This window comes from Lytechinus variegatus, chromosome 2 (genome assembly GCF_018143015.1).
Source record: "Lytechinus variegatus isolate NC3 chromosome 2, Lvar_3.0, whole genome shotgun sequence".
NCBI classification, from domain to species: Eukaryota; Metazoa; Echinodermata; class Echinoidea; order Temnopleuroida; family Toxopneustidae; genus Lytechinus; species Lytechinus variegatus.
In genome coordinates this window covers 54,939,158-55,011,246 of record NC_054741.1, presented here as the reverse complement: position 1 = coordinate 55,011,246, position 72,089 = coordinate 54,939,158, and the positions used below count along the sequence as shown (strand labels likewise).

At 35.2% G+C, this 72,089-nt stretch overlaps 2 protein-coding genes across 2 annotated transcripts in view; both read left to right on the top strand.

The window, feature by feature from the left end:
* The window catches only part of LOC121409519 (somatostatin receptor type 4-like), a 12,493-nt gene extending 5,642 nt beyond the window's left edge, over positions 1 to 6,851 (top strand). The window contains exons 2-3 of the mRNA XM_041601439.1: positions 4,562 to 4,691; positions 6,040 to 6,851. Of these exons, the coding sequence (XP_041457373.1) occupies positions 4,562 to 4,691; positions 6,040 to 6,404 (495 nt within the window). The 3' untranslated portion in view covers positions 6,405 to 6,851. The remainder of the gene's footprint in view (positions 1 to 4,561; positions 4,692 to 6,039) is intronic.
* Positions 6,852 to 18,980: 12,129 nt separating this feature from the next.
* LOC121408396 (Fanconi anemia group J protein homolog) lies at positions 18,981 to 67,063 on the top strand. Its single transcript, XM_041599868.1, has 30 exons — positions 18,981 to 19,018; positions 20,004 to 20,180; positions 20,620 to 20,762; positions 21,607 to 21,742; positions 22,877 to 23,021; positions 23,834 to 23,923; positions 24,328 to 24,430; positions 30,606 to 30,728; positions 31,634 to 31,729; positions 32,450 to 32,585; positions 33,237 to 33,283; positions 34,446 to 34,595; positions 35,568 to 35,722; positions 36,283 to 36,328; positions 36,877 to 36,904; positions 37,974 to 38,029; positions 38,848 to 38,988; positions 39,653 to 39,721; positions 41,103 to 41,225; positions 41,828 to 41,957; positions 45,281 to 45,387; positions 46,017 to 46,180; positions 47,448 to 47,515; positions 50,258 to 50,369; positions 51,678 to 53,116; positions 53,596 to 53,684; positions 54,244 to 54,313; positions 55,584 to 55,766; positions 64,748 to 64,920; positions 65,433 to 67,063. Exons 3-30 carry the CDS (start codon positions 20,760 to 20,762, stop codon positions 65,493 to 65,495), a joined length of 4,245 nt encoding a protein of 1,414 aa, XP_041455802.1. The 5' UTR covers positions 18,981 to 19,018; positions 20,004 to 20,180; positions 20,620 to 20,759; the 3' UTR covers positions 65,496 to 67,063.
* The last annotated feature ends 5,026 nt before the right edge of the window (positions 67,064 to 72,089 follow it).

The window sequence follows — 72,089 nt, the reverse complement described above, 5'->3', positions numbered from 1 at the left end:
TTTTGCTCCTGTGTCCCGGCGTCCCGACAAACCCTTCCCGGGACGCCTATTTGTCCCGTATTTCAGAATGTTGAACAAAATGTAGTTAATACATTTACAAGTGACGAATTTTCATTAGATAACCAACAGCTGACGTAGCAGGGACAACAATTAAATCGATAACTGTAAACTTTTGCAAGTTCTGCGGTGATTTCTTGCTAACCCAATACATTGCAAACGAACTGGCCTCCTGCCTATGAGTGGCAGGCTACTATAGCTAGGCATGTATAGGATCGAAGCAAATTCTCAATGGTGAAAGCAATCTCACATGATAAACAGTTTTTCCACCAAAATAATCACAAAATCGGCGGGAAATTCTTATAATTATACCGTATTCTCAGATTAATGATCGGAGGAACAAGTTATTGACTTTTTATAGATCTAGTTGTTTCAGCTTTCGTTTTGAGTCTTGGTGTGCACGATGCCGCGATGTTTCATCTAATTTTTAAGTTTGACAATATGTTTGAAATTTTATTCATTTCAAAAACATTTTGATTTTTAAATTTCATAAATACATTTTAAAAAACACCAAATAAAATTTTGATTTTTATTAGATGATTGGATTATTTTGTTAACTTGAAATTTGAACTTTTCCATTTTCTTTCTTTTATATATACCTTATCCTTTCTGTTTTGCCCTTTTTTGTTCCATCTATCTTTATTTATATCAAATATCCTTTTTCATTTCCTTCCTTCTTTCTTTCCTTATGATTACCTTGGCTTCCTTCTTTCTTCGTCTCCTGTTTCTTTTCGTTCTTTCTCTCCCATTATTTTCGGCTGCAACTTCTCTCCTCCCTTCATTCTTGCCTTCCGCTCTTTATTCCTTTCTTTATTTTTTCCCTTCTTATTCTTTTCCCTTATTCTTTCTTTCTTTCGTTTCTTTCTTTCCTTTCTTTTCTTTGTTCTTTCTTTCTTTCTTTCAAATAATGAAGGAAACATGTTTATTTCCTTCATTATTTCTTTCCTCCTTTTTCTTACCTCCCCTTTAATTCTCTCCTTTATTTTGTCTTTCAGACATTTATTCATCTTCCCTTCCTTTCTTTTTCTTTCTTTCTTTCTTTCTTTCTATATTCATTTCAAAGAATGACGGAAACCTTTTTTTTATCTCTTTTATTATTTCTTTCATCCTTCTTTTATTCTAACTTTCTGTTATTTTTTCTGTTTTTTCCTTTATTTTCTTTCCTTCTCAATCATCTCTTTTCTTTCTCTCCTTCATTCTTTCGTTCACCTTCCCTTCGAATTCTTTATATTTGTTCACAAGTCTAACACTTTGTGTGGGCTTCTTTGTTGATCTTCGTTTGTCAATTGTCCCGTATTTCATTTTGTGAAATCTGGTCACCCTGGCCATGGGCCTTTGTTGTAGTATGTACAATTTGAATGAGGACAGATAATTTTCACAAAAGGGCATATGGCGGCCGTTTTGAATTTTGAAATATAACATTTATCACCTAAATTTTAGATGATGTGATATATTTCGTCAGTAATCATGTTTCCAGACAATATTTCACTCATACAACATCATTTAATCAAGCAAAGCCAAAATACTGTTAAAATCATTTGTCCCCATTCACATTGTACATAATACTGTTGGGGCCTGTAGCCATTCTGACTTTCAAAATACAGTATTTATCACCTACCTGGTAGAAGAACTGATATATCTTGTTACAAGTTATGCTTTCAGACAATATTTTACTCACAGATCACAATTACGTGCATTTATGGTGCTCACTCGTGTGAAAATGTATTTCCTAAGTTCGCATTGTACATAATCTATGGCGGCCATTTTGAAAGTCAAAATACAGTATTAAACACAAACTTAAAACCTGAATGACACATTTCTTTAAAAATTTTGTTTTTTCAGACAGTATCCTATTTAATCATCACAAATAAATGCATTTCAGTGCTCACTCTTGTGATTTCTTTGGTCCTCTTTCTCATTGTACATAATACTGTCAGGGCTTTTGGCAGCCATTTTGAATATAAAAATACAGCATTAATATACGTGGCATATCAATGATATATTTCGTTAGCAATCGTGTTTTTAGTCACTATTCCACTCGTTTCTCTTGATAATATACATTTTAGTGCTCACTTTTACGATTTTTGTTGGCCCCTTTAGAAAATACTATTTGGGCCAGTTGCAGCTATTTTGAATATTAATACAACAACTTTCCCATACATGACATAACAAATGATATATCATGTTAGCATTGATGATTTTCATATATTACTTCGTCCATAGATCACAATTACTTGCAGTTCAGTTATCATTTTTGTGAAAAAAAAATCATTTTCCCTATTCATATTGTACATATAGGGTATACAGAGGTCTGTGACGGCCATTTTGAATATCAAGAAATACATATTTGTCTTTTTTTTAAAGAGAGTATTTCACTTCTGCAACACAATACATACATTTTATAACCAATGAGCGGGCAATTTTATGATTTTCGTGGGTAATATGCATATTTTGGCGGCCATATTGGATTTTGCCAATTTGCGGAAAATGCTCAAGGTTACACGAGTGGCATCATTCAGATTCGTAATCAGCACCCTCGAATTGACAAGAAACCATCAAAACATATTGTATATATATGACAAAAAGCAAGGTTATGCCTCTTCTATCCTGGGCTCCGTAACACAAAGGTTTACGATGAATTGCAAATTTGGAAGAACTGCACTGATTGGTTTGGATTGGTCACTGGCCAGTATTTTAAACCTAATGCGCGTGTAACATATATATTGATTGGTCAGTTCGTTTAGCGATTGATCGCTAATCTTTGTGTTACGGAGACTCTGTGTAACGGCACCCTGATGAATCTCGGATCAAACAATGATAGAGATCGCCTCTACCGTGTGAGTCCAATAAAACACGATACCTCACAAATACCCATTTCAAGAAAAAAAAGTTTATCATGAATGTATGCACATTATTTATGACTGGAAAGAGTATCTTCTCCCAAATAATTTGATACCATGTTATTTTATGTGGTATGTGTTAACGTTTGGATGATCACAAGGCATTGTTTTGAAGTGATGTAAATTTTTGACTTGCGCCAAAGTAAGGCATGACTGCAATGAATGAATCCAGATGTAAATGATGTCATAATCCTACAAGAGTTGCGTTAAAATCCATTTCAAAACACCCGTGTGTGTATTTGAGTTTTGTCAGACGTGTATCAATCAGATATGATTATTTACGTCTGGGACCGACCTTTAACGTCACCATCCGATAGACGTGACCAGTGCTCGAACCTCGACCCTCTGCATCAATTTGTAACTTCCCCACAGCTTGAATTACAGGTGCACGCCACAACGCCATGCACCCTTTTCAGTAATTTACCTTATAATTGTTTAATAAACACTTTTTAGTATCACTTATTAAGTTGATTCCATTGAAAGGGGATTTGCAAAACGCATGTAGGATTATGACATCATTTACATCTGGATTCATTCATTGCATTCATGCCTTACTTTGGCGTGAATCAAAATTTACATCACTGCAAAGAATACCTCCTGACAGGGGCGGCGACCCTGGGGCGGGGGCACAGTGCCCCTCCCTTTTTGAAGCACTTAAAAAGTGCCCTTTTTATGCAAGAAAAAGAATACCCCCTCACGAACGTGTACTGTGTCCCTTTAACCTGAGGAGGACCCGTTTCAGGTGTTACCAAATGCCCTTTCTCAAATCCTTGCTTATTTTTACCGAAAATGCCCCCTCACGAACGTGTTCTGTGCCCCTTTCACCTGAGAAGGACCCATAGACAATATTCTCATTTTTATATGTTACTACAAAACTTGTATTAAGGATTATCCTACGTGCCTTAAGCTTCATGGGTCATGTTAGCGGGGTAGATAAGCAGAGGCGTACAGATGGGGGGGGGGGGGCTCTAGCTCCTCCCCAAATTTTTCAAGAACAAGAAAAAAAAAGAAAAGGAAAAAGAGAATGGTGAAATATGATATTATTTTCTGAATATTAGTTGTCAAAATCTATCACAAAATTGGATTTTCGTTATAAAATGAATTTTTTTTTTGGCTCGCTCGCAGCTTTTTATAAATTTACGTGGTATACGATATATCTGGCTCCCTCAAAATTTTTGGCCCCTTCACTGCAGATAAGTTATTTCTTCTTTGTATTAAGATAAATCTAGTGCCCCTTTCCAAAGAAAAGGTTCCCTTTTTTTCCTTGTGCCCTCCTCCCCACTTTCAACTTCGCTCCACCGCCCTGCCTCCTGATCATCTAAGCGTAAACACATAACCCATAAATATGGTATATTTGTGAGAAAATACTGTAATGATTATGCGTTCGTTTTTTTTCTTAAATTGGGGATGCGTGAGGTGTAAAGGTTTTCTTTATCATGTTTATTGCACTCACACGGTATATCAAAGTCACCTGTGTAAACCGTGAGAGGTTATATTGGATTATGTTTTATTTCGTTTGTGCTGCCTATCCTGAAATTTTCAGCAACTATTCTAAACAGTCATGGTTTTCGTTTTATTAGATTGTCTCTGTTTCACATTCTCAGATCTTGGGAGTGTTTATCTTCATGATTATGTATGCCCTGCCCATTATAACCAACCTTGTGCTTCAGACCCTTGCCATCATTGCACTACGGAAGCAGGCCAAATCAATGGGCAGCGGTGATGCACAAGCAGGTTAGTTTGGTAACGTCGGGCCCTATTCTGGGATCAGAAAGAAGATTTTGTTTTATTTTATCATTTTACTAAATGAATGAATGAATGAACGACTGAATGAATGAATGAATAAATAAATAAAGTATTTAATTAATAACACTTAGCTGGGTGGTTTTGCTCTGTGCTTTGCTGCTGTCATCGTCACCGGGAATTCGTAAAGTGCTGAGCCGATACCATTCAAATTTGGGTTTCAAATTTTAAATCTGGAAATTGAATTTAGATATAGCTCAATTCACAGCCGATCAAACAGTTGGCTTATTAATTGCGTTGTTGTATAGAGGGGTGGGGGCTTTGGGGCAACTGCCCCCAAAATATCCACTATCAAGGAGAATAAAGATGAAAAAAAACCGAAAACGAGTACAATGTGATACTGTTGTATTAATGTATTGCCATAATCTATTCCCAAATGAACATTTCTTATCAAGAGGGTTTTGCTCGGTACTCGCTCGCTCGCTCGTGATTTTTGTTTTAGAAATTTTGCCTCTCTATTTTATTGGCGCATATTACGCCACTGTTTTAAAGTATGAATGCGATCGCCAAAAGTGCAGTGTTGAGACTTGTGGAGATAAATGATGTCTTCTTATTTGCCAGGAGTAGGCTATGTAAATTTAACTAATAATGCAGAAACAGTTCCGGGTTACTGTCCTACCTTTGATATCGTTTCGTATGTGTTGTAGCCAATTTGTGGTTGTTGTTGTTGTTTTTTATTGTAAACCAGTCGACGTAAAAAAATATTTCAAATCCCCCGTTCGCTGTAACATATTTAGTAAGAATAAAAATGAGAGAAACGAGTGAACAAAAATGTGACAGATTTTAACATCATTCATTCTTTATAGCCTGAATATAATTTCTTTTCTTTTTCTCGGTTACGGAATTAAAAACAGTCTGTTCATATTTTTATTTTAATTTTTTTTTTATTTACTCTTTTATGATTTTTCTTAAATTTTCCACTCCTCCCCCATGACACAATACACAATTAGTGAGGACTTTTTTGTTTTGCTCGTCAAATTTTTCCTGCAACACAATGACCTGCATTTTGTAGTGGAAAACCTCCTTTTTTTGCTTTTCAAAATTTTCATCTATAAAAATGCCCCTCCCCCAGTGGCGTACCTGGGATTTTCCACAGGGGGGGGGCAAAACCGGTCAAAAAATTTGACAAGCAAAGAAAGAAAAAAAAGGCCTTCAATCAAAAAGCTCTTCAATCGTACCCGAAAAAAAATTGACAAGCAAAATTGTCAGTACTCGGTAAATTCATAAATTGTTTGATAGATTTGTATCTTTAACCCATGAAAATCTGTAATATCCATAGGTGGTGAGACCGGGATCAAGAAGGACCAATGGCAATTGAGAGCAGCAGCCGAGATGCAGAAGACACTCTTGATCGTTGTTTTGGTTTACGCATTATGCTGGGGACCCAACCATTTCCTCTTTCTTGCCTTCACATTTGGTGCACCCATCGACTTCGCATCTCAGTACTACCACTTTACGGTCATCATCGCCCTCTTCAACTCCTGTGTGAATCCCTTTATTTACGTCTTCAAGAACAAGGCGTTTCGAAGAGGGGTTCGTCAGGCTCTCCTGCCGGGAGGGACAACGGTTCATCCCATGGGGTTGGGGAGCGGAACAGGCACTGGTGGTACATCTGACAGGGGAACGGGATCGACCAATGTGTAGATTCGCGTCGCTACTTTCCTCAAAGTTCGACAGTCAAACGGTTAAAGTTCTATAAAAGAAAATAATGGTACAAGGATTTTAGTTCGGTAAAATGTTAACCTAGATTGGGGAAGTTTATCAAATAATATGAACTTGATAGACATGAGTCTAGTAGATTAAGATTTATTATCAACGTATTATATTCGTCTTAAACTGCAAAACAAAGAAATCTGTTCTTAACCTCAGCTCACTTTCAAACTACATTCACACCTGCACTGAATAGAGTGGTGAGGCACGCTAACACAACGCTATAGCATCAGATTTTTTGTCAGACGCGTTTCGGCATGGGCGGGACTCGAACCCCTCACGTTGAGATCTACGATCTTTCCGAAACATGCGCTCTAACCGACTCAGAGCTAACGCTGCCTCCCTTTTATTGGTTTCTGCAACACTTTTTCAGAAGCACATTAACAAAGAAAATACAATAATGATATACATATAAATGGCAAGCAAATGTATGTTTTTTATTTTGATTCTTGGTTGTTGTGTTTTCTGCTTTGAAATTATGTGTTTCATAAGACATAGAGAAAGAACAATTTTCCATTTAACTTTAATATTTATTCAATGATAATGATTTAACACCATTTTTTGAAAGGAGAAATAAATCTTAACTGTTTGAGTTCAGTAATTTGGCAATGTATTCCATATGTCAGGTCCATGATGTCTAAGTGATTCATGTGCTAATAGTGTTCTAGGATTGTCTAAATGAATATCCTCACAAGTCCGTGTTGGATATAAATGTAAGTTGCTATTATATGAAAAGAAATTGGTAAATACAGGAGGAAGCAGTTTGTAATGATATTTATACATAAAACTAGCTATTTGTAAAGTATTTATATCATATATCTTATACGTTTTTAAACGATAAAAAAGAGGATTAGTGTGTGAAAGATATGTCGATTTTGTGCAGATCCTGACAGCTTTTGTATTAAAAGTATATGTTCAAGGTTACTTTTACAGCTCCCCAAATAAGGTTACAATAATTAATATAATATGGTAGTACCAATGCATTGTCATTAAAAAGGGAATGCTCTGGCAAAAAATACTTTGATTTGTATAATATTTCAATTCTTTTAGCCATTGATGAGGATATATGCTTACGTGTTGGTTCCATGATAAATGTTTGTCAGTTGTAATACCAAGAAATTTCACATATTATTTTTTTATCTATGGGCTCATTGTCAATTAGAATGTCTTGGGGAAAAAATCATAATTCCTATGAGTACTTTGAAAATGAACGAAATGAGTTTTACTTATGTTTAAGGATAACTTGTTACATTTAAACCACGACGAAACATTTTTAATACCAAATTCATTCTATTAATCAATTCATCTAAATTTCTGTGAGATAACAAAATGTTGGTGTCGTCAGCATATAAAATAAACGAAAGAATTTGGGAAGAATTTACTATATCATTGATATATAAATCGAACCTTGTGTCACTCCACAATTAAAGAAAGGACAGAGGAGATTTAATATCATTAATAGAGACGAATTGATGTCGATTTGAAAGATAACGTTTAATCCATGACCAGGCAACTCCACGTATTCCGTAATTATGTAATTTATGTAATAAAATGCTATGGTCAATGGTGTCGAAGGCTTTACTTAGGTCCATAAATAAAGCGATTATATGACTTCTTTTTGAAAGAAAGTTAACAACATTATCAAGTAATTTAGTTATTACAAAAACGGTTGAGATTTTTTTTCTAAAGCCGAATTGGGCTGGAGTAAGAATTTTATGTAATGAAAAAAAAAAGAATCCGATCGGACCAATGGGACTACTGTTGCTATTTTTAATAAATTGCGACAACAGCTAGTCGAGATAGATTAAAGATTATGTTTTAATCGAAAGTCAATGCTATATACTACATGTTTTAAAAGTTGTGTGCTGATTCCGTCATATCCTGTAGATTTTTTAGATGCTAAGGCTTCAACTATCTTAAGTATTTCATGTTGATCTGTTGGAATAAAACACGTTGTATTTGAGTTGGGCTCGGAGAGATACTCAGTAAAACTCTTACCATCACTTTGTATTTTTGAGGCCAGGTCAGGACCAATGCCCGCGAAAAAAAGATTTAACGCTTGAGCAATTTCAAAAGGTTCAGTAAAGAATTTATTTTCAACTTCAAGTTTTTCAATTGTATTATGGAATTTACTTTTGTTTATTAATTTGTTTATAACATTCCAAGTTGCATTCAAATTCCCTTATGCGTTTATTTCTTTTGAATAATATACTTTTTCGAAGATCGAATTACGCCGGTGGGTGTATTTCGATACTTTTTATTGATAAAATTATGTTCAGATCTATAAGAAATGAATGATTTATAAAGTTTATTACGTTTTCTGATAGACTGTAAAATTCCTCGAGTAATCCATGCATGGATTTCTGATTTCATTTCTACGCTTCTTGCTTTGAATAAGTGGTATGTTTTTATCATAGTAATGAGTAAATTTATCAATAAACAATTTATAAGCGACATTTGCATCATTTTCTTCTAAAACGTCATTCCAATTCTCATTGGTTAAATCTTCAATCAAAGCTGAAAAAATATTTATATTTTCTGTCCTGTGTGTTTTCCTAATCTTTTCTTTATCTACATTAACTTCATATCCTGAAGAAATAAAAAAATATTGGCAAATGATCCGTAATATCATAAGTAAAAACTTCACTATTGTTATCATTTCTAAAAGAATTTATGAATATATTATCGATCAATGTTGCTGACGTGGACGTTATTTTTGTAGGTATGTTGAAGGATGAAAAGCATATGAGGAAAGTACATTGAGAAATATGTTGGCATTATATTACTGCTTTTTTATTCCTTACTTTATTAGAGTTATTATAATATAGTTTGTTATATAAAATATCTGATAGATCAATAATGAAGTCGCCCGTTATGTATATATGTTTATTTCCACGTGATATCTTCTAAAGTTCTTTATAAAAATTATTGATAAAATTGCCGATGTTGTTATTAGGCGGTCTGTATAATGTTCCTACTATTATATTTTTACCCAATGTGTTTTCTGTGTACTTCGATAAAGAGAGTTTCTATGTCATTAATGAAAATGTTTGATCTTACTTTGTATTTTAGATTTGAGTTGATATACATTGCCACACCTCCGCCTCCGCCTCTTCTTCTATCAACATGTAACATGCGATAATTAGGTAGGCTATATTGTATATGCCGGGGAATATGAACTCAGCCAAGTTTCAGAAACACCAATAACTGAAAATGAAAACGTGTTTAGGGAATTTAAAAAAAGTTTCTACAGAATCAAAATTTCTATTAATACTTCTTGAATTAAAATGAACAAGACTGAAATTATTGACGTTATCATTTGATTCAAAAGCTGATATAAATTCTTGGGAGGTATAATAACAGCAATTTCGAATATTATTCCTGTTATTTATTTGGTCTATTTCTTCTAAATTAGGGTCATTTAAAAAGGTAGGTAAGGACCAAGCGTAAGGAAAGGTGTCGGGGGTGTGGTGCAGAGAGCATACAGTCATGTTTGAACAATTCTAATATTGATGGGAAATGTTTTGTATTTTGTGTGTGGGACTTCGGGTGTCTAAATCGTATCTCCGCAAAATAAGTATCATAAATTTTATGAAAGTAGTACATCAATAATGTTCTTTTTATGCTTAAACATTTAACAAAATAAATTGAGCATGATACAAAATAATGATGGATGAATTAAATATATCAAGTATACCTAAGATTTTAAGGCTCAGAACAAATCCAGAACTGGAGGGCCGCAAACATTGGCCAACCGAACAATGGATCTGTTTCTAATCCAAAACTCATTAAGATCCAATCTTTTAATTTTTGAATTACACTTATCTGATATCATATTCAACATGTTCAAAGCCTTCATGATAGATGATCCATGTGAAAAAAGGTAAAAGGATTTTGGATTAATATTAGTCCATCTGTCAGATGCCTTAAATGATTTAAGAAAAAAAAAAGAAATATAAAAATATAAAGGAGCTTAGGAAGAACATCTGAATTACCTAACATTCTGTGGCAATTATTGAACGAAACGTCAAACTGCCAAACATAAAAAAATATATGTAATAACGAAGACACTCTAGTAAACTGTAAGTGATATACATTTAAAGGTGGTAAAGACTTTCCACTATAATAAAAATAGTGAGACTAAATGAATAGGAATTTGCTTGAGCTTGCGAACACAAGAACGTATATCGAGCCGGCGAACACAGTCAACCAATTAAAGGTCAAGTCCACCTCAGAAAAATGTTGATTTGAATCAATAAAGAAAAATCAGACAATGCTGAAAATTTCATCAATATCGGATGTAAAATAAGAAAGTTATGACATTTCAAAATTTCGCTTATTTTTAACAAAATATATAGTTATATGAACGAGCTAGTTACATCCAATGAGAAAGTCGATGATGTCGCTCACTCACTATTTCTTTTGTTTTTTATTGTTTGAATTATACAATATTTCAACTTTCACGAATTTGACGATTAGAACCTCCTTGCCTGAAGCACAAAATGTTAAAATAATGGAATTCCATGTGTTCAGGGAGGAATGAAACTTCATTTCACATGTCAATGACGAGAAAATAAAAATATTTCGTATTTCATATAATAAAATACAAAAGAAATAGTGATTGAGTGATGTCATCAATTCCTCATTAATTTTGCATACCGACCGAGATGTGCATACAACTGTCTTGTGAAATGAAGTGCCATAACTTTCTTATTTTACATCCGATTTTGTTGAAATTTTCAGTAATATGTTTGTTGAATTTTTCTCTTTTTATTCAAATCAGGTTTTTGTTGGGATGGACTTGTCCTTAAAGTTACGCAATCTTTACATGCTTAAAGTATATAATATAATAGAGCTCATCTGCAAAAGGATGTCTTATTCACTTCGGAAAACGATTTATTTAAAACAGTGTTTATCTGGTTTGATACATGCTTTTGTGGAGAATGATATTACAAGGTGCATTGTTTCACATTACCTTTGAAAATCTAGCTCTGTAGCATTTCCATAAAGAAAGAGCGACAGTTAAATATTGTTCTTATCAATGATTTAATTTTCAAGTGAATCTAACCTCTCCTGTAAAAGAGTCGTACTAATAATAGAGATATCGACTCAGTTGTACTCAGTTGTGGCATTTATCTAGATTATGTAATATTCTGTGATTTCTACCGCGACTTTCTGGAGAAAATGGTACAATCTTTTGGTACACTGTAAAAACTGCTGTGTTAAAACTGACACCAATTAGTGTTAATAGAGGACCACACCCTGAGGTGTGAAAATTACACCCTAGAGATTAAACATAACACCAAAGAGTGTAAATGTAACAACAAAAGGTGTTGTAATAACACCTAAAGGTGTAAAACTAACACCACCAATTTAACACCGGTGTAAAATAAATGGTGTGGTCCTCTTTATACACCGGTTAACACCACAGTTTTTGCTGTGTAGTTTTAGTGATTTGTTTCCTAAGTATCAGTAGATATTACATGTTATTTTCGCCGGCTTATTGTATAATATAATATTGTATTATGTTTGGGGAATGTGAACTTAGCCAAGTTTCAGAAACACCAATAATTGAAAATGAAAATGTGTTTAGGGAATTTAAAGAAGTTTCTACAGAGTCAAAATTTCAGTTAATACTTCTTGAATTAAAATGTACAAGACTGAGATTATTGACGTTATCATTGGTTCAAAGGCTGATATAAATTCTTGGGAGGTATGATAACAGCAATTTCGAAAGAAGAGGAGGAAAAAAATAAAATGAGGGGAAGACCTGGAAAATAAGAAAATTTCATAACACTATAAAAAAAATTTCGCTCCCGCTTCGCGCTCGCATTGCCTGTGATTTTCATATCTTATGGAGTTTAAATATCAAGTTTGGAAGTCAATATACAAACATATTTAACCTCGGAAATCGAACTTTCATTATTTTTGTGTGATTTACAAATTGATTTTTTTTAAGTGCTCTGTACAAATGTCAGTTTTATGGTCTGAATATTAACATTTTCCGCTCGCACTTCGCGCTCGCATCAATTGTTTAGTTAGGCCTAAGTAGCTATCCTTTTCTAGATGACAAAAAAGTGCTTAAAATTCTTAATGTAGAAATGTCAAAAATGTTCAGCTTGCGCTTCGCGCTCACATTATTTATTTATTGAAATACTTATGTAACCTCTTCATGGCTAAGTGCACACAGTCTTTAACAGGTATATTTTCGATCAGTTCAAAACGTATATAAAAAAATTCTGCTCGCGCTTTGCGCTTGCATTATTAATGTAAGGAAAATCCTAAATCACTCATCCTTTTTCATGATTTACAAAACATGAATAGTGTCTCGTTCAGTAGGTCTAAATCTCGAAATTTTTGCTCGTGCTTCGCGCTCGCATCAATTGTTTGGTTATATACCTATTATGTTAAGAATTTCCATTCTTCGGGTATAAATGTCAAAAAATTTCAGCTCGCGCTCGCATTATTTGATTTTTAACATATCTTCATGGCTAACTGCATGCAGTCTTTAACAGATATCTTTTCCAGCAGTTCATTTCTGTTTGCGCTTCGCGTTCGTAGTAATTATTTAGTTGCATACACATCTTTTTAAGGATAACAAACATTGCCCAGAATATTAACATTTTAGGAAAAAATACATAAGATTAAGAAAAAATTTAGCTCGCGCTTCGCGCTCGCATTATATAAATAAGGATTATGATATATTTATATTTATTTATAAGAACATGGACCTATAGGTCCATGATAAGAATAAAGCTAAGAAGTGACTATTAGAACTACCCCTTCAAAGAAACCAAATAATCATCTTCGAGCAGCTGATCGGCGAAAATATTGATGAAAAAATTCTGCCCCCCCCCCCCATATTGGCGAAGGCTGAATCCGCCCCTGCCTACTAGTACTGAGTGCACAGAAGACGAAAACGAAACAAAAATCCCAACACACGTGGCATTTAAAAAAGTTTAGGGCGACTTGATCGAAACATTCAAACCCTTTATAAAGGAGGAAGGTTACCTTGATAAAATCCCGAGAATAAAAATAAATGATTTGGATAAAAAAAGAGAAATAAAAAAAATATACCGGTGAAATTTCCATCAATATCAGATATAAATAATAAAGTTATGATATTTTAAAGTTTCGCTTAATTTGCACATCCTGGTCGGTATGCATATAAGGGATCCAATGACATCACCCACTCACAATTTATTTTGTATTTTTATCATATGAGATATTTTAATGTTTTCCTAATAAATATTGTCATGTAAAACAGGTCTTTAGATTACTGGCCATTGTTCTAAACATTAGTGGTTCAAAGGGGTTCAATGAAGAGGGTCATGTAAAAAGTGGATCAAAATGGAAAAATTAATCCATCAAAAACATAAGAAATAGTGAGTGACATCGTATACTGAGAAGCATTTTAAGGACGGTGTCATTAAATAGATATGTATCTCACTAATTAAATAATGCGAGCGCGAAGCGCGAGCTGAAAATTTTTGACATTCAGACCTAAAAAAGGGAGATAAGCAGTTTTTTGCAATCATGATACATACCTGTCTCACTAAACAAACAATGCGAGCGCGAAGCGCGAGTTGAAATTTTTGTATTAACCCCAAACAGGACTAGTTTTTAGGAATTAATGAAGAGCATACATATCTCACCAGTCATCTAATGCGTGCGTCAAGCGCTTGCTGATTTTGTAAGAATTACATCTAAACACATAAAGCACTGTTTGTACTCATTGTAATCATGAATATGATATGTATCTCACTAATTAAACACTGCGAGCGCAAAGCGCGAGCTGAAAATTTCAGATAGAGTATTCATACCAGTAAAGGGAAAATTTTAAGGACTATTTTCAGGAATTCACGAAGAGCAGACATATTTCACCAATTCACTAATTCGAATGTAAGCACTAACTGGGAATATTTTATATTCAGACTTCAAAATGAGGCAATCTCTTTAAAAAAAATCATGAAAGAGAAGCATGTTACTACATAAAACAATAACTCGGAGTGCGATACATAATTTAATAGAATATACACTAGTTTCTTCTTTCTCGACTACGCCTCTTTTTTCTCCCTCTTTTTCTCCTTTCCCCCCATCTTTTTTTTTGGCTAGCCGATGGAGGGGGGGGGGGCACGTGCCCCTCATGCCCCCCGTATAGTTACGCCACTGAATAGACAAAATACAAAATAAAATGAATTATTATCAAACAATAGTAAAAATGAAATTGAAGTGCGAAGCTGCAAAAAAAAAGATCAGCATTATGCTTGTTTGCTTTTCTGTCTTTACCAAATTATGATGATTCCAAATTGAATTGGAAAGACAGATAACGCTGTCAAAACTTATTTACTTGAATTTACTTGTATGTAGAGACATAAAGCTGGAAATTTGCCCCTCGTCACGTTGTTAATTAACTTGTTAATTCTCTGGGTGAAAATCACATTATGTAAAAATTCCTAATACATCATGAATAAGGTTAATAGGCCCCCTTTATGTCCTGGCTATGTATAAAGTTGCCACTACCCCTTGTGTAAATGCACAAAGTTGCAGCCGGTCATAACTCCCCCAAAATAGGCAACTATAAAATTATAAAAGATAACAAATGAGCCCCGTTGGAAGTGAGCCAATTAAGAGGATGAATTTGGAACCACTTATAGGCCATTTTTCTATAGTTCACATGTCTAGATATTTATTACAGCACAAATGAGAAAGAATTAAAAGGGTGCACGATGTATTCAACTCCAAGGTTTTGATGGATCTTCGGAAGATCAGCAATTCCCTAACCGGTTAGCGTTTTCTCGCTTTATTTCTTTTCAAATTTGTCTCATTCTTTGATTTTCGCGGCGCGCCATTTGATTTAATAATATTGAGGGTACCGTAGTAATGAGATGACTGACAAATTTCGGTAAGTAAATAAATTGATATCGACCATTCTCTTTCTATTAATGTAATGCTATGATTATATTTATAGACATCTTGAAAGTGAATAGATCTAGATGCAGTTTGACTAAGCGATAAAACAACGAGAGAGTCCGAAGGCGAAGATCTCAGTGTGGGTATCGCCGCCATCGGCATGATCGGGCGCGGGTTGACGGACGGTCAACCCTCCCAATGGAGTCCCAGCCATGCGGGGCAAGCAAGGCGGAAGCGAAGAGCTATTCAGTTTTAGAGCCAGCAGAGGTGGCGGATGGTCGAGATCCGGCGTCACGAGTCTGCGAGTTGAGTTCTAGTTCTTCAGCTGGACAAGTCATATCTTGCTTGGCTGGCATTATCATGAAATAAGTCACCCAGGCCACAGGGCCGATTCGATTGCACGAAAATTGCAAGGATCGACCGTCTTTCGTGTCGCCCATTTCTTATGTATGTCATGATGTCTAAAATAAAATATTTGTTTATAAAATGATGTGATATCATGAAATTCTATGAAATTTATTTTAAAAGCAAGCTAACGACTTATTTTTTTATCATAAATTTCAGGAACACCCCGCTTATACTTGTTATAGAGCATCATAAAAGATGAGCGACACTAAAGACGGTCCTTGGAAAGACCTAGTCTTGAGGACTCCATGATGATGTCTTATTTCTTTTAAAAAAAAATTGACATATACTTCTTCATCATGGAGTCTTGAATCCCCGCCCATATACCCTTAAGAGAACCAAATAAATACAGATGGATTCCCCTTGGAAATCCATCTTTTTTATTAAAAATCACGTAATTGGTCATGATTTTATTTAACTCTACACCTTCCTCCACCTATGCGTAGGAAGGTTTAAAAAAAAAGGGAAAAAAGTGAAAAGTAAAGGATTCTTTCAATTCATCTTTATTTCACAAGCTGATTAAAAAGGCTCTTTAAAAACAACATACATACAGTATAAACAGTTCAAAGATAAAAATGTAACAATGAAAAGTAGCTCATCGCAGGAAATATAAATGCTCCATAAGGCATTGTGGTAAAATACAATACATGTTAACTAATCATTACAGTGAAAAGGAAAAAGTGAAAGGACGAGTTCTGAAAATAAAGGCTTGCGAGGCACACCTAAAAAGGCATAGAGGCCTGCAGGCAAGGTAGCCTGTCTTACCAGACCGATGTTGCGAGACCCCTCGATCTACATGTAATACCGATGTAAACAATGGCAAATACATGTACAATGGCGTTGACCCTTGAACCGCTTATGTATTATGTACCCGGGGGGGGGGGCACTCGACCAAAAAAGTGGTGGGGGTGTGCCGCGGGCGAGACAAAAAACGGGGGCCTTGGAGCGGGCTTATTGTAAAAAGGAGGGTCCTCGGAACAGGCTTCGCCTTCGGTACGACAAATGTTTGTGAAAACGGGGGTCCTTGGAACGCATCGCCAGCGTGAGTGCGTATGCATCCCTGGCCTATGGAACGGTCATGCGTGCATGATGCAGCTAGCGCGGCCTCCGCCGGGGGAGCTCTGCGGCTGCTTTTCACCAAAATTGCAGCTCATTCAATGCGATCAGAGCGGCGTAACGAAAAATATGCGAAGCTTTGGAGCGGATTTCTCTCTTCTTTTTTCTAGATAAGAAGAAAATGCTATGCCTTGGAGCGGCTTTCTTTGTTCTTTTTCTCAACAAGGCAAAAATGCTATGCCTTAGAACGGAAATTTGAGTGTGAAAATGGGGGTCCCCTCCGCTGCACATACCCACTATGCATCATATACTGAGTGCCCCCCCCCCCCCCCCCCGGGATTACGTACTTCGTTCCGGTTGATGATGATGTTCTAAAGATTAATTTATAGATCTTATTATTTTACAAATAATTATTACGTGATTATAAATATTTAATAGTATTAAAGCAATTATATATAAATAAGTAATATATTTTATCATTTGTAAAATAATAATTTTTATCTATAAATTAATCTTCAGAATGGCATCGCTAACCGGAAGCTTGTGCCGCTCCTCAGCCACACCCTTATCCTTTCGGTCATTCCCCCATACACACAACCCCATGCTATATATGAATATTTACCTACCCACCAACGCTAATTGGGTGACCACCTTATTTGTGAAACCGCGGCATTTTAAAAATATCTCTGTTGTGTTCATTCTACTTGTGGCATCTTTGACGATACGTATGCATGTCTCACAAGGGCCATTCAGTATCGTAAACATCAGATCATCTGAGTCAGGTAAGTTTTTGAAATGTCTTAACTTTAAAGGTAATCTTGAATTTTACTTTCAGGCCCTGTAGATCCAGATTTCTTTGCCTTGGATTATCATATTGTGTATTCAAAAGTAAAGTGAGATAGGAAAAAATTGTCTGATACCAGAATCACAAATTCAACACTCCTGCTTTTGAATTGTGTAATGCAGATGATACTAGTCTACAACTGTAGACCCACATCTGCAGTTTGTGTATCACAGCTGATTCAAGGAGTCTGCATACTGGGGCTGAATGGCTCGCTACGCTTACCCTTTCAGACTGGTTTGCGACGCAAACCAGTAGCAGATCCCACCTCACGAGCCATTCAGAGTCTGCATAGAAGACTAGACGATACTGCCAGGTGCTCTCCACTTGTATATATTTTTTGATAATGGTGCTGGTTTTATGCATTTGGTTTCACACAGTATCCACTCATGTTCCAGGATGCAGTGAGATTACGGATGAGTTTACAAGATGATGGAACAAACATACACTATCCTGGGTGTGAAGCTAGCCTTCCCATGCAAGGCGTATCCTACCCAGCTTTCTATGATGTCCATGGTGAGTCGAGAACATACATATCTCTATACAGTCAAACCATATCTAGTAATCACCTCTATAGAAGGATCACCTGTTTATAAACACCACAATCTTGATTCCATGCAATTCTTTTTTTACTTTCAGCATAAATGTTATAAAATAGAGTTAAGTCCTGTTTATATGGTTATTCCAAAATCTTACAGCATTCAATAATTCTACAATTCTATCACATCACTAAAGCCCTGTGTCATAAAGATCAATGGTAAATCTACCATACTACATGTATTGTAAAGTTCTACCAGTGAATTCTACATTTTGATGAGGTATTGAGCCGTGTTTTCATAGTAGATAGTAGTTACCATAATGGCATTTACCAGAACTGTAAGTCTATATAAAACAGGCCCCAAAAGTTATCTGCATGTAAAAATAAATTCTGAAATTGTGATAGATAATATATGATTGTTGTCTTTCAGATTATCAAAGGTATTGATCGACATCAAAACTGCCTCCTTGAGAGTCCTACAGGGAGTGGAAAAAGTCTTGCGCTTCTCTGCTCATCACTCGGATGGCAGGCAGGAGAAAGAGGTAAAAAAAAAAATTATTTTGTTTTTAAAATCCCTGATGACAGTGGAGATCTCATTAAAGTCCGGATTAAGCTTTGGTGAATGGTCAATGTGAATTATATGTATTTTTTTAATTGGTGATTTGTGAGGTGTCAGTAGTAGATGATGGTAGAGTATCATGTAACATACCAATCTTACAGAAAGTTTTTTTTTTTTAATTTTTTTAGAGAAACAGAAAAAGGCAGCTGGGGAAGCGTACAACAAGGCTGACTACAGTAAGTATGATAGTATCTTGTTAAGCTAATATAAACTACATGTATTCATTGATTAGACAGTGAAGGGATATGTGATATTTCTTGTTTATGTTGCCTCAATGTACTGGCTTGTCATATTTGATTTATTATTGAAAGAAAAGCTGCCCAGGACATTGTTGGCATATTATGTTGTGTCAAAATGTCAGGGATTAAGGTTCTTTCTCATTATGAAACAAAATCAAAATATATATACAAAATCGATATGTTTGTGTGTCTTTTTTTTTTTTCTTGGCCACTATTCTATTTGTGTTTTTAATGTAGTAATCAAGGCTTTGATAGGTCAGTGGCCTTTCTAACTTCCTACATCCACTTCATTTTATTTTCATTTCTTTTATATTTCTACCATTTTTTATTGCTTATACTGTGATTTAAATTCTTTTACTCCTTTGTTGTATACTTGTACATATGTTAGTATGTTTTTAAAGGATGTCAAATAAATGAATTGAATTGAATTATTTGGTTTGTTATTTCTTTCCTCACATGTTAGTAATAATTTACAAAAGTCTGTATTAGGCAATTCTGTTAAGACTTTCCTGAAGTGATTTATTGCCTTTTTGTTCACATACAGAGAACACTATCCACACTAACTTTTTTTACTTGCCAGATACGATATTCTACTTGCCTCGGGCAAGTGCTAGTGTTGAGCAGCAGCCCTGACTTATGAATGGTTATATTTCTCCCAAATTATAATGGCCTTAGCAGTTTATGAAGAAAGAAAGAATGAAGATTGGACTTTCAAATAGATAGATTAATTATGTTATGGCATTCCCTATTAAAGATTGAATGAAAAATTATAGTTTTCTTCTTTTAAAAATGAAATGATAGTTTGAAGTTTAGAAATCCTATTTCTATGTAGACTGTCTCAATTATATCAGTGTTATCTTAATGATCTACTTCGATTATTCACAGATCAAATTTGTTCTTGTTCTTTTTTGGGCTATAATAGTACCTATCGATGATGATTACGATGACAAAAGTTTTAGGAAACCTTGTACCTGTAGTTGCAACAAGCCTTCAACATCGACTACTGACCCTGGTCCTTCAACATCCACGGCTACTTTCAGTACGATAATTCAAGATGATGAGAAGCCTTCCAAAATATCGCCTCCTTTTGAATCGAAAGGTATGTCTATTGAATTGAGGTTTGACAATGAGGAGGATATAACTCACTTTTTTACCCTTTTTGAATAAATGATGGTTCCAATTACCCCTCTTGTGACTGTATTCTTTCAGATTACCTTATAATTTTAATTTTATTTTCTGACCTGATTTCAGATCTAATTTTACAAATTAGGGTCAAGGGAAAGAAACAAACCATTGCTTTTGTGGTTAGCAAGTTCGCAATCCATCACAATTGGGTTGCGAAGGACATGAGATAGTTGAATAACACTTAAAGATTCTGGATAACTGGCCAGTGTTAACTTCCTCCAACTCCCTGTTGTTTATCGTGGAAAGAAAAAACACTTTGCACACTTATTACATACACGAGGGTTGGTTATCTTTAAATATGGCTTTAACCTCATGAGAAATTTTTGATATACTTATTTAATATCTATTTGTAGGGAAAGAAGAAGATAACGCCATTCTCATATCTGAAGATGAGGACGAAAAAAAGGATGGAGCCAACAAAAAGGAAGATGATGATGATGATGACTTTGACTTTCAACCCTCCAAGAAACGTTCACGAAAGTCTGTTGGTCCAATGGTAAGAAAGTCATAAAATGCACTGAACATTCAAGATATTTTTCAAAGTTACAATCAATTAAGCCAAACATAAATTTTGATTGAGGTGTGTTTCATGATAGATATTTTAGCAAAAAAAATAGTGGCAATTAGAAAGATAATAATTATCATTTTCCAACTATCAAGATCTCACAAGGGATGAATTGAGTACCAGTAATCGAAAGTACAAAAAAAATCCTAATGGAAGGGGTGGTATACTGTATTTCTCCTAATAGTTTGTTGTCAATAACATCTAATATGATAATTATATAATAATCTGACAACTTGTCAGACAAAAATTTTGATGAAATGCTCCCCAGGTGTCAGTAAGGCAGCTTGTGAAGATGAAGAGCAATCTCCTTATACTTATTGTGTCATCACCCAACTCTAGGGTACAGCGAAGAATACGAAGCATCAGAAGGGGGTAGTCTTTGATGATGATCTTGGAGATGTAGAGCAGTTTCCTTATCCTTATTGTATCATCAACATTTTCCCTCCACCAACTCGAGGGTACAGCGAAGAAGGCAAAGCATCTAAAGAGGGTAGTCTTTGATGATGATCTTGTAGATATTGTAGAGCAATCTCTTTATCCTTATTGTGTCATCAACATTTTCCCTCCACCAACCCAAGGGTACAGCGAAGAAGACGAAGCATCAGAAGGGGGTAGTCTTCGATGATGATCTTGTAGATGTTGTAGAGCAATCTCTTTATCCTCATTGTATCATCAATCTTTTCCCTCCACCAAATCAAAGGTACAGCAAAGAACCATGGAGATGTTGAAGAGCAATCTCCTAACCCTTATTGTGTCATTATTTTCTTCCCTCTAGGGTACTGCTAAGAAGACAAAGCGTCAGAAGGGCGTGGTCTTTGATGATGATTTTGAGGATGTTGTAGAGCAGTCTCCTAATCCTCATACCAAGGCTCACTGGGAGATGAAATTAGTCACACCTCAAGGTAGGAAAGGTTAGCTGATGAAATAATGTTTGAAATGAGTGAATAAAACATACACAGACACCATTTGAGTATTGGTAGCAGGCTTTTATGGATGAATGATCAATAGATGAATGAATAAATTGTTGAATTGATTGATGATACAATAGATGGATGAATTGATACAAGACTGACGATGGAATGAATTAACGATTAATATATCAAATTTGAGATCAAACTGATCTATTAATTCAGTAAATCAGAAATCATTGTAAATCATATGATGAAATGATACAGATTCATCTTGTACCCATGAACTGACTCTCACTGCTGCATTATGGAAATGTCTTTTTTCAATTGACACATGTAATTGCATTTTGTATTTATTTAACCAAGTAAAACATCAGTATAATTATAATAGACTAATCATTTATTCTTTCATGAACTATGAAGCTATTACAAAAATAGAAAAGGGAATTTTAAGGCTTGTTTGACTAAAAAATTAATGCAACTTGGAATCACTCATAAATTCTTAATTATGTAAAGTGTATGACACATCACCAAATTAGAATCTTCAAAAAAATGTAATCCAATGACCGGGTAATACCGTAGTATATCTGTAAAGCGCTTTGACACGTTGTTCCGATGTATTGAGCACTATATGAAAGCGGATTATGTGCTACAGCTTAATCTTTGATAGAAATTTGCCTTTAATTTATATATATATATATATATATATATATACATACAATATAATAATTACTTGGAAATATCCTACAAATGCAAGTATTAAGTGCCATAAAATGTAATTATTATGTAACTATTATTGTCAATATCATTATGTGCAGGCATCCATGTTTAATTATTTGTTTAATTTAAGCATGACTGAAACCCACTTGTCATTGTCTCTGTTATATCCTCCTGTTTTGTAACAGCCATGGCGTAATTTCCTTCGGCAAGGAATTTATCCACATTGTGCTGCACTCAACCCAGGTGAGGTGAACGGGTACCTGGTAGGATTTTTCCTTGAACGCTTTAGCGCCTATTAATATGGCGGCTCAGCTACAGCTGGGGTAATAATATGGTCCAAGTATCAAAGTGTAGTTGATTATATGCACATAGTAACTGCGCTATATAAAAATGGACATCTTATTGATATACTTGTAGCTAAGGCAGGAGCCAATGAACTATCGGGATCAAAGAATGACACGTCACCATGCTCCTGTTCCTGTCATATCTCTAAATGCCAGAAGATGATGGAGGAGGAGGAGAAAGGTATGAAGAAAGAAGGAGAAACCCCCAAACCAATAAAGTAAGTTGCAAAATAAGGTCCCTGTTTCATGAAATTTATTACTAATAAGAAATGCTGTAGTTTAGATGTCATATTTGCTGTTAGCCGATACCGTTGCAGGATTTGAGTAGCTTGTAACACTAGGGTAAATCACCATTGATAACAAGCTTATTCAAACAGGGTCCTGGACGATGGATTCTAAGGATAGTGTTTATAAATGATTGCATTGATTTATGAGTGCAAGAAATGTCACCCTGTCACTAAGCTTTGTGATATGGGCCCCATGTTAAGGTCTTTAAATAATTTCATTAAAAGTTGGTTCTTAATGATAACAGAAATTAAGATTTTGCTAAGATCTGAGAAATATTTCCTTTTATTTTTTTCCTCGCAATGGACAGAAATGAAGTGTAATTTTCATAAGTCCACTTTATTACAAAAGTAGCTTTTGTGATTTAGTTTAGCAAGTGAGATCTTATCAATAGACGAGAAGTGGGATTGCATAGGACAAGGTTTCAAAATACATACTCTCTTGAGTAGCTTTCTGAAAGTATATGTAACTATGACTGTTTTCTACGTAGGCTGATACATAGATTGTATGTGTACAGTTACTATCATTTTCATTTGTATTCAAATTATTATTTTTTATTTTACAGAAGTGTTTATGTTTTTGAAAGTGTTAAAATAAGTGAGAAGATTTTATCATTTTCTTTTAGTTCACTGCATAGGATAACAAATAACTAGATAACTGCTCAACAAAAACTTAATACTTTAAAAGGCTGAATTTTGATGTTTGAAATTATTCATTACCAATATTTCATTTTATTTTATTTCAGAGTACCTAAGATCTATTTTGGTACAAGAACTCACAAGCAGATTGCTCAGATTATACGAGAGCTTGGTCGGACTGCGTACAAGTCAGTGAGGTAAGACAGATAGTGAAGAAAGAGAGGTGAGGGAGTGGAAATGGACCTGGCATAAACAACAATGTCTACTTTTCCCCTTTTTTGTTTGTGTTCTATACTGATTAAATAAAAATAATGTAGGTAATACTCTATTCCTTAAATCATTATTCAGTTTTCCACCGTGTAAAAGAGAAAAATGCTGTTTTTTTTTTTTGTAAAACCCTTAATCCTTGCAAATTTTGTTTATTATTGTGAGTGCAAAGGATTTTTTTTTTCTTTCTGGCAACAAAATGAAAGTCACCATACATGCTATTATCTACAACATTATATTTTTAGATGCCTCTATTCCCATCTACTTTGTACACAAAAATGTTGCTTAGCTTTGTGACATGCCCCAACTTAATCAAAGTTTTGTTTGTTTGCAGAATGAGTATTTTGGGAAGCAGGGAGCATACATGTGTCCATCCTGAAGTCTCTAAGAGTAAGAACAAGAATGAAGGATGCAAGGAACTTCTTGATAACAAAACAGTGAGTAATAGGGCACCTTTAGTTTACAAAATATACCTTTTGAGATGTTCATTTGATTTTGATTGGTGCGTTGCCTAACCGGACAATATGTTTGGATGAAAATTCTCTGTGAAACAATTCACCAGCCCTTGCTGCAAGCCCTTAGGATAACAAGGGTTTTTTTGCCTTAAAACCATTATCTGTATTAGGGGAATTTCAAGGGCAGCAAGGCACTTCAGGTGAGCATGTCAGTCGCTTTGCAATCACCTTGCATTGCCTTGGGTTGATGCAAGACAGGAATTTTGCTTTGAACATTGGGTGAATTCAAGTTCAGTGTTGACCTCTAGGTGTTGGTGTTAGGTCAATTCTTACAGGAGTATAAAACCAAACGTGAAATGAAGATGGTCCTAAAAAGTCACTCACTAGGTGTTGAGCTGTCAATATTGTGAACTGGATCATCTGTTTAACCCAGAATAGGGTTTGGAGCTAGGAAACGCAATCCAAAGTGTGCTTCCAACACCAACACCAAACTTGAAATCTTCCATTGTGCTAGAGGCACTCACGGTGGAGATCATTCCAAAGGAAGAACTTAACAGGAAAGAACCATTATCTTGAGTTAAAAACCTATTGAATCTTAATTTTTTAAAGGAATAGATTGTTGGTTATGCTTGGAGTGCCTGAGAATGCTTCATGAACTTGTTTACCAGAAAATATTTGTAACCCTGAGAAGAGGTTAATGAAGACATCTAAGAATGAGACTAAATGAGAATGGTGTAAGTAGGTTTGAGACCAAGTTAAGTACAGACCAAACAGGAATTAGACCAGATTGATAGTAGGCCAAATTGGTGTAGCCCCTGTGGTATTAGACTATCTGAGAGGTAGGCCAAGTGATTATTAACCCCACCTTGTTTGCTCTTAGACTTTGTTTCGATTTCTCTGTCAAATTGCCTTATCATTATATCACTATGTAAATTGGCAATTATTCTACAAGCATGACAAGCAGTCTTCAGTCGTTTTTCTCATGTGATAATCAGCTGTAAAGAAGATTTTCATCACTCCTCGTCCCGGTCCTCGTCATGTCTAGGAAGTCGAAGCTACGTGATTCGGGTAGCGGCAAGTCAGCGACCGAGCCACCGCCAGCGCTGACTGAGCCGCACTCCGATGGCCTCTCGGTGCCTACCAGTGCAGATGCACGTGCAGCGGGCTCTGATTTCGAACAGTTTGTGCGTCGGGGCATAACGGACATAAAATCTAAGCTGGAGAGTTTTGAGTCTGCCCTCGAATTTCAAGCTGCCCGAACGACTGATTTAGAGCACCGTGTAGAGCCGCTTGAGCTGAAGGTCAGTACTCTAGAGAAGAAAATCGAGGATCTTCACATCCTAATGCGTAAATCCGAGGTAGCTGAAAACAAGCTAGAAAGGTTCTCTAGAAGGAATAACATACGTATTGGCCTTAAAGAGGAAAGTGATGAAAACCCTGTTGGAAAGGTATCAACCATGTTGTCGCAGCACTTCGGGATGCAGAATCCACGTATTGAGCGTGCCCACCGGGATGGGAATCCTAGCAAAGGAAAACCCAGACATATGCTCGTCAAGTTCCTATCCTACCAGGACAAACGGCATATCATGTCCCTAAAGCGCCAGAAGCTGAAAGATGCCCCTTTCTATATTGTGGATGACCTTACACGGCTGGACAGAGAGGAGAAAAATAAATGGAAGAAAGAGGTCGCTGGAGCATATCTTGCTGGGACGTTTCTTCATTTCTCGGCAGGAAAGTGGCGTTTGCATGGAGGTGCCCTTGCTGATTTCTACAAAGCTGAAGTTACTGCCGGCGATGGTCAAGTACAGTCTCCTCCAACTTAAATTGTGACTCAGTTTGTCCTTGACTGTGAGCCCATTCTTCTTTCTTTTTTTCTTCTGCGAAGCTTGATGATCTTGATCATTTCCTCTTCTTAGTTTATCAAGATACTTTTTCTACTGTGATACTGCTCTTAATCAGTGACTAAAGATACTTTACATCTGTCTTATTAAGTATTGTGCCTTTACATGTATGTTGATTAGAGAAAGTCGTTATTTACTTTTGGTTGTTTCTGGGCCCCAGAAGTAACCCATGCCTGCTTTATATCATTTTTTTACGACAAATCTCTGTAAGTGAGTTTGTTTTGTTTTGTTTTTGTCTTTTTTTGTTTCTTGTTTTTTTTTTTTTTTTTTTTTTACCTGTTTAATGTTGTCTATGTAATTATGACTATGCATCACATTTTTGTATACGTATCAATGTGCTGCTTGGTCATGTGGGAAGGATGGCCTATGATATCTTGCCCCATCTGTTTTCCTTTTTCCCTTTTATGTGAGAGTGATTTGTTTTTACCCCAACGCTCCTCTGTTATATCCAGTTATTTGTTTTGTAACTGCAGATCTATGTGCTGTTTTTTTGTTGTAGATTATGGAACAGATTAATGCTGCTCAAATGAGCTACGCTCAGTCTGATGATAACACTATTGCAGACCTAAATGTGAATGCTTTACAGTTTGAATATGTCTTAAATGATGAAGATGAAACTACAGTAACTGGTTCCGAATATTATACTGAAAAACTTTTTTTGGATCTTCTGGAAAACTGTTCTGCCAATGAGACAACCTTTTTGCACTTTAATGTGCGCAGTATGAATGCAAATTTTGACAGACTTTCTTTGTTTTTGGACAATTTTCAGGACAATTTCCCTGTAATCGGAATCACTGAAACATGGTTTTCTTGTGATCCAACTGCCATATACAATCTTCCTAGTTATCAATTAGTCTTTAATAATCGACAAAGCAGAACTGGTGGTGGTGTAGCTATGTATATTCCCATGTCATTCGAGTGCCACACAAAAGCTGAATTGTGCGTCATGAATAATTCGTTAGAATCTATTTTTGTTGAGATTATTATTCCTGGAAAAAAAAATTTGCTAGTGGGAGTTGTCTATAGGCCACCTAATGGTGACGTATATGAATTTGTTGAAGAAATGTCAAAAATTCTTTCGAGTGCTTCATTTAATAGCAAAAATATTGTCATCATGGGTGATTTCAATATGAACTTATTTTGTTACGATAGTGATAACTCTGTTAGTCACTTTGTTGATACTTTAAGCACATTCTCCTTGATTCCATTGATTAACAGACCAACTAGAGTAGCAGAGAACTCGCAAACTTTAATCGACAATATTTTCACCAACTTGCACCCTATTCCCTCTGCTGGCATTATTGTAACTGATATTTCAGATCATTTCCCTATTTTTGCTAGAACATCTTTAGTATCAAGGAACTCTGGCGATGCACTCAGTAAAAAGCTAACACGCAATTTTACTCAACATAACATTTCACAATTTAAGAGAGAATTGGAAAAAGTTGAATGGAGTGAAGTTCTTAATGAAACAGATGTTGATAAGTCTTTCAATAAATTCATGGACATGTTTATGTTATGTTATGATAGATGTTTTCCTATAGTGCAGAAATGTAGACAAAGATATAATAAAATACCTCGAATGCCATGGGTTACAAAATCTTTACTTAGGTCAATAAATAAGAAAAATCGTTTGTTTTGTAGGTATAAAGCAAAGCAGACCACTGAATCTAAGTCAAAATATACCCAATACAAAAATGTACTGACCTCTGCTCTGCGCCAAGCAAAGAAAGACTACTATCATTCTCAACTGCAGTCTGCATGTAATGATGTTAAAGGAACATGGAAGGTTATTCGTAATGTTTTGAAATCTAATCCTAGACCACAAACTATTACAAAACTTGTCTGGGAAGATGATTGTATTGAAGATAAGAAACTGATGTGTGAAGCCTTTAATGATTATTTTTCTAATATTGGTACTACTCTATCTAGCACTATACCTAATATCCAAGAAACCTTTGATAATTATTTGGACAGTCCAAATGAAAAAAAACCTATTTTTTGTTCCTGTTGTCAATACTGAGGTTATAGATGTTGTAAGTGGCTTGAAAAGGAAGAAGAGCCCAGGTTTCGATGGTATAACTAATGACTTGATAAAAGATGTAATTTCATTTGTAGTTATACCTCTCACTCACATTTTTAACTTGTCTTTAGTGCATGGAAGTGTTCCTGCAAAAATGAAAATAGCTAAAGTTGTGCCTATATATAAAAAAGGAAACCCTGTAGAAATGGGTAATTATAGACCCATTTCTCTACTCTCTGTATTCTCTAAAATCTTGGAAAAACTTGTATACATTAGATTGATTAAGTTTTTGAAGTCTTGTCAAGTTTTCTCAAGTTCCCAATTTGGTTTTCGTGAGAAGCACACAACTTCTCATGCCATTCTATGCCTGTTAGATAAAATATCTTCTGCACTAGATAAACATCTTCACACGATTGGAATATACTTGGATTATTCCAAAGCTTTTGATACAGTGAACCATGATATTATGTTGCACAAACTCTCCTATTATGGGGTAAGAGGGACTGCACTGGAATGGTTTAGAAGCTATCTTAATAACAGGCAACAATTTGTGCAGCTTAATGAAACATCTTCATCTATGCGACCCGTCACATGCGGAGTACCTCAAGGCTCCCTTCTGGGTCCCTTGCTTTTTATTTTATATGTAAATGATTTTCCTAAATCTTCAGAGATATTTTCTTTTTTGTTGTTTGCAGATGACACAAGTGTTTTCTGTTCTCACAGAAACTTAGAAACTCTTTTAGGTGTTGTTAATAGAGAGCTTGGTGTGCTGACGAAATGGATTCACGCAAATAAACTGTCCCTTAATTTATTGAAAACGAAATATATGTTATTCAGTAACAGTAAAACAGTTATGCCCGCTAATGTAGTCTTTGATCAGGTAAATATTGAAAAGGTATCATCTATTAAATTTCTAGGTCTTTACATTGATGATAAGTTGTCTTGGAAGGCGCATGCATCCCATTTATGTAAAGTACTCTCCAGAAATGTTGGTGTAATTAACAAGCTGAAGTTTATATTCCCTAGGAGTGTACTTCGCACATTGTACTCTTCCTTAATTTTGCCCTACCTAAATTACGGTGTGCTTGCCTGGGGAACCACAGCCAAATCTTACTTAGAAAAAATCCTGCTTATTCAGAAGAGAGCAGTGAGAATTATCTCGGCGGCTGATATGCGCGCTCACACTGATAAGCTTTTTTACGAAAACAAAATGCTGAAGGTCCAAGATATATATCGTCTATATCTCGGATGCCTCATGTATCAGTTGGAGAAAGGTGGTGTACCCATGGATATAGCATCTATTTTTGTTAAGAATAACCAAATACACAAATACTCTACGAGGCAAGCTGCTTTATACCATGTATCATCAGTAAGAACTCAGCTCAGAATTAATTCACTTGCATATGCTGGACCAAAATATTGGAACTCTCTAGACAATTCTATCAGGCAGTGTGTCAGCTTATCTGTTTTTAAACATAAAGTAAAATTTTGTATATTGTACACCTACATTGAAACGTGACATTTCGTGCTACATATCGTACTGCATTATTGATATTATTTTCCTTTTCTTCTGTTTTTATACCCTACTACAAGTATATGGATTATTTATAGACTTTTTTTTTCTTTTCTTGGATTTATATATGTAATGTAAATAATGTATAATTTTAGACTTATATATATAACCTCTGTAGGCCTAAACTCCTCTTCAACTCTTGATTCTGAGTGTCTAACTAGAAAAATCCTCATAGCGATATTTAAGTATTAATGCTAGATCTGTTATTTATTCATTTATACTTACTACAGACAACTGGATTAGTACCCCCCCCCCCCCCGCCCCTGTTTTGTCGTGTGTACTTACCTTCCTTTACCCTAGTCTAGTTAGTTGTTTTTCTTATGTTATTACTGTATATATATGTATATATACTTTTTTTCTTACTTCTTATCTGCTGCTTTTTTTTCTCAATGCAGACGTTTAATTATATTGTATCATACATATTTTGTTGTTGTATCAAAGGTGATCTGTGCTTAACAAGCGTTGCTTCTATACAGACCACCTCTTTCCCATATTTTTAGATATCTATTTAGCTCATTGTCCATAAGCTTTTATTCCTGTTGCGTTTTTTCTTTTAACCTTATTGATATCGTACATGTATACATTGTATTTTGGTTGTGGAAAGAAATAAATGAACTTGAACTTGAACTCTGATCAATTTCAACTTATTTTTCTATGCAGGGAGGGACATGCAAGTATTTCACTAACGTCCACAAGATGAAACAGCAGTGGCAGATCCGTGACTATGGACTCACAGAGGCTTGGGATATAGAAGATTTAGTCAATCTGGGAAGACGGGTCAAGGTAAGAGCCATATCATACCATGTAAACATTTGGGCCCCTCAACACGAAGCTTTACAATTAATCATAGAATATTTTTGTCTGATAGACGTACAACCAGTTGAGAAAATGAGTTGTGTGATCCACTGGTAAGCTGTGTGGTATGGTACCTGGATATTTGATTTCAATGTAGTCAATTATCGCCAGAAAACCATCGCTGATGACACGATATACCAACGAGTCTGAAAATTCAATATATATGTTAATTATAAGTTGCATTTCCATAAGAGCAGGAAAGGGGAATGAAAGCAAGACTTTCTGGTGTTCCTGCCATGGAAAAGTTGGCATTGGGTACCAACTTTCAAGATCTGAGTTGGTTTAGAGCCATACAGAGCACCATTTTTGGTCAATAGATAGTGGTGAACTTTTCATAACTGAAAATATTTGGTCATATTGTGTTCCCATGATATGTCAACATAAAGATTAAATCATTATCGAATATACAATTCAATATTTTGTTCAATATTGCTTAATTTTTATTATATCGAAATATCGCCCAGCTCTACCTGAGGCTCTGTTTCATTAAAGTTTATCATTTACTGAAAGTTACCACAGAAACTGCTAAGCCACTCAAATTCCAGAATTTCACTTAAAATGTTACTGTAACATCACTGCAAATTATGATGCTGATGATTCTACATTTGCCATGAGGAATCAAACTAGGTTTTACTCTAGTAGAAAGGAAATTCAAATATTTCATACTTTAATCAAAGTTTTCATGTTTTTTTCAAATTTCAATGAAACAATAATTTTTGTAGGTGCTTGAACTTTCTTTCTACCTATTGAAATGAAGTTTTTGTGGTTTGGACTTTTTTTTTTACCTTTGTTATGTTTGAATGGTTGGCCATTTTGTTACTATTCTTTTCCAGGCATGTCCATACTTTTCATCCAGATCACTGAAGGATCAAGCTGAGGTTATCTTCTGTCCATACAACTACCTCATAGATCCTATGATAAGAGAATCGGTAATTCATCCCTCCATTGGCTACGTCTTCATAAGATGGTTCTATTCAAGTGTATCATTAAATGTAGATATCAGGAAAGCATTCCATCAACATTTTTGTCCAAAAGGCTCTCAGATCTGACAACTTCCTTGATTCAGATTGGCTATCAAATGTCAGATAGAATAGGAACTCGATGGAATAATTTATTCACTGAGTGATAAAGACAAAGAATAAGATATTCAATTTGTCTCCAACGATACCAGAAGGTTAACACACGCAACTGCTGTGTGAAATAGGACTTGTTGTATAAAACATTTGACAAGTCCATTCATGAGACTCTCATTATCCACAAAAAAAAAGATGAGAGACTGTCAAAAGATTGTGGAAAGACTAAAAAAGACCTTGCAAGTTCATTGAAAGACTATTTTAAACTATGGAATAGAAAAGTTTTGAAGCCCATGGATACCACAAAGACCATTGTAAGATAAGTTCGGAATCGTGTAAGACCCCAGAGATCATTGAAAGTTCATTGAAGTGCCACTGAAAGATCAAGCATGTTTAAAGGTCTTACAGGTTCTAACAACGGTCTTGCTGTAAATGGATTGGGGTTTAATCATTTACATTGGACCGTATTTCTAAAGTGTCCTCCTCGTCGAAAACAATTGAAAACTCACAATGTATTTTTCTCCTCCCTCCCAAGAACAGGAATATTACTTTCAATGTTCATGTCCACCATTGTAGATGGAGATTGACCTGAAGGGACAGGTGGTCATCTTGGATGAAGCGCATAACATTGAAGATTCTGCTCGGGAAGCTGCCAGTCTCACTGTCACAACAGAACAACTTCAAGATGCCATCGATGAGCTTGACAAGCTATGTAGGTCCTTGCATTGTATTTATACAAATTCTTTGAAAATAAAATGACATAAGGTTACTGATCCTAGATATTTTTTTTTAATATGAGCTATTGGCTAATTTGATTGGATGGCTCAGATATTGGACGAGTTAGAATAAGAAAATTCAGCATTTAATGGAACTATGATTTTTAATATTTTTTAATCTGAAAATTTTAAGTCATCATTACTGAATGTATGTCGTTTTAGATAATTTGATACCTTTTTATGTTGTAATACTAATTTGATGGTATACACATTACATGCATGTCTTAGAATATTCTTATCCATGGTGGTCAAAAGAGAAGTTGTGAACTTTCTCAATAGTTTTTTTCGTAGTGTCATGAGATCTTTCTTTTTTCTTGTACAAACTTACATTACTTAAGTTTAAGTGAGAATGAGAGGGAGGGGTGTCAGGGAAGGTTATGGAAAGACCAGGGCAAATTGCACACTGAAAAGTAAACTTCATTTTCTGGACTGTGAAGTTCCAAATAGTAAATGATATGCAACAATTGCAAGATGTGTCAGTCAAGGTGCCAATCATGAGTAATTTTTAATAACAAATCATTTACTGTGAAAGAAGGGAATAAAAGTATTGATCTTCATGACTGCATTCTTATCATTTTCACTTTTAGTATCTTTCAAGTTTCGTGAAGAACACACCAGAGTTATTCATAGCGTGGTAAGAATACACCCATTTTTACAACAAAATTCACTGATCCTGCTATGCAATATGTCAGGTTAACTATCATGCTATTGACATGCTGTTGACATCTACATGTATGTAAATGTTCAGACTGATTTTGCTCTTATACAGCTAATAACACTTTTGTTCCTTGATATCCTTTCCTCTAATTTATTTATTTATTCATTGCAACCATGACAGTTGGATTATTGACAATTCAAAGAAGTACAATTAAATTCACAATTACATATCAAATAAATATTTAAAAACCAGTGAGAAATTTGTAACAATTGATTATATCAAGCTAGTATGCCTCTGTGATTGAATCTTAATTGTACAATTTCAGACATTTCTTTCAATTTTCCCCTTTGATGGGTCTTAAAGACTCCATATATGATTTCCTTATCCTATTCAATAGTTGGGTCAGGTCTCTTAGTCCCTCAATATATTTATTTCCTATTATAGAGGATTCAATTCTATAACATATACAATAGCTTTCAAGTCTATAAGTTCCTTGCTTTCCTTTCCTCTAATTGATTATGTCAAGCAGGTATGCCTCTGTGATTGAATCTTGATTGTAAAATTGTATAGGGTATTTATGTCCTATTATATGTGGTTTAAACCTCTATATTTGATATTGATATCATATTTAGAAGGGTTCAAAACTCCACACATGCATGATATAAATTGCCATTCAATAGGGTACATGTGTCTATATATCTATAGCCTATTTAATAGGGTACGAGTCTCAAATATATGATATCCGTTTCCTTTTCAATGGAGTTTGAGTCTCCAGTTGATGTTGGCCAAACTCTCCTTCCCATGTTCTGAAGTCAGGTTTAACTTAAACTCAGGTTTAAAGTTGTGGTTTAAGTATAGATAGCCAATTGTTACATAAATCACTCACAGTAAAGATATCATACTTCAGCTCATTTGGCTCTCAATCATTCATAATTGTCTAGGAAGTATAAATAGATGATTGTCTTCACCATTGATGAATCAGGAAAGAGCACAGTAAACATACGAAACATGTAACTTAATACAAATTTTGACACATTTGGCTTCCCATAATTTTAGCACAGAGTTAGACCATGGTCTAAATTACACCTGACTTCAGAATACGGGCCTCCATGTGTTATATATTTATCCTACTCAATAGGGTTCAAGTATCCTGAGATGGATCAACGACTTCTCCACCACCCTACGACAGAATGACTTTGATAGAGCCTCAAGGATGTGGACTGGCCAGGAGATGGTAGCTGCGCTGGCTAACATGGGAATCTCACCCGGAACACTGGGTACTCTGGAGGTACATATTGTCAAATCATGAAAATTTGCCTTGTTCATTGTATTGTTCATAGTGGAGCGTTGTGGCCCAGTGAATAAGTCTTCTGACTTTGAAACAGAGGGTCGTTGGTTCGAATCCCAGCCATGGCGTAATTTCCTTCAGCAAGAAATTTATCCACATTGTGCTGCACTCGACCCATGTGAGGTGAGTGGGTACCCGGCAGGATTAATTCCTTGAATGCATGAGCGCTGAAAGGCAGCTTGAGCTAAAGCCGGATAATAATAATAGAATATTTCTTGATAGCACTATATAAATGCCTATTATTATTATCACTATTCAATAGTCTCATAGATGAGAATGAGGGTGAGGTCAATGAGATGGGTCCAATCTTGGGAGCTATTGAAATATATCTCGTTGGAACTCTTCACCATCTCCAACCACCTTTTATTCCTTATTTCCTATATGTTTTTCCATACAAACTTCCACGTTAAGGTCTTATGTAGCTTCCCTCTCCCTCTGTTAGGTGTTACCAACATGACCCCCCAGAAGTGGGAATGCTCGAAATGAGGTCATTATGCTAAAATGTAGAAATTTGACAAATATCATGTTCATTATGGAGTTAAAGTAATTTTTTATTGCTAGTCAATTTTGTTTTGTTTATTTCGAATCAGCACTTCCGCTTCAAAAATGATTCCCAGGCCCCTGGCGACTAAATAGAAAAATTTAGCTACGGAAAGTAGATTTAGAATCATTTGTTCTACAAGCAGGCAGTGTATTGTATTTATTATATAATTATTGTCTACATGTAATCAAAGAAATATAAGGGTTTGACACAAAGTTATCTCTGTTCTTGCTTCACTGCTCAAGTCATGATAATTTTAGAGCATTTCAACTTTTCTTGATATGAAAAAAATGGAAAGTCCCACATAGGGGCCCAATATAGATACTTATGTGATTGCCCTAATATTGTATAATAATCTGTGCATTCCATAGCATCATCTGGCAGCCCTTATGGAAGATGAGGATGAGAGAGGGATCAAAGAGATGGGTCCGACCTTGGGCGCGGCTACTGGGTCACTCTTCAAAGCTCTTTTTGTCATCTTTAACTTCCTCTTCAAAGATGATATGAAGTTCACCAAAGATTACAAGTAAAATTTTTTTTATTTTTTTAATAATAAGATTTATTTTAATTACAAGTAAGAACTTTTTGTTGTGTTTTTTTTCTTTAAAAGTTTATCTCTTATAAGTACAGACTTACACCTTAGGGTTTTGTAGCTTCCCTCTCCATCTGTTGGTAGCTACCAAATAGAGAATTCTTGCTTAGGATAGTTGGTTTATATTTATTTACTAGGTCTACCAGCAGTTGGTTTACTTCTTAGCTCGTCCAATACCACATGAGCTGTACCCTTTTGCTCTGCCATCAATTTGGCGTAATTCCTGTTTGGTTCACACCACACTTGGTCTAATATCCAGTTTGTCTTATTCTTTCCAGTTTAATGCCCAGGTTGTTTAATTTCTAATTTGTCTGCTAATTATTTTGCATTTTTTAAAAATGAAAGTTTGATTCATGAACAGATCATCTAACCGTACCATTTAAATTAAAATGTTATACACATTTTCCTCAAAATGCAATTCTTTGTAACTTTGGGTGGTTTGTGAAAACAGTGCTTATGAATATCACGTTGTGGGGATTTGTCTACATTTTCAGGGTTGCACTGCTGAAGACCAAAGCCAAGAATCAGTTCCCAAACACAGTAAGTGCAATTTACTCTTATTTTATGTGTGTTTGTTAGGTTTACTTATATACCTTGCCAGTATGAAGGCGGCTTCATGTAAAGTGACAGCATCCACCTCTATTGCATGATTTTAATGTGAATATGAACTGTATATGCCTTTGAGTAATCAATATTACAGAATTCATATTCAGTTGCAATCAATTGCAGACACATTGTCTCAATAATCAGAAGTGATTCAAACAACTGAGTGCTTTGGAGTGCCTGTAGATGTTAGGTATTTGGATAGATAAATAGATTTTTGAAATATTTGAATCATGTATTAAGGGTTTATTTGACCTCCCATTAGTATAGCTGAAATAGATAACCATCAATTGATTCATTTTGATTTTGAAAGAGGAAATAGATTTTGACTGAAGATTTGATAAAACTGAATTTTACCTGCTACTTTGTTGACATAATGGTATTGTATTCTACCTAGAAATTGTAGAACATTCTTAAGATGTGTAATGCACAGTGAATTCTTCCTTTTACTATTTGCTTTCTTCATTTTATGTATTATTTTACAGAACAATAGATGGATCCAGAGAAGAAGAAGTAAGTATTAAAGGTCAAGTCCACCTCAGAAAAATGTTGATTTGAATCAATAGAGAAAAATCAGACAAGCACAATGCTGAAGATTTCATCAAAATCGGATGTAAAATAAGAAAGTTATGACGTTTCAAAGTTTCGCTTAGTTTTAACAAAATAGTTATATGAACGAGCCAGTTACATCCAAATGAGAGAGTTGATGATGTCACTCACTCACTATTTCTTTTGTTTTTTATTGTTTGAATTATACAATATTACAATTTTTACGAATTTGATGATTAGGACCTCCTTGCCTGAAGCACAAAATGTTAAAATAAAGGAATTCCACGTGTTCAGGGAAGAATGAAAATTCATTTCACATGACAATGACGAGAAAATCAAAATATTTCATATTTCAAACAATAAAAAACAAAAGAAATAGTGAGTGAATGACATCATCGACTCTCTCATTTGGATGTAGCTGGCTCGTTCATATAACTGTTTTTGTGAAATTAAGCGAAATTTTGAAATGTCATAACCTTCTTATTTTACATCCGATTTTGATGAAATTTTCAGTGTTATGCTTGTTGAATTTTTCTCTTTTTATTCAAATCAAGTTTTTGTTGGGGTGGACTTGTCCTTTAAAGACTGGTGAATTCATGTCGTAGTGTTCCTTGTTGGATTGGCAGAATAAATACTTGTCTATTGGATTACACCATTTGCTCAGCTAAGTAGTGAATCTCCCCTTTTCCACAAATATTGATTGTGTATAATTTACTCTCATATTTTGTCATGTTTACTAATAAATTAATACTAATTTTGTATATATTTCAATTTATAAATTGTTTGTATGATGCTATATGTCATATCATATGCTATGACATTTTGTTTCTTCTTTTTGGAGGAAATAAACACAAATATGAATTTTGAATTTGAAGAGGATATTTCATTCTTATTATAAATAATTTTACAATACTTATCACATGAGTATGCATCTGTCTACTAGTATTAATGATATGTTGATGTGAAATTGGATCGTAACCATTCATGGTTCCTATATGTTTTGATGCATCATTGCTTGTTATCTTTGTAACAGGCAACCAGGCTGTGTGGACATTGTCATTGAACTTCTGGTGCCTGAACCCAGCTGTTGTAAGTTTAGTTACACTATTGCTACTCTAAACTAAAAATTGTCAGGGGTTGAGAAAAATTCAGGCGAATTTATCTTTTGGTCCAGTTTAGTTCCACTTGGTTCTACATTTATATATGTAATGCTTGACTTAGATGAATTCTAGCATTCTTTGCTCTCTGTCTTTTTAAAGTATCATTCTGCAAAGACAAAAATGGAAATTTGAATTTTAAAGATTTGCATTATTCTGGTGAAACAGTTCTAGGCATGTCTTTATGAATATTCATTTGGTGGGCTGATGATGTCATATCCCACTTGTTCTTTTGTATTTTATTATAGAAAATAGGTTTATTCAATATTTTTCTACCAAGAACTAAAACAATTGGATTGACACCTGATTAAGTGCATTAGTTATTTATTGCCGCAACCTATTTCATCATAATGGAAACACATCATTTACACATGTATGAAAAAATTGAAACGTACGATTTCATGTAATAACATAAGAAAAAGGAAAGTGGATGTGTGACATCATCAGCCCATCTGCATATAACTGTTTTCACAAAATATTGATCAATTTTAAATTTCAATAAATTTGTTATTTGTTATCCGATTTTAATGAAATTTTCAGCATTTTGCTCTGTGAATTTTACTGTATTTATTGGGTTATAAATCTTTTCAGCCTGCGCCATCCCTTTTCTTTCTCAAAGTGATGCAACTCAACTTTTCACAGCATTGTTGAAGGCTGATTTTATTATGTGATTTTTAAGTGGACTAAGATCCCTGAGCATACTAGTATATGTCATAGAAAGAATTTTCTTTAATATCTTTTTTTTTACAGGCTTTCACAGACTTTGGGAATTCAGTTCGGACGATCATCCTGACTTCGGGAACCCTATCACCAATGAGTTCCTTTGCCTCAGAGCTTGGTGTGGCTTTTCCTATCCAGCTTGAAGCGAACCATGTCATTAAATCCTCACAGGTGATCTCTCCCTTTCCCATTTCTGAGGTGACAAAGCCACTCTTGATGAATTAGAAAAATATGTGTACCTCTTTAAATAGTGAGGAAATTATCTGTAGAAATCAACATTTTTCAATCTAATTTTCATGGAAGACAGCAATTTTGATATTTTAATTTCATATTTTCACATCCTTTTACTATTTTAAAAATTGAATGATATTTTTTTTTATTTTTGAATATTTTTTGAGCATGCAAGAATTAAAACTGATGCTCAATTTTGTGTAATGATTTTGGGCCTCTGTAGCATAAATGATTGGCCAAACAAGATATTTTACTTAGTTATTCATGTTATTGCAGCTGGATTGATTATGAAATGAATCTCCACTTGCATTTTATTCTGGTACTTATACAATTGTTGGAATAATCCTAATGTTGGTCATCTTTATATGTAAGGCAGTATGTAGCAGGCTCGGCAGATATTTGTGTGAGTAGGTGTGTCGTATGAGAATTCAATATCAAGTTCAAAGAGCTCTTATGTACAAAAATTATTTATCCAACATATTAGGCATCTGGTAATCATATGTACAGGCATTAAGTTTTCAATGAAGTAAATAAATAAACAATGCATGAAAATATTGCTTATGGCTAATTTAGATTTGATTGCTTTTTGTCTCTTCATTCGTAGGTGTGGGTAGGCTCTTTAGCCTTTGGTCCCAATGGACACTCCTTGAATGCTACCTACAAAAATGCAGAGGCAAGTATATTATTACCAACATTGGTGATGAGACTAATTAATTATATTTTGTAGACACGATGGCCCGTATTCTGAAGTCGAGTTTAACTTAAACTCGGGTTTAAAGTTGTAGTTTAAGTATGGGAAGCCATAAGTGTCAGAATTTTTATTAAGTTGTATGTTTCTTATGTTTATTGTGCTCTTTCCTGACTCATCGATGGTGAATGCAATCATCTATTTATACATCCTACACAATTATGAATGATTTGAGAGCCAAATGAGCTGAAATATGATATCTCTACTGTTAGTGATTTATGTAACAATGGCTGTCCATACTTAACCACAACTTTAAACCTGAGTTTAAGTTAAACCTGACTTCAGAATACGGGCCAATGAATTTGAGTCAAAGCTGATATTGGGTCAGGCTGGACATAACCACTTTCAGATGTTAACCTTATGATTGATAGTGCTATCAGTAACCAGTGTAGATAGATCGCCCATTGCTACGACATTTGAATAACCATGGACAATGTGCATTGTCACACATCATACATCACAATGCTAGGTTCCCAGCCCATCAGGGAAAGTCATTTTACTTTTTTTCGAGTCAGAAAATCAGGGAAAAATGCCTCATATGAGGGGAAAAACCAGGGAATTTTGATTAGCCCATAAGTCAAAAACATGGTAGTCAGTCAGCCTCTGTTATATTTTGTTGCATATCAAAACAACATCCATTGAATTACTGGTTATACATGTAGTGGTACTAATTAGATTTACATTATTGTTTTTCAGGTTCACTGCAACAACTTAGAAAACATGCAAAACTGGGATTGGGTTTAAATAGTTATCAGGGAATTTTTAACTTCATCAGGGAAAAATCAGGGAATTTTGTTTTCTTGAAGAGCTGGGAATCCAGCTTTGCTGTTGATGAGGTGTGCAAAGTTGCTATCTGTCGCATGTGTGGCAGTAACGTGTGAATGACAAGTTACTGATCTTCCCTGGTTACTGATAGTACATGAGGTGCAATAATGTATGAATGGGCCCATACTAGACTAATTCATCCATGGCTGATGTTGAAAATTTACTTTATATGTTTATTGTAAATGGATAACAAACCTTGTATCCCGATTTACTATATATATTATGATCTCCTGTTAAAACTCCAGCTTCTCTATCATTAAGAATCCTCTCCAAGACAGAAGTTACGCTTTTTAGGAGAGTACTTCTTCAAGGTTTAAGAATAAAACCATTAGTGCCACACTAAAGCAGGTTTTTCCACAATCTAAATCTAAGCAAATCAAAAAAGAGCCAACAAATGTTTGATCACAAGGAAAAATGTTGCTTAAACCTTGAATTAGCTATGCTGTATTAAATTGTATCGTATTATGTTATTGTTTTACAGACATTTGCATTCCAAGATGACCTTGGTCGTGTGGTGTTAGAGGTCTGTAAGGTGATACCGTATGGAGTTCTGTGCTTTGTGTCTTCGTACAGTATGATGAACAAAGTGATAGAAAGATGGACGGTAAGATGATATAAGCCGTGATGGTGGTGAGGGTGGTGGTGGTGATGGTGGCAGTGGTAGTGATTTTGATGATAATAATGATCATCATCATCATAATGGTGATGATAGTAATGACAGTACTGATACCACGTAGTGAGAATGATGTCAATGATGATGATGTTGATGGCAGTGACGATGATGGTGGTCATAGTTGCGGTGGTATTTATAAAGTTAATGATTGCAAAGATAACTGATGATGACAATGATAATGTTGATCATATTGCTCTTTTTGGTTTTGCGGTGCTGTTATTTATTAATTGATCATCTTGTGATACAATACACGTATCAGACTTCGAAATAGCCTGGGGCCACAGGAGGCCATTGCCTCTGGCGCCCGCCCCTGCGATATCCTCTTACCCGTTTATTAAAGTCGATGCCACTGAAGTTGCGCCCTGTCTTCATAAATGATATTTTGAATATTGAATTACATTCCCCTTTAAAAGTGGCCTCGGTGCCCTATGCTGTCTAGCCTTCTTGAAAAAGTGCCCCTCATCAATGTGATCTTGCCCCTCCAAGATCCCATGTCAAGGCATGATGTATTCTAAACCAATGTCTTTGAACAGGCAACAGGACTGTACGACCAGCTCCAGTCTTTGAAGTCAGTGATGTGTGAAGCAAGAGGAGGTGATAAATCAGTCTTTGATGAACAACTAAGAGAGTACTATGAAACCATCAAACTATGTGAAGAAGATGGTGAGAACTTCAATCCACAATCTTTATTTATCAAGAAGTCAAACATATTTTCTTACAGGAATATTAATAATGATAATAATGATAAAACACAGCATTTATTATGCGCTATCTAGTAAACTATTCTGAGGCGCAGAGGGATGGAGGGATTACAGGGAGAAAAAAAATACATTAACACCCAGTATTCAACAAAAGTAAGAAGAAAACAGAAAATGATTTTAAATACTTTTTGAATGCTTCAAGCAATTTGAGAGCGGTGTTGGCTCAGTCAGTAACGCGTCTGCCCGTCGAACCAAAGATCGTGGGTTCGAGTCCACCCCGGGCAGATGACTGAAGCCAGTGCGTTGTGTGTAAACGTCTCTCCCATGTTTCATAGATGCAGGCTATGTTACAATGGAAAACACTCCGTCCCTCGGATAGGACGTTAAATGGAGGCCCCGTGTAGAGGAGAGTCACCACCTTTGCACGTTAAGAACCTATTGCACTATTCGTATAAGAGTAGGGGGAAACCCCGGTGTAGTGGTCCACCTGCATTCCCCCCAATCAGTTATATTGGGAGGAGAGACCTGCGGGTCACAGTGATTCAGTTCGCTTTTCGCCTCCCAGGCACAGGTGACGCCAAAACAAATAATAATAATAATGATTCAATTGTTTGAATCCTCAGTGGAAGAGCATTTCAGAGAGATGAAGCTGAAGGGGCAAATGCCTTTATTAGAAAAGTCCTCATGTTTCCCTAATCTTTATGCAAGGCTCTACATTAACTTTTTTTGGTGGTGTCCCGTTCGGGCCACCAAAACCTTCAAATAATTTTTTTTGGTGGCCCATTAGTAAAGTTTGGTGGCCCGAAAAATATAAAGAAAAACATTAATTAAAAATAAATAAAACAAACTGAAATATTCTGCAGTCACTACCACGTACCACTATTCTTTGTACATCTTGTATGTAAATCGTGCTTGCTGTTATTTTACTTTGCTTATTTTGTGGTAATATATAAATTGTTCTATCATTGTGAATATGAAATGATTGAAAGAGAATAAAAGAATTGTATTGTTTCCAGGTTGTGTGGACTTTTAATCTCCGTATAGACACACACTCATAATGGTAAAGTAAATAAATAGTGCATATAGCAAACTCAGATTGATTTACAAAACAATGATTTTTCTTTTCTTCCTTTTTGATCGTAAAACCTAGATTATGCAGGCCCCAAATCCAGCTTATTTTCCAGCATATTATACATGTAGCAGGAGAAAATCACAGAAAATATGCTGCAGAATTAGAACAATGTATAAAAGGGGGAAATAAACAAAAATAATTTTTAGAATAGTATATTGAAAAAAGAAACAAAAATTGTAAAAATGAATAAGTAAAATAAGACAAATAAAAAAATGAAGTAAGAAAAAACAAAGTTAAAATTGAGAAAAAAACAAAAGAAAATGTAAGAAAAATGAATAAGACAAAATTATCAGAAAAAATGGGGAAAATTATTATTATTATTATTCAGTAGAAACATGTTCTTTAATCAGGCATATTCAATGGGAAGGGGTATAAATGGTTTAATCACTGTAAAAAAAATGACAGAAAAAAATAAGAAAACAGCAAAAGTTATCTGGAAAAAAACAGTGAGAAAATTCCTTCCCTATATTTGACAAAATGGTGGAAAAAATTCACATTTCACATCAATAAAATGTCTTCCCAAAGTATTTACTTCCTTAAGAGTGGTTTAAGAAGTCATTTATAAACAAGAAAGAAAGAAGCTGTCTATTCAAGACAGCTTCGAAAATAAACCAAATATCAACATACATACAAATGCACATGTGGGACTGTGATGTACTCACCTATGTGTTTTAATGCATTTGGAAATCGGTCTTTTTGAGTCAAAATAGAGGTCATAATTCCTCCTTTTAATGCTTGCGAATTATCAGGTTTCAGTAATATGGACTGTAGAAGGGCATTTCATTGGTGTAAAATGTGACTTTGACGTAGATTTTCAAAGTTCTGGGGAAGATTTCTGAGCAGTAACATTTCGCATCGCAGCTCCCTGAGTCTGAATAGTCTGCTAGCGCACAGCCAGCTGCAGTGGTTTCACGCATGCAAAGCTCAGCCAGACAGCCGGCACGGCCGGCAGAATAATAGTTACTGTATGCTAGCGGTAGGCCTACATACTGTCATGACTATGCAATCTTTGTGTGTGTGTATTTGTGTGTAGATTAACAAAAAAGGCGCATGACGAATTGACTTGCAATTTGAACTGTAGAAAGTTGATAAATGCATGCAAAATCGGGAGAAAAATTGCGCTACATTGAAAATTATTGGTTGCCCGATTCGGGCCACCAAAACTTAACATTTTTTCAATAATGGTTGCCCGAGATGAATTTTTGGTGGCCCCGGGCCACCGGGCCACCGCTAATGTCGAGCCTTGCTTTATGGGATGTTTATGACTTTGATTATGTCCCATGTTGTTATTTTCTGTATATGTAGCCTCTTGAGTGATTATTTATCAGAAAATGTTAAATTATTTTATATTTGATTCACATGGAAAATTACAGGCCTTTTTCGTACTTGATTATGCAAAATGATATTTTGTATGGAATCCAGTGGAAATTTACAGGCCTTTCTTAGAACTATTCATTGCTATTTTGATTAAAAAGAAGGTGTTTTGCCCTTGCCATGGAATATTTTTGTCTGTATTTGTCTATATTTGTGAACAGCCGTGGCAGTAAACCCTCGGGAGAGCAAGGTATTTAAAAAAAAAAACATGAGCCACTATCGGTAATGGGAATTTCGTGGGCCAAGGTAGTTGAGGGTTGGCAACTATGGTCATCGCCTTCATTACCTTGGGTTAAAAGCAAGCCCTGGGCCCCGTCTTACAAAGATTTATGATTGATCAAATCAGTCGTAACTCTAAGGAAGTCCATCGGTGTCATAATTTTTTTACAGGAAATTTGCAAATGTCTTTTGTAAACAAAGGAGATCACACCAAATTGTCAAGAAATCAATGAATTTATGGATATACATTCATATCTAGATTTCAAGAGAAAATGAACATGCATTTTATATGTTGACTTTGCTGGCTTTCCATAGTTGCGATTGATTGGACCAATCTCTTTGTAAGACGGGATCCTGATCCCTTATGCTACAGTCACTCATGCAAAACTACTTCCTAACTGACAGAGGTATATTTCCACTAGCATACATGTACGTTTGGTCGGTTTTAAGTTTAAGGTTTTGTTGGTGTGACTGTTGTATAAGATAACAATTGACCAAACTGATTTGATGACTGCCAAATTAGTTTGGTTGTGAATCAAATTGCCTGAATTTGTCCTCAGGTTTGGAGAACCAGCGAATCACAGGAGTGTTGATGTTTGCTGTGTGCAGGGGAAAGATCAGTGAAGGCATGGACTTTGCTGACAACAATGCCAGAGCAGTTATCACTGTGAGTATTGTATGGTATATAACATGATGACAATGTGAATGTGACAAAGAACTCCATTTTGAATCCAGAGTAAAAGGGTGCATGGGGTGGGCAGAGGTCAAAGATTTATTTGATATTTAATGTAAAGGGTGCAAAATGAGGTTAAGACAAGGACAATTGAAAACAGTGTTAATTGTAATAAAATGTGACTGTATTTGCTGTAATGGTCATTAAATTTGGGGAAAATAATATGTAACAAATAAAGAGCATGTAAAAAAAAATATTAATCCTGAATGCAATCGAGTCTCATTTAGGTGACGAGATGGCCACTTGGCCAAAGTTAGGGTCGTGATCACAATTGAAAAGTTGAGCTCTCTGCAGAAAGGATATGTGTGTCTGATAAATCATATTGACATTGATTTATTGTCATTATAATTTGTACTTAGTTCTTCATACTTTTATTCAATTTGGTTGACTCACAATACAGTGCGCCATCTATTGGTAGCAGTGGACAGGCCAATTTCTTACCTAGGAGGCAGTGCACAGTACTATGTATATGTCCTATATACATGCAGCAAATTTCTCTCCCCTCTCCATTTTCCATAGCTTATGAAACACGGCAATGAATAATCTTTTTTTCAATCCACTAGGTTGGCATTCCATACCCAAATGTTCGCGATGCACAGGTCGAGGCTAAACGCCATTACAATGACCAGTATGCTGCCTCTAGAGGGCTCCTATCCGGTGGCGAATGGTACGAGGTTCAGGCATACAGGGCTCTTAACCAAGCCTTGGGCAGGTGCATTAGACACAAGTGAGTCAATAATGGGATGAAAGGTTAAAGGGGTAGACCTACTCCAGACTGAAAATGATAAGATTAGAATTAAAAGAGAATGGAATCCTAAAACACAGTTGAATTGTATCAAACAGAAATAAATAAATAATGTTTGAGAAAATTAAATGAAAAATAGGAAAGTTCAGAGACTTTCAAATGTTGGAATCACTTATGCTGTAGAGATCCTCCAGTTGGCAATATGACCAAGATGTTGGATCTAAAAGAGTAAGAACTTCTGCATTACTCTTCAACAAATTTTAATTTTAATGTGTATTTTATCAAATGTATCATGTCCGTAGATCATGGTTTTTAATGAGAAGATATGTAAGGCAGGTTTCACAAAATATATCATGGACAAAAAGTTTGTACTTTCACAAAAGTGAGCAAAATAATGTATATTTTTTTAATTCAATAACTGTTATTTTTCCATCTGATTTTGATAAGATTAAAGATTTCCATCTCTTGATTTTGGATTATACAATTTTGTTTCTCCTAGTGCAATGTATTTATATGAACATTGGCGGCGGAAGCCAATAAATTTAGGGGGTGTCCACCTGAAATTTTGGGATGGACACATGTAAAAAATAGGACAAGCGCCCCAAAAATTTCTGAGAAGCAAAAAAAAAAAAAAAAAAAAAAAAAAGGTCATCAACCTAAATTTTAGGGGGGGACAACACACGTGTCAAGGGGGTCCACGTGAATTTAGGGGGGGACGCAGGAAAAAAAATTGACAAGCAAAAAAAAAAAAAAAAAAAAAAAAAAAAAGGTTATCGAAAAAAAATTTATGGGGGGGACCGTCCCCCCCACCTAAAATTTAGGGGGGGACACGTCCCCCCCGTCCCCCCCGCTTCCGCCGCCTATGTATATGAATATTAATTTCATTCATAGAAAGGCATGTATTTGCTTGTAATTGATTGATGCAAAAGCAGTTATCTTATTTATTATGAATTTATTGGCCCCTACATTTAAGCTGTTATATACCAAAGACTTCAATAATAAACAGGGTAAGCTTCAGTAGCAAAAACTTGTTAAGTTTTTAGGGTTTGTAAAATTATCTTTCTTCAACATGTAAATGGGTTAATTGACTTTGAGTTGTATAGTTCCAGGTGAAACTAGCGAAGGTTTTTGTAACATATTTACAACATGTGTAGCTGCAATTGTTTCTAAAAATAAATTGCAATTAAGTTTTTTGCTTGCTCTCTGCGATATATACCGAACAATGCAATTTCTATTAACTATTTTACAGGAAAGATTGGGGAGCAATCTTGTTGATTGATGAGCGTTTTAGCAGGAATCCAAAGAAATACATTTCAGGTATGTATCTTATTAAGGAGTTTTTACCCTTCTCCATTTAAAGTAATTTTGCATTTTTAAACCATATATTCCCATGACAAAGATTTAATGTGATTGATTAATTGAGGGGAGATTAAGAATACTTTGATTTATTATTTTCATTATTATAAACAAGTAAAAACACTTTTACATTAAAAATAAATGTACAAAATTTTACATGAAACATTAAGATCGTCTATGATGATATTAAACAAGTAAAAGAAAAAGAAGTACCCAAAAGCTTAAAAGGCTTGAAAAAAAAGGTTTACTATAAATCTACATTTTTAGTTTTAGATTTATAATTACTTTACAAAAGAAAGCATTCCTGAAAAAAAAAAGAATGATTGCCTTACCAGTTTCCCTATCACAAAAGTCTATTAAATAAGAAGATATCTATATCATGAATTGGTGATATGTACATTTATTCTTTAGGTAATAACATACAGTGTATTTGTTATGATTTAGATTGTGTTTAAGTCATTAAACATTATCAAAATGCTCAAACTTTAGGTGAGCACTATCAATAATTAGTTGCACTCTTAGTACAATGCATTCATGTAAAAGACTTCTGAGACAATGGTATATCCTCCACCAGAAAAGAAGTGCAAAGATATCTGCACACATGCATATTGTGATATTTACATCACGCTTTGAATTTTGGTGGTGTAAATTACAGGATGTAATGTACATTTGATTGACAGGTTGAAATGTAAATGACAAGAAATCTACAAGACATAATGTAAATTACAGGAGACTAATTGATCGTAGATTTCAAGCTTTTGTTTGCCAGGTGGATCTGTAGATTGGTAATTTACTCTAAGGAGTAAACAAGGAGGAATTTGGCAGTGGTGCTATTTTCTAGGGCAAAGGTCTTATTAGGTCATGGTTGATATGCTGTTTTATGTTTGAATCGATTTGTTCTTTGAATCAGTCTGTTTATTGGAACATAACGTTCAACAAAGCACCCTCTTGACAGAAGCAAAAATTAAAATCAGTCATTTATTACATTGATATTTCATTACAATTGATTCTTGCTTCTTTTAGATTAATTATACAATATCTACAGTGAAATGTAGATAAGAGATGTGTCAGGAAATGAAACATAATGATGGATATAAGGGATAAAGCTTAAATAATAAGTAGTTGTTATCTTGGTTTTGGCCTCATGGATAGGATGGCTGTATTTATCCTATTCTTATAGCAGTCTCCTTTAACCCGTCTGTCATTTTGATTCAGTGAAACCTTTACAATAAACCAAACTCTTCTTCTTTCCCCCTCTTTGTTCTATTTTTATGTTTTTGTGATATGAAGAAAAAAGAGGTATTAAAGGACAAGTCCACCCCCCAAAAAAAAGTTGATTTGAATAGAGAGAGAAAAATCCAGCAAGCATGACACTGAAAATTTCATCAAATTGAATATATCTTGAATCTTGAATCTTGAAATTTGGATGTAACATTAAAAAATTTATGACATTTTAAAGTTTTGCTTAATTTCACAAAACAGTTACATGCACATCTTGGTCGGTATGCAAATTAGGAGACTGATGACATCATCCACTCACTATTTCTTTTGTACTTTATTATATGAAATATGACATATTCTAATTTTATCCTCATTGTCAAGTGAAACAACATTTATTCTTCTCTGAACCTGTAGAATCAGCATTTAACCCTATCTAGGCCGGGGGGGGGCCTCGGAGGCCTCCCCCTCAACAAATCGCGCAATATTTTCGCCGCGCGAAATTTTTTGACCGCGCCACTCGCTGACTTTTTACTTTCAAGTCTTGCGCAACTTTTGAGACCAACTTTGCGTCCTCCGGGTACGTGGTTCCGAAATTACGCAACATTATGTAAGTGCATGTCAGACCGAAAATTGCTCAAAAACGTGATTTCGTGTACAAAGTCAATGCAAATTGTGTTTTCAACCAAAATTCATAAATGTATGATTATTTATTGTTTTTCTAGTCTAAAAGTATTCATTTTATGCTTTTTATGATCACAGAAGAGTCCCCAACAAATTTCATTGAAAACACAATGAAAAACAAAAGGTAAAAAAACAAAGAAATACATAAGAAATTGCAAAAAACAATAAAATACATAAGAAAATGATTTGATATCGCAATTTTTTTCATGTACACTTGCTAAGAACACCACAAAGAGTTTCTATACCAAAAATTAGTACATTTGGAGCTTTATTTAGGGAGTTAGAGGAAAAGTATGATTTTGCATACTAATTACGCATAAATTAGCATAATCACTTAATAGCGTTTCGCACAAAAAAAATTACTATACAATCTTGGAGATTATGTCCCAGGCAACCAGCATGCCAATTTTCGGCGCGATCGCGCGGTCGACGGCCGAGATCTTAGGGGGGGCCTGGGAGGCCCCCCCCGGCCATATGAACTCCCAAAATACCCCGGCCTAGATAGGGTTAATACGGTATGGTTCTGTCATATGGGCCCTTAATGTCAAATCTGTAAAAAAAAAAAGAAATATTTTATAATCCATATAATAAAAAACAAAAGAAATAGTCCATGAAGGACATCATCAGACTGTCTCATTTGCATGTCACTGAGTTTGATGAAATTTTCAGCATCATACTTGTTTGATTTTTCTCTATTTAATCAAATCAACATTTTTCTGGGGTGGACTTGACCTTTAAAGTTTAGAGATCACAATAATTCAAATGTATTCTTCCATTAAAACTCTACATTTTATCTGTCAGGTATTTCAAAGTGGGTGCGAGGCAAGGTGAATCACCATTCTCAGGCTCGAGATGCTCTCACCTCTCTTTCTGAGTTTGCCAATCTCAGGATGCAAACTTCACCTGATGCAGAGTAAGATTACTTTTTATCAAGTTCATAATGATGAAGATGATGATGGTGGTGATGATGATGATGGTGGTGATGATGATGATGATGGTGATGATGAAGATGATGATGATGATGTTGATGTTGATGATGATGATGGTGGTGATGATGATGATGATGAAGATGATGATGAAGATGATGATGCTGCTGATGATGATGATGTTGATGTTGATGATAATGATGTTGATGATAATGATGATGATGATGATGTTGATGATGATGCTGGTGATGATGGTGTTGGTGGTAGTGATGATGATGATATTGATAATGATGATGATTACGCTGGTGATGATGGTGTTGGTGATGATGGTGGTGATGGTGATGATGATGTTGATGATGATGATAATGTTGGTGATGGTGATGATGATAAAAGATGGTGGTGATGATGAAGATGATGATGATGTTTATAAGATAAGTAATCTTGCCTTCTTAACCTTAACTACATAATTTTGAAGTATTTTTGAATGATGTTGTTTGTTTACTGCTTGAAATATTTAATGAGTCTATATATTTAGCCATTTAGACTCAGGTTTAGATATACTTGAATTAATTAAGTGAATGATTGATTGATGATAAAGATTACATTGACTATTACTGTGTTTTGATCCACCAGGATACATGTATTATATACATATATTACCTACCTAGAGTTTGAATATAACATTTCATTTCCCCGACGGTTATATTTTTCCAAAAGGATTATATTTTGCCTGACTGATGGAAATATTCTCCTGAGGGAAATATATAGCTTCGGAGGAGAGTTGAAGTGTTATTTAATAGAAAGAAAGACCAGGCAATGTCTGTTATATTATATAGTCTATAGATTCGCCATCAGAGACTGCAATCATCGTCTGGCTTTATGATCAACTCGTAATGCTTACTGCAGCTCTGGTCCATCTAAATCACTATAGAAAATTTTTTGATAAACACAGCATGTGCGTTCTTCATGCTGCAATCGACACGCAAACACATAAAGTAAACTACCTGATTATGCAACTTATTAGCAGCGAGTGACGTCACCTTAGTGAATATGCTGCAGGTTACAAAACAATGCATTACATGTATATTCACCGAGGTGTCATCAATCCTTGAATATCCTTCCAGCTATGGTCACGTGTATGGTGTATTGATCTGTTACCGATTCAAATCTACATAGCTTATGTAATATATGTATCTAGACAACTCTCCCTATTTTTACTTAAGAATGTTAGCAGCCCTATTGAATGACTGCAGAGAATGTAAGAATGAATCTTTGATAATTCAATTCTATTTCAGCACATCTGTTTTTGATGGTTCCCAGCCCAATTCTCAGACCTTGAGTCCAGTCACTCCAAGTGCCTCTTCATTGAACACTAGCAATCTTTCCCACACGCCGTTCCGCTTTGGCCATCAAACCAGCATGCCTGGTACTCCAGAATGTGGTCAAACCAGCAGGATGGATAACACTAACCTTCCTAAGCAGGAGAAGGGTATGCTCTTTGGTCGGAGCAATGTCGGTCAGCTGTTCATTCCTATGTCAAAAAGTGCTCCAACACCTACTAGCAACTCTACGAATGACCCTTCACCATTGCAACACCATATAGGTCAGCAAGGATCCATGGGTTCCTCTGTAGCAAGAGGCAATGGGCAATGTCAGACCATTGCAGAGGAAGACAGGGAAGAACAGACAAAGGGGAGGAAGTCAAGAAGAGAGAGAAAACCTAGAGGGAAAAGAGCCCAAGAGAAACTTGATGCTGCCCAGAAAGTACCACCTCAGCAGACACTCCTGACATTTTCACCAGCTGTAGCATCAAATGCAAACGGTGGTGTTTCCAAACAGCAGCTAGGTATGTCCCTCATCAACAAGACAAACGGTGCACCCAATGTTGTGATCATGAACAGTGGCACTTGCCAAAATGCCCAAGCAGAATCAACAAGTTTTGTTTCTGTACACTCAGTGCAAGCTTTACCAAGCGTCCCAATCCACAGTGGTGGGGTCATTGATCTGACATCACCCGTGAAGAGTTTGTCAAATGTAGATGAAGTGCAAAGAACTCACATACCAACTCCAAAAGCAAAACTTAAGTTTGATGATGAACCACTACCAAAAGACAAGGAGGAAGCAACAAAGACATCTTTCACATCATTTAAGAATAAACTTTCCAGGTTTGCCTTTACCAAAGATGAAAATGACAATGGGTGCCAAAAGGAGGAAAGGAATGACAAGATATGTTGCAGGTTTGAAAGTTCTTGTGGAAACGTTTCTAACCAGGAAACATTAGTCAAAGGAAAAGTTGAAGAAGTACAAGATGACCATAGAGATCAAAGAACTACTTGTGTACCTACAAGTGATGAAGAGGAAGAACACTATGATGAGGACATGAGGAGAAAACAACGGGAGGAAGACAATGGTACTCCTGTCCTCTTTGATTCTGAAATGGGAGATTCTGGAAGTGATGCACTTGAGAAACCTATTCCTTTCATCCCTCAAGGCACCAAGGCAGAACCTGAAGAATCAAAGAAGTGCAGTACTGAGGACATCTCTAAACCCAATGAAATTACAAATGAGAGTAATAATCACTATGCAGCTGATAGGACTGTTAACACAAATGAAATGAAGATTGAGAGAGATTGTGATAGGTCGTCCAGGAGGTTGTCCATCAAGGGACGAAGGAATCTCAGTCGTAGAAAGGATCAGAGTGAGCAGAATGAAGCCAAGGAGGATGTAAATGGAAGTAAGTGTAATATTTTAATATGTTGCTTGATATTATGTTTTCATAAAAGTGAAACAAAATTAAATGAATAAAATGAAGAAAAAATTGGACTTCATTGAAGCTATTCGACCTGCATTCCTCAACAGTAACAATGAACAGAAGATGATTTTTTTTTTTATGTTTAAATAGAAGGTAATAGAACATTTGGATAAATTTCTGCAAAAAACTCTGAGCTCTTATTGGCTGTCAGGAATTAAATGTAAATATATGATTTGTACCAGTTCTTCAAATATTATTAACATGCACATATTTTTTCTAAAGAATAACATATAGGAACAAGATATAAAACTTTGTCTTGTCTCTCCAATGATTTACTCTTCTGAATTCTTCAATCACTAATTATCACAGTCGGGTTTTAACAGGTATGTTTGTGTGATAACTATAAATTATAACCTATCTTGTGCATTGAATGGATGCTCCCTTTCCTGTTGCTCAAACAGCTACTGTTCAAGAGACTAAACCTCACATGTTAGTGCGTCGGTCTGCCAGGACAAGGAGAACACCTAAGAAAGTTATTGATTCCGTCGAGGTTAGTTTACTTTTTGTTTCCCATATTCATATTTGCAACATGCTATGTGCCAGCGTTGCCAATATTTCATCATTAAGGCAGCTCATTTTTGGTAATTGCTTAAACTTTTTTGGAGGGGAAGTTGGATTTTTGTAAATTTTGTGAGTGGCAATTGATATATTTCTGCATTGTATCATAGGTGTTGCATTTTTGTCACAAACTTATTCATTTATCCATACGTCCAAAAAATTTGAAAAATATGATGTTTTTTTCAGGTTGTGAAGAGCAGTACTAATATTTAGTGAATTTATTGCATTACTTTCCACTTCAATCATTTTTACCCTTCTATGCCATTCAATTAAGAGCAGTCAAACAAACTTTCAAAAAAATTAAAGGTTAACATTGTTTTTCTTGGACACAACTCTGGAAACACAGTTTTCATTGAGGAGGAGTTTCTAAGCTTTACTAAACCTATATAGCAAATTTCCTGTTATATGTTTAGGCTTTGGCACCCATGGCACTGGCTCGAATCGGATTCCTTCTTGATCAGTCTTTTGCCTCCTCTTTATTTATTCCTTAGAAATCAAAGTTCTGCAAAGATGATATAGAGTGTGTCCAGTGTGGTATACCATTGATTCGCAACTTAGATGGTAAGTCAGGGTGCTACATAAGCACTTTCCCGATTGCCCGGGGCAGGTAAAAGTTAGAGTCAGGCAAGTGTTTTGAAGTAAAGACCAAAACTACTTGCTCGGATTTGGCAAGCGAAATTCTCACAGTAGAATGACCAAAATTAGGGTCAATATGATGTGATATTGACCCTAATTTTGGTCATGGCAGGCAAGATAAAATCACTTTGGAAAAAGAAATGCAACAACAAAGTAGATCAGTTCATGTCAAAAGAGAGAAAAAGGTAAATGGTTTAAATAACCACAAAACATTCCTTTGAAGAGGTAAACTTTCTTTTTCAAGGATATTTTGGGGGCAAGTGAAATAGAAATTTGGGCAAGCATATTCCAACTATTTCAAAATTTACTTGCCTGACTGGGCAAGTGCTTCTAAAAAGTTTTGTAGCACCCTGTAAGTCATGTACATCATTTAGCTCTTCAAGGGGATGATGCAAGAAACTTATTTGCCATTGATTGCTAATTTGCGATTGGACTCATTTTACCTATAGAAAATCAATTGATACTTTGTTTTCATGCGCAGACAATCAAACCAATTGTAAATTTGCCATCCTACATCATTCCCTATGGAGACATCTTAAAAGATATTTTGTATGGTGGTAAAGTGGGAGGAATAAGTGAGCATGTTTCTATTGTAAACAATATTATATTTCACATTGTATTTTCATCTTGGCTAGGTGGGGAATTAACATGTTATTTTTTTTATGAAGAAATAGTATGAAAATATAAAAAGAATTGGAAAAGAAACTGAAAAATTGATTATTGTGTGTGGACCTGTACCATGAACTACCAATGGATTTATTAGACTCTCAATAATTTGATGTACCTTTCTATGTATTTGATCAGATAAAACAAATCTTAAGCTTTCAGAGATGTTGAATTTGATGTTTTATTCTGATTTGTTTGAGTGCATATACAAACTTATAGAGTCCTTTGAGTAAGTTTGTGCCAAATAAGCCTGTACATCAAGATTTGTCACAACTATTTAATCTCTGAGATGAATTTGCTACTCTCCTCCCAGGGGTTCTAAATGGGTAGGTGTTATCAAGAAGTCCTGTTACTGCTTGAGCTTTTTATCAGGGTAGCTGTGCTAAAGACCAGATAAAAGTCCGCAATGGTTATAAACCTTGTATTGAACACTACTTAAGTGTTGCATATTAGTAGTAATATTATTATTAAATTTTGAGGGCATTTTAAATGGTAGAAAGAAAATCATATTTTTCAATTTTTTTTCAAGGTGTGGCATGTCTAATGCCTGAGGATGTCAAGAATAAGTACTTATCAGATGTCATGGCAACTAAAGATAGGGGTCAGAGGTCATCTTGTAGATGCGCAGTGAAAGGAGTGGAAGGATCTATAATAATGACTGATGCAAGCAATCTGGTGCATTGTAATTCTATCACTGCAGAGAATAAGTCAGGTGAGGGATAATGCGTTGTCTATGATTCTGGTAGAGCTGTTGAGATGTGGTTTTACATCATTTTTGAGGGATCTGTGGATGAAGATTGTTGCCTTACAAAGTATGCAATGCATTCACTTGGTTTGAAAGCAATAGCCAATCAATAAATTGCAAAATTACCACTCTACCAATCAAAGTATCCTGCCATTATGGAAGTTCAACCAAAGTTAAGAAGATTGCCAGTATTGTGTGTTGATGATCTCATCTCTAGTCACTGTATCCATGTGATATTATTTAAGTTTTATTTTCATCATTAATGATCACCCCCCTCCCCCCAGGAATTACAGGTTGCTAGTTTACTACATAGTTGTTAATTGCACTGTATACATAAGTATGAAGCTTCATTCATTGTGATAATGAGGATTACATATTGAATTATTTTGACATGAGCTGTTTGGTATGTGAAATGATGTTGTGAAAGTGTGTGGTAGGTGGAGTTGTTGTCTGGTAGATTTGTCGCTCGAATTTGTTTGCTTATTGTGGTGAACTTGTGTTACCTCTGTTGTCATACATACATGTATGAATTCTACAGGAATGTGTGGTGAGCAGCCATTAAAGCAAATTGTGTTTTCAACCCAGGCACAGATCAAGGGGAGGGAGGGGGTGATTAGCACCACCCATTCCTAAGCTCTTCTTTTTATATGCCCGTCGTAGACGTGACGTATCATGGTATCCCGCTCAGTGTCCGTCAATCCGTTAACTTTTCCTTGTAAATACGATAACTTCAGTTTGACTTAACCTAGGCTCATATAATTTAGTGTGTATGATAAAAGCATGGATCCCAGGAAGCCTATTGATTTTGAGGTCAAAAGGTCAAGGTCACAATGTGTTTTCATCTTTCCCTGCTGAAGTCCTTTTAAACGCGATAACTTTAGTTAAACTTAAACTAGGCTCGTATAATTTGGTATGTATGATACCTTCATGGATCCCAGGAAGCCTCTTGATTTTGAGGTTAAAAGGTCAAGGTCAAGTCGCCACCTTTCACTTCTTGCTTGACCAATAACTCCTTTTTCCGTGTTACAGGCAGGCGTATTATGCGCTCGCCTTAGCGACACTCCTGTTTCTATTGTCAATGTTCTTAAAGAAAATTGTGTCCAGGTATGTGAGTGGTGCTTATTGATTTTCTACTGTATGCAACACTGTACAGACTATTTTGCTTTTAAACCCCAAAAGACGCAAGGGAAGTAATGATTGATATCATTTACAATGAATAAAAAATGGTGTTTTCTGGCAATAGCATAGCTATACATTTGAGGATGAATTTGTGGTAAGGAATGGCTTTGATAAGCATCAGTGAAGTACATTGGGTTGGTGGTTAACTTTGTGGTTTTTAAAACCTGTAATACCATTTTTAGATTGCCACCCTTACATTTTATGCAACCACTATTGAACTAAGAGCGTTTGGTTCGAAAAGAGTGTGATGATTTTTATGAATGCTATTGCTACGTTGTTTCTGAATAAATGTTTATATTCATTTGGTCTACAAGCAGTTGGTGTACTTCTGAGATGGTACAACATGAGCTAATCCTATTTGATCTACTATCACTAGCGGCTCCAGGGGGGGGAAGGGGGGCATAGCCGGCCTGTGCGCCTCCTTTTGAGAGGCATTAAAATTTGTAATGAAAAATCCAAAAAATCCTGGATCCGCCCCTGTCTACTATCACTTTAGTCTAATACCCACTTAGTTTAACTGTTATTCATTCTCATGCTAAATTGGTCTAATCGCCCTCTTTTTCCTGTTAGTCTGTCGGTCTCTGTTTGTTGGTTACAACAATTTTAACTTTTATTGTTTGAAATGCTCTCATTTCTTTATTTCTCCGTCAATTGTACTAAATACACTTGGTAGAAACGATCCTTGGGTGGTACTACAAGTGTGTTGAAGATGATGGGGTCACAAGGTCAAGTTTGTGTTCAAATTGCTCTCATTTCTTTATTTCTGCATTAATTATGTTTACACTTGGTGCAAATGATTATTAGGTATTGTGTTCATACAGATGAGAAGGTCATTGAGGGGTCAAAGGATCATATTACATATTCTATTGATCGCGATATCAGGCGAGACTCATGGTTCATGAACTACCTTGTTTTATCAAATGGAAATTTGGTTCATAAACACTTCATCTACTACTGTATCAGTGGTGTTAGACAAAATGGATATAGCCTGACAGTTTATTCTACAAAAGGGTAAATGGGTTGAACGGCAATTAGACCATATGGTTAGTAGACAAACTGATTGTAGATTAACATGGATTAGACCATGAGGGATGAGAGTACGGCCCGGGGGGGGGCACTTGCATTGATGAGTGTATACCACGCGCGACCCAAAAAACACTTAAAAAGGATGTCTTTTTCAAGATAGGGCACGTTACATACGTAATATAATAAGGGTGTCAAAAAGTGATATGTTTTTAGGGTCGAATAAAAGGGTTAAGACTAACTTGTTTTATAATGGATTTACTTTTGCCCCATAGCCAACACTATGTTGCAATGAAAAAAGAAGTAGAGAAATATAATTCATCATGAATAAAATTCGATGATTTTTATTCATGTCACATATTTTATTTTATTTTTTTTTCATTTGAGAAAATTTGATCTGTTAACTGTTCACACTTTGTACTACCTAATACCTCAGTCACATTTTCTCTAGGCGAGTCGAAAACAGCCCTTTAATTCTCCTATGTGTAGCTGGTACAAAACATGTTAAATGTGACTGAGATATTGGTTTCCACATTCTCTAGTTCTGAGACCAAGAAAGTGTGCTGAAAATGAAAATGGAGTGGGACTTTTGCTGACATTTTAAACTTGCAACTTATACCGGGTCTCTTCAAAATGCCTGTCATTTCAAGTGTAATATGATACTAGTAATAAAATGATGAATTGACAGGATAGAATGAATTTATTTTGACCTTGCAAGGGGATTAACTCTCATTTAGCGATACAAACCTTTCTGTTAATAAGTCTTTTTTCATTGCGATGCTTGTAATCCGATATGGATACTTTGTGGAAATCTTTATTGCTTTTCCATTATGATTCTTGACTTGCTAAAGTTAATCCCAGACAGTCTTTGATTTAAGTCGTATTGGGTCATTTACTGCAAATTATGCCACCGTCGTTCAGAAATCGTTCTGGTTAATGACAAAGGAGTGGTGGGAAATAATACAAAGAATATTCATGCAAGGTTAGATGTTGGAAATATTACAGTGAAAAATGAATATTTGATTACCGCCAATCTTTACTTAGTGGGGAAGTTGCCAATTCGAGATTGATACACGCAATTAATTTTGGTTTGAAATGGGAGATACATGGCACCAGTGGTGATTATGAATGAATGTTACACATGTATAACAATGTATTTTTAATTGAATAAAAACTTAGTACATACCCAGAGACAAAGAAGTCATTGAATGAGAAAGATTAGGATTTTGGACAGACTGAAATATTACATGTAAATAGAGAGACAAGAAAATGGATTAGTTGTGAGAAATAATTTTGGAGATGCTATATTTTGATGAGCTTGAATTTTTTAGATGACTTTTTGGAAGAGCTATATTGGAAAATGGTCTAAATCAGTGTGTCTGTCATCATTTCCCCATTGATCATTCCCCATTCATATATTCTTTTTTTTTTTAACACTTCATGTTTCAAATTCATATCCTTGTATTTCTCTTTTTTATTTGCATAATTAAAAAAATGTAATATCTTCGGGTGTACCGTGTTTAACTCTTAACCTACCCAGGTAACAGTTTGGAGCCACATGATACTCACATACCTTGCTAGAGTTCAGTTCAGTTTGGTCAAATAACAATGGATAGAGAATATATTTTCAAATATTGAAACTTTGCCAAAGCGCATGGAGAAAGAGTGTGGTTTTTATGTTTTCAATTAAAAAAAATATGATTACTTTTCTTCAAACATTTAAAAAGTTATTGTAACAAATTTTGAAACCTGATGGCGATTGCATAGAATTGTTTGACCTTTTCTGTATGATTTTTTGGGGGGTTCTTCATGAAATTTATTGGCCAAAATTACACCCCCCCCCCTGAAAAGGATCCTTTTTCATGGATGGGTTTAATATCAATGCAATCATTATTTAAGAATCAAGTATTTTGATGTGGGCCTGGATATGACTATACATGTTTGTCGCAGTCATTCAAGCGAGGTTGACTAAAAACTGACAAATATGGTATGTCATTGGAAACAATACAGCATGGAGTAATTGTTTGTGATTATACATGTAGCTTTAATCAGTCTGTTATGAGTTTTAATATGAATCTCTGGTGAGTCCTTGACATTGAGGTTAGGACCGATCATCGATAAGCAAAAATATGCTATCCTATGAGCAGTCAAGTAAATATAGATCATCGCTGAAAGAAAAAGACAAAAGTAGAAACTAAAATGATCCTAAATCAGACCAATTGGTTTCTTCTATCAGTTAAAAAAAACAAATTCAGCAAGCATGCACATACATGTATAAAAGATGAAATGGGTATATAAACCCAGTTTTCCATGTACGTGTATGTAATTATCAGAACTCTTTTACTTTGCAAAAGCATGTTGTCTGGTTAAAGCGTAAGCGGATCAAAGCAATTTTCGTCACTTCTTTCATGGCAGAGCTTGAACCAAAGCAAGTGTGCCTAAAAGCCAACATGGCTGAATTCCGGCAAATGTTCCCAACGTGCTGTGGCCTTCCCCCGGCTCATCCCGTCCTGTCACACACAAGGCTGTTAATTGAAAGGAAATGAAGTGCATCTTGCAACACTTGCCTGGGCCGTCAACCCCAAAATTGATGCGGGGTGGAGGGGGGGGGGGGACATCCCCTTATTGTTCCCATTGTGGAGGCTCGACCGTCGTTTGTCACCGTCGGTGAGAAAAAGTGCAGAGAGGTTGCACACCTTATGATGGGTAGGACTTCAATCAGAGTCCATTCATAATGGAGGCTTTTCAGATGAAGAGGGGAAATTGAAGGGGAGGGTAGACAGAGGAGAGATGGAGAAGGAAGAGATGGAGAAGGAAGGGATGAACATGAAATGGAGATTGTAGTTGCACTCTTTTTTTCTCTCTCTTCGTAATAATGGATGTATACAGTGTGTCCCAGAAAAAGAAAAAAACCCTGAGAGTTATTGATGATGTATCATTACCTAATCACAAATGGACAGATGACCTCTGTTTGTAGAGCTTATGGGTTCCCTCTTTCATGTGGTACATGTATTGCTTCTTCATGCACACTTGAATGAGTAAAATCAATCTTTTAGAAAGATGGTACAAGAAAATCATTTGTCAAGCAGTTTATGAATTTTAAAAAGAGAAATCACAAGTCTCAAAAGTTATACATATCTGCTGTTAAATATACTACACCCCCCAAAAAAAAATGACCTAGAGAAAAATAACAAACCTCTGTCTCTTTATATACAATATTTTTAATGATTTCATAAATGACATTCTACACGCTAGCTGTCAGACTTAGTCGACACTCCATTTTAATGATGATTAACCATACATACATGTATGTAAAGCTATAAGCCATCAATGAAAACAAAGTTTATTAAATGCAAGCATCATTTTTTCAGTTTTGTTATTCCTAAGATGCACTGTTTAGTGTTTTTCCCAATAATAAAAAGTGCAGAACTTATTAATTACCCTGGCTTTTGCTAAAGCTGTTCAGTCTTTAACATTCCTCAGTGCTTGAAATATTTAATTTCAGCCCTGCAGTTTTACCCAAATGTGATGTTTACTTGTTTGATTTCACTCTTTCATTTTATTTAAGTAAATGTTCAACCAGCTCTAGTAAAGATGTAAATTGTTTTAATTACTCAGTTTTGTGGATGGATAGTGAAATTTTTGTTGTGGTTTACTACTTGTCTTTTCAAGATATTTTGTACATGCATGAAAATCTTTGAATTTGTTAGTTTAAACTTGTCTCTGTGGTCTTGCTTTGATCAGGAAATGATGCTTGTTTTTTTTCTTTATTTATTCAACCTTTTGTTGGATATGACCCTTAAGTCCTTTGCAAGCTCATGTAATATGCACTTAACAATGCAATACATACATGGACTGTTCATTTTCATTATGGTTTACGAAAATTATCACACAAGTATCGCACATTGTTTTAAAGACTATGGATAAAAGGCATCATTTTATAAACTACACTAATACGGTATTAATCAAATTAAGTGGATTTATTTAGTCTGGTCGAAGGGACTTCTCATCAACCCCTGACATTTTCTTCAAAGTGCAACATCCGTGATTGATGGAGAATCTGCCTAAGTCCTAGTGATCGGAGTGAGCGATGATCACATCATCACGCAGTCAAATTTACTCTCAATTTACACCAAATCACCTTCCATTTAACTAAGTCTCGGGGCAGGAGAGTGGCGAACGTGGATGTGTTTTGGGTTAGGCGATGCTATCCACACCTAATGGAAGTCATGTTCCTTCATGATGGGGGAGTGATTAGGGAGGGAGAAAGTGTCACACTTTGCTCCCATACATCACACTTAGAACTCCTCCGCTAGCCTTTGCATGCCATTAGAAACTTCAGGTCGCCACTGGAAGGTGTCTCTGGATTTCTTCTTATATAATGCCTTAGAAATTCAATAAAATCGATACAATCAAGCAGTGTATACATGTCGGGGAAAATATTGTATACATTTTTTTTTTATTTCAGGTCTTCTGTTTACAACTGGTTACTTAAATCTGCCACATTGGATTAACTTTAAAATAGCAGTAAATGCATTGGATAATCTTTAACATTCCCGTAAATGTTTTTTTTTTTTTTTTTTACTTGCTCTTTTTGATTTATTAGGGCTCTTTGAGCATTTCAGGGGCAATTTCCCCCAGTGATAATGCTCAAGTGTACATGTATGTGTTGCATTATGTTATTGATTCTTAATAAAGGTAAATGGGACGCTATTTGTGATTAGCCATATTGCCCGTTTTTAAGAGAAAGTTCTGTGACTGGGAGATCTCTTGTATCATACTTTAACAATGCTAGATTGTATCAATCATTATATTTCTTGGCATGAATAAGTATATGGATTGTCAAATAATCCATGCAAGTTTTTTATTAAATCAGTCATGGGATAATGGTGGTAATGCTATTTCTCAACTGCAAAATACATTTCTTTCATAACTCTCAATGGCCCTCAAAAGCTGATTCAATCCATTAACTTACATGTACACAACAATTTCAATAACTACTCTTTAGCCATTCTTCGCACTTTCTTATGAATATTTTGATTAAAATGAAAAGTGAGCAGTTTGATGTCACAAACGCAAAATAGCCATGACACATTGAATGATATCTACCCCTGAAACACTCTTAAGTGTGAATTAACCCCAATTAGGGTTAATCATGTAACAAGCCTAATGTACAACATGGCAAGGACCTTCCCTAAGGCTCCAAATGGAGGGGTGCTAAGTTTCATTTAATTCAGTCGCAGTGCCATCGATATGAATGGAAAGGTCGTGTCTTCTTATGTTAAAGTCGTCCACGTCTTGGCCTCTGAGGTTGTGGTGGCGAGAGTGCAAGATTTTCCCCTGAAGGCATTTATGGGAAGCCACGATCAAGTTCCCATTAGCCACTGTATAGGTTTACATTAGTAAGGTGTCGATGCCAATAATGTCCCGTCTTAAAAACAATATGGTTTAGAAAGGGGATTCCAGTTGGTTACTGTTCATTTCAGAAGAAGATGTTTTCTTGCGTTGTTGCAGTTTACATCGTAAATTGTTGTTGATGATGATGAATGAATGATGATGGTGATGATGATGATGACGATGATGATGATAAAAATGTTGATGATGAATTAATGATGGTGATGATGATGATGGTGATGATGATGACGATAATGAAATGTTGATGATGATGAATGAATGATGATGGTGATGATGATGACAACGACGATGATGATGATAAAAATGTTGATGATTAATTAATGATGGTGATGATGTTGATGATGATGATGATGAAAATGTTGATGATGATGAATTAATGATGGTGATGATAATGATGATAAAAATGTTGATGATGAATTAATAATGGCGATGATGATGAGGATGAGGAGGATAACAACGATAAAAATTATGATGATAGTAATAATATCAGAATAAATTTATAAAGTAGACTTATGCATTGTCCATGGATGCTGATGTCACTAGCCAAACAACAGTTCTCTGTTGACGAAAAATAATAATTCAACACAAAATTGAACAAAAATGAAAATTTATGAACAGAGCAATTAGATAGATGTCAGTGATAATTAAAAGATGGAAAATGAATGAAGGTTAAAAGATACATGTATCAATTCATGAATGAATGAAAAAGACAAATTTGTATTTATGAGTAAGCAAGGCTTTTTGATTGAAAGCAACAGAACTTCCAAGTGGTAAGATATACATAGTAAATTCTTCATATTGTTTTTTTTTAAATGGAATTTAGAGTACCCGAGTGTTGAGTGATGTGGCATATAAAGAGAAATAGCTCCATCTATCATGCTTGTGCGTACATGGTATACAATCTGCACTGTAAAGAAATCAATGTTTTTGGGTGATGATTATTGTTTCTTGTCATATATACGTGTATTCTGAAATTAAATGTAATCTTTCATTCTGCCACAGCAACCAATATTTTCAAAATGGATTTTAGCTGTCAAAACTTTGATTTGAAAATATATGATATTATGGAGCATGCTCTTTTATTTGAAAAGAAAGTATTCAAGTTTGTTGAAAGTTAAAGGGAAATCTGAAAAAGTGAAGACATTGTAGTGTTTAGAGAGAGTAGGTATTGTTTTTGCTGTTCTATATATAAGTTATACAATGATTTATTCTTGGAGACAATTTCACAATTCTTTATATTTTCCTGCATTATTTTGTCTCACTAAACCTACTTTCCTGTAAAACTACTTTTCTTTCTCCCTTTTATACCTTCCTATTTTTCCCCCATGTAGGATTGCGATTGAATGCCTTTTGGAGTTCAGAAGATGCCTGTTGTTATCAACCAATCGTATGCTCTGTTTGTGATGACAAGAGAAAGCAAGGTCCTAAACTCTCTAGTACACCACCTGTGATTGGCTGCTCTGTGGTGGCAGCCGCGCCAAATTCATCACAAGTGGTAGGAGAAGTGAGTTATGATTTTTTTTATGGGGGGGGGGGGCTTATGGATAAATGGGTGATGTAGATGAAATGAACCTTTCATTTTGTGTTCACATGTAATTAAACTCTGACTGTAATCATTTTTGTACGTTTGTCATTAATGCAGTTGTCAAATAATTGGTTAAGAATTTCCCTTGTTTTCCTGAAGTGATGATCAGCAGGGCCTAGTAACGTTAATGGTAGAGTCAGTTGTACTTTCGCAGGGGCCAACCCATGTACCTTTTATCAGGGAACTGAGATGTCAATGCCCTTTTACCACCCCCCCCCCCACTCCTATCCTTCATACAGGTATTTGTGTGTGAAGTTTATAGTCAAGTCCAAAATATCTTAAGATATACTCTACATTAAAAAAGTATAATTTACTTTTTTTCTTATTTTCTTTTTCTCTTTCTTTCTCCCCTTCTATGGACTACATTTACACATGTTTATTTGATTCCATCATTAACTCCTCCCCCTCTCTTTCTCTCTCTTCCCCTACAGTCATACATTTATCCTGAGGAGGTTGGTTGTTGCACTCTACTACTGTCACAAAAGAACAAATGAGTAAAGAAAATTGTCTTGAGGATGAAGAAAGTGTCTCTCATCTCCCTTTCAGGTATCTAGTGTATGCGTACAGGTGAACTTTCCCAACTACATCAGTTTTCTATCTTGTTTTAAAATGCTTAATCTTCAGGGATATTGATATGTAGGAAAAATCATTATCGGAAATTGATCAGTTTGAATAGATATAAACTCTATTTCCTCCGAAATTTGAAGATGAATCCCTGCCATGTCACCCTGCAGTTGGGTAATGATTATCCTAATCAATTTTCAAAAAGTGAAGGATAAGTATCAACTTTATTTTTTTTTTGTTCTTGAACAATAATGGGAATAGATATAATTGGCATACATATCATGAGGCTACATGATCAAAGTGTTGTATGCTGAGTTAAGTTCCAGAAACTATATGAAATATTAAAGTAATGAGCTGTTGCTGTTCAGAAGAGGAACCACTTTATACTTATTTCACATGCCTGGGGCGTGTTTTTTAGAGCTGTTCGTAAGTTGAGAGCGACTTGAAGAACGACTGGTGAACCTTTCTTACGTGCTGAATAATCACCAATGAACATTTAATGGTGAATATAATTTACCCCAAGAAAGGATCACCAGTTCTTAAAGTCTCTCTTAATTAATGAACAGCTTTATGAAACGACCTCCTCTTCATATTGTATAGGTATATTGTTTTTTTTTTAGATTTCCAACCATGCAGTGCTTTATTATGCAAGAAGCTGGTATACTTTCATTATATCTACCCAATTCCATGAATTACTGCCTTTTAAGTTCAGAGTGCGATATTCGTAGGAGGAAGTATTTAAGATTTTATTAAGGAGTTGAATTTCACAGGTAATAAGCTTTATCAAGCCAAGGCGCCAGCAAGTATCCCTAGATTTAAAACCGGGATCATTTTTTTTTTATTACAGACAACGGAATGCTTATGCATTACTTAATATCATGTGTCAAAGTGATTGACCGCCTACAAAGCAAGATTTTCATAAAGAATACTTTGATCTCCACTTCTGTATATTGATATCATGAATATGTCAATGATATAACGAAATGTTGCTGGGTGATATGCGTTTTTTGAGACAGTTTCAAAGTGAAATTTAGATTTCAAACCTTAAAAATGGGGATAGACCCATCTCAAGTAGATATGAACAAATTGAGATGATACATAACTTTGTGTTGTTGAACATGCGGTGAACTAGGAAACTGTAGTGGGATATTTGTTATTCATACAAATTGATGCTTCTAGTGCTACCCTTCAGACTACTATTTCACTGTCTTTTAGTGCTGTTAATTTGGGATCCAACGCAAAGTTGATGTTTGGCTTAATGTGCAGATTTTTCATCAGAGCAATTGTTGCTTGAGCAATTTCAAGGAACCTTTAAAGTTTATTGGCAAAGTATTTTTATCAAAACCCTGCTTATGTAGGTGGGTCAATCACTTTGATACATGATCATATTAACGTGATGTAATGTAATGGTAATAAAAGCATCGTAATAAAAAAAAATGATCCAGGGTCCCGCAACACAAAGGTTATTAATTGATCGTACGCTTGATTTCTACTATTGATTGTATATTGTAGTCAATCGTAGAAAATGTTCTACGATCATTGCCAAGCTTTGTGTTACAGGGCCCAGGTCTTAAATGTAGGGGAGATTTGCTGGCATCTTAGTTGGCCGGGTTTTTTGTTTAGTACTTTGTCCTTGTCTGTGTATCATCTGCGATCACTAATGATGGTAATTAAATGCTTGATTTGTCTTGAAATAGTACTATGTTACCCACCTTAGGAGGTGAGTTAGTACACTAGCTTTCTTGGTGATTACTTCAAGGTTTTAACGTCTGAGCTAGGTTGGCTTCTGTGTTTCCAATTGTTTCCAATTTTCAGAACCATTGCACCGAATGCCACCGATTAAGAATCAAATGAAAACCTGGAATTTGCTTAGATGTTGTAATTTTCATTATTCACATGATTAATTTTTAAATTTTCATATGATATTAAATATCAAATCCTAAATTAACAAAATGGAAGTTTCAAAAGACAATTTTCGTGCATGATTTCTCAATTTTCGTCCTTGAATCCATCAACCTTCACATTACTCAAGGATATTGAGAAGTCCTTCGCAAGCATTTTTTCCTTCCATCGTTACATTTTCATTCGTTTAGATTTCAAACTCTGATATCACATGAACTTTTCAAAGTGAATATTTATTTGATCTTAACCAGCAGATTTTTCATTTATATTTTAATTGGTTTTACCAGGTTCAGATCAGTGCAATAACCTGTTTGCAAGATTAGCCATGGTGACTCAACATTATGCATTTAGGATATACTGCCAATCAATTGGATTCATCATCCAAAGATTAAAAACAGAATGAATAGATGTAGTTTATTGGAATCATATTTTTATCAAGTAGTGTTGATATGTAGAAAGTAGAAACTTGTGTATAAAGTCCACAAAAAGGAGAAAAAAGGGGTCCATATTGGCAGAATCGAAACATGCTCCAAGCAAAAAAATATTCTCAGTTAACCCTATTTTAATAAGTTGACGTTTTTAGACCAAGTATTTACATACATGTAGGAAGGGGGGGAGGGGTCATTTGAGGAGAGTGTATTGTGCATTTATTCACAATGAAACGGCTGAATTTAATTTGTACTGTCACTTCTTGGGTCTATTTCATAAAAATTAAACAGTGTGTGGAGCGTTGTGGCCCAGTGGATTAGCCTTCTGACTTTGAAACAGAGGGTAGTGGGTTCGAATCCCAGCCATGGCTTAATTTCCTTCAGCAAGAAATGTATCCACATTGTGCATCACTCAACCCAGCTGAGGTGAATTAATTCCTTGGATGCACGAGCACTGAAAGGCAGCTCAAGCTAAAGCTGGGGAAATAATAACAATGTTTCTCGGAAAAGAATATTTCTAGATAGATGGCGCTCTTTAAATGCCTATTATTAGAAGTAGTAAAAACTACCAAAATCCTTTAATCTATTCTCATTAGATGATAGTAAATTTGCAATGGAAATTGGGGATTTGTCATAGCAAGTTTTTTTTATGAAATGGAAACCTGATTTAGCATTTTCCTGTATAGAAGGCTCACTTGTCTGTTGAGACCACTTGTTTGGTTTGGCTTTGAATAGCTGTCCCAAATTAATGGAAACATGCATTACAGGAATATACATCTGTAAACACAACTTGCTCATCATTCTTGGGTAGTCTTTATGAAATACTTTCACTGGAGAATTAACCTTACCCACATCAGTGCTCCTAAAACTTGTATTACCTTAGTTGAAATACAATATTTCATCATTTTCAACAACATTGTTAATCAAATAAGCCCATTGCAGAACAAATGATAAATTTTATCCAAGCGCAACTAAAGAAAAAAATCAAACACAAGTCCTGATTAAGTTGTTTTCATTGTGACATACTCAAGTAACGTTTGATAATTTGTCTTGTGTTTGATTACAAATCTCTGTTGAACGGGTCACCAATAACCTTATGCAATCTGCTGTACCAGTGGAAATAGCTGTAGCTTAATTTTGAGAATTATAAGTTATGATGATTGATGAGATATAAAAATTTATGAAATGCACTGTCAACTCATTTATAGTTAAATCATTAAGTTTATGAATGTATTAACATGAACAATGACATTACAAAGTACAGTACACTTCTATTACATAAGAATGATGAAGTTTATACTACCATGAACAATAGAAACAGATTTTCACATGTATTTTTGTATTTTGAGGGCCACAATATATCGAAAAGTGAGGGTAAGAATCTTAAACATAGTGAACCTGAAGAAAAAATTTAAGTTCCTTTTTCTACCCGCCGCCCCGCCCCTCTCTATTCTGAAATCCTGGATCTGTGCTGGTTTCATGTTTAGCTTTAGCTTAATTTTGGAAAAATATGAGTTACGATCCAACCAGATATAAGGATGTATCTGAAGTGCACTGTTAACTTAGATTGAGTCATTTATAGTTATGTTTGTACTATTACAAAGTACAGTATGGTACTATTACATAATAATAATAATTAAGTTTATACTACCATGAACAATGGAAACAGATTTTCACATGTATTTATGTATCCTGACGGCGACAACATTTTGAAAAGTTAGGGTAACCATCTAAAACATTGATAAACCTGAAGAAAAGGTTCTGTACCTCCTTCGACCCGCTCCTCCTCTATACTGAAATCCTGGATCTGTGCTGGTTTCATGTGGTGCCAATTTGCAACTTTGTTACTTTATTCAGCGGAAATAGCTTTAGCTTAATTTTGGAAAAATATGAGTTATGATCCAACCAGATATAAGGATGTATCTGAAGTGCACTGTTAACTTAGATTGAGTCATTTATAGCTATGTTTGTACTATTACAAAGTACAGTATTGTACTATTACATAATAATAATTAAGTTTATACTACCATGAACAATGGAAACAGTATTTTGCATGTATTTATTGTTCCCAATGGCGACAACATTTAGAAAAGTAAGGGTAACCATCTAAAACATTGATGAACCTGAAGAAAATGTTCTGTACCTCCTTCACCCCGCCGCCCCGCCCCTCTCTATTCTGAAATCCTGGATCTGTGCTGGTTTCATGTGGTGCCAATTTGCAACTTGGTTACTTTATTCAGTGGAAATAGCTTTAGCTTAATTTTGGAAAAATATGAGTTATGATCCAACCAGATATAAAAATGTATCTGAAGCCAACTTAGGTTGAGTCATTTATGTTATTTTGTACTGTCATAAAGTACAGTACAGTACTATTACATAATAATAATTAAGTTTTTACTACCATGAACAATTGCACAACCAATTACATATTTATACTACCATATACTAAACAGAAATTCATATGTATTCTGAGGGCCACAATGTTTTGAAAGTGAGGGTAAGTATCTGAAACATTGATGAACATGAAGAAAAAGTTCTGTACCTCCATCACTACCCACACCCCCCCCCCTCCCATATTCTGAAATCCTCAATCTGTCCTGGTTTCATGTGGTGCCAATTTAAAACATTTTTTTACATTATTTGTGAAATGGTTGATGCAGACTATTGTGCCATGCTTATTTTTATTTGTTTAATGTACATATGTACTGTAAGAACTTTTTTGATGAATGGTGATGATGGCAATATCATGGATTAGACGTACAATAATTGCAGAGCTGCCAAGTAGTACTGATTTTCAGTAATTAGTACTGAAAAATGAGAAGAATACTTATAGTTTCATGCAAAGTACTTTTTTTCTAAAGTTTCGGTTTATGTGTTGTCCTATGCTATTTCCTTGGAAATACTGATTTCCTCACCAAAATACTGATTTTCAGCTTTAGAAATAATGAAATGTTCTTGTTCAGGTTGGCAGCTCTGTAATTGTTCTGATGGGGTTTTGTCTTCTATTCGTGAGGAAATGATAAGCGTTTACGTCTGCCGTGTCTATGTATTCATATTCCTATGGCAAACGCATTGTTGGACTTTTTCTGCGTATTCCAAGCAAAAGAGGAAAAGATTCACATATTGTGCAAAATTTAGATATATAATGGATGATTGTATAGATTTAAAACATACAAGTATAAGAAGTTCAAAATGATTTTATAGTACTCTATATGATTGAAATAACACATAGCACATTGAATGTCATTCCCAATGACATGTACTCTTCTAACAAATTTTTGATTAGAGTAAAGCATATGCTTAGCATTTATAAAATTAAACTATGAAATAAACTTCTTTTTCATATTAATGTCACTTTTCATTTGCTTGGTTTTTTAATCATTGTCATTCAGATTGGGGATTCCAGGGGAGCATTCCATGAGAAAAAAAATATTGAGTCTCAGTGACTCTTGTTATAAGCTTCTGAAAATACTTGCATGTGATTGGCTGAGAGTAAAATATTGCAAATTGTTGACAAACTTTTCATGAAGTGGTCCCCAGTAGTGAAACAATACAATGAAGGGAACAAGTCTGTGTGGGTGTGCGTGTGTGTGTGGAGGGGGGGGATGGGGATACAGTATTACTCATCTTTCAACTGGCTACCCTATTGAAGGGAGGGGGTTGGCATGTGATACCCCTCCACCTATTCAAAAAATATATCATCAAAGTTCTCTTTTTCTTCCCATCTTAAAACCAATGTTTATGTCTTTACAGGGGAGGGAGTTAGGATCAGTCTTACTCATCTTTCAACTGCATACCCTGTTGAAGGGGGAGATGAGGGGGGGGGGGCATGTGATACCCCTCCACCTATTCAAAAAATATATCCTCAAAGTTATCTTTTTCTTCCCAACTTAAAACCAATATTTATGTCTTTATAAAGCTACAGTCACACAAATGAAACCGTCTCACAACTGACCAATTGTCATAAAGACTTGTTATGATAACAAATGCAGAAATTCTAAAACAAATATACTATCAGCCAATCAGATTAAAGGATTTCGGCAGCTTTCATCTGTTATTGTAAACGTGTTATTATAACAAGTTTTATGAAACGGGCCCCAGGTCGTCCTGGCATCTGCATTGTTGGTGTGACTATGGACTGGAAGGAGCAGAAAAGGGGAAATGGGGGGGGGGGGGTTGAAGGAAAAGAGAGAA

Bases quoted from the DNA above. Each gene is read 5' to 3' on its own strand.
- LOC121408396 (XM_041599868.1), top strand. The intron at 23,022-23,833 runs GTAAGTTGCAAA...ATTTTATTTCAG, and splicing joins GAAACCCCCAAACCAATAAA to AGTACCTAAGATCTATTTTG. The intron at 41,958-45,280 runs GTGAGAACTTCA...ATTTGTCCTCAG, and splicing joins CAAACTATGTGAAGAAGATG to GTTTGGAGAACCAGCGAATC.